Here is a 72,089-nt window from a genome sequence, read left to right as displayed (position 1 = left end):
CTCATAAAGGACCACGGGTGTATAGTTTAGTGAACGTATATAAAATAAAACAAAAAAAGTAAAGAGAAAGAAAGACCGCGAAGGTCGACATGTTATAGTTAAGAAGTATAAATCATTCGTAAAGAGCAAACGCATCTTCTGGAAACAAGGGACTGATGCTAAGAGTTTATTTTCCGGAATGAACCGAGATAAGGATGGATGAATTCATTGAACTGATAAAAGAACATAACTTGGAAACTTTGGGTCTGTCTGTGTAAATTCCCAACCGTAGTATCACAATGTCATAAAAGGGATGCTTGAGTGCCCACCTGGCTGTAGCCATGACTGATTTTGCATGTTGTTTTTGAATCATCATTGTCACGCGTGCCTTACGGAATAATATGGAAGTTCGACCCGAAATCGACGCCTTGACACCCAAATTTGTTTTGCCCCAGATATCAAGATTGGGTTTCCACGATAAAAAAAAAAAAGAAAAAAGAAAACCCCATTGAAACACCACCTTAGACCTTTTTGAACCTTGGCCTTTAAAAAAGGGAACCCTCATTCCTTCCCCCGAAGCAAAGGACAGCGGAATCTCCTCGAGGGAGAGCAAATAGAATGCTAAAACCCGATTTCCCAAAGAAAGGGATGGGGAAGGAAAAGTGAAAAGAAAGAGAAGGAAGAAATGGAAAGAAAGAAAAAAGAAAAAAATGAAAATAAAGAAAAGAACAGAAGAAAGGAAAGAAGGATTCCCGATCAAAGATCGAAAGGAAGTGAAAAGGGAAAAGAAGCAATTCTCGGTCAATGAAAGAGAGAGGATAGAAAGTCTCCAAAGCCAGATTGCCACTCAGAATCATTCTTGACTACCAATATTCCACCCCACATGAACAAAGAGGAAAAGACCGAAACACCCAGCTTCCTCTCCAAAAACACCACCCTCGAGAAAATCCTATTGGTCCGTGATCGTACGTTTGATCTTTGATTCGATAGGAAATCGTGTGCAAAATAGAGTCATGGTGCAGTTATGGTTTGGGAATAGGACAAAACACTTGCCTTGTGAGTTTTATACACTATGAGTGATTTATTTTCAGCTAAGCCCGATGTTTCCCCTGCATGTACATTTAAAAGTTAAAAGTTGACGTCCTACCCTTCATTCTCGATTACAAGGAAGATTACCCTTAGCAAAAGTATATTGTTTCTCTAAGATATGGTGCTCTCGCGAATGATTTATTTTTCCTTACAAAAAGCATGTTTGCCTTTCAGGTGGAAAAACCCGGTGGCCCGTTCGGTCCCGCCCACCCTTTTTCGGAGCCACATGAATGTTATTGCTTAGGGCTGTTCATGTGTCCTCCACTTTCGAGTTTGGAGCTGTGTTTCATGATTGCCTAAGTGAGGACCCTCAAGGCAATCCTCCATTCTCACCCTTTTTCGGAGCCACATGAATGTTATTGCTTAGGGCTGTTCATGTGTCCTCCACTTTCGAGTTTGGAGCTGTGTTTCATGATTGCCTAAGTGAGGACCCTCAAGGCAATCCTCCATTCTCACCCTTTTTCGGAGCCACGTGAATGTTATTGCTTAGGGCTGTTCATGTGTCCTCCACTTTCGAGTTTGGAGCTGTGTTTCATGATTGCCTAAGTGAGGACCCTCAAGGCAATCCTCCATTCTCACCCTTTTTCGGAGCCCCATGAATGTTATTGCCTAGCGTTGTTCATGTGTCCTCCATTGTCAAGCGCGAAGCCTCTGGTGACTGGGAAACACGTTATTCTGTTGTTTTCAGGATCGGTTCCTTCGCCAAATATGTGTATATGTGTATGTGTGTATATGTATATTATGTTCGTTGTTCTTGTTGTTGTTTGTATTTTGTTTTGTGCAGAAGAAAAAAAGAAGGAGTAGAGACGAGAGTCGTCATCACGAAAAGGGAAGGACGGACGAAATCAGTGTCCTATCTTTGCTTTCCTCTTATCTCCGATGAGAGGTAAGTAAAGAGGGGCAACTGTCATACCCTAATTTCGTCCGGGGATTATTACTTGATGACATGCAACCTTTGGTTAGCCGCTTTAAGGTACTTGGCGTCCTTTGTTGCACAATAAATGAAGTCCCGAGACGTCTCGGAAATCAAAAGGAAGCAGGCTTGCGCGATCCGTGAAATTCCGTAATGTGGCGGAAGTTGAAAAGAGATGTTTTTGTGCAATCCGTGAGTTTTCGTAACTTCTTCGAAAGCTAAAAAAGAGTAAATACATAATCCGTAAGGATTCGTAACCTTGCGGAAGGGAAATGAGTATCGTTACGGAATTCGTAAAGTTTCGTAACGTTACGGAAAAAGAATTACCAAAAAATAGAAGGGGGTGCATTTAGTAAAAAAGGGGGTGCAAATAGCAATCTGGCCCACTTGGGCCTTCTAGACCCTTCCTCCATAAGGCTGTTGCTTCTGGAGGAAGCAACCTTGCTCGCCTGGGTGATCTGGGCGGCAAGCTTCTCCCCTATTTTGCTATAAATAGGGGGAGAAGTGAAGAAGAAAAGGGTTCAGCCTCTTAGGCACTTCTCTCTCTCTCGAAATTGCTGAGGAAAATTATTTCCGTGAAGAAAATCCAAGCCGAGGCGCTTCCGTAACGTTTCCGTGAGTAATTACGCAAAGATTCTCGACCGTTCTTCAAGATTCATCGTTCATTCTTCGTTTTCTTCAGTCTTCAATGGGTAAGTACCTCAAACCAAGCTTTTCAATTCATTCTATGTACCCGTGGTGGTCCACATTTTGTTTCATGTATTTTTATTCTCGTTTTCATTTGCTTTTTATACCCCCTTTTGACGTGCTTAAGCCATTTATTTAAGTCATTTCTCGCTTAATCTAAAAATAAAATAAATTTCCACCGATCGTTTGAATTGTATCATCCGTTAATTTTGGTTAAAATGAATTCCGACCGTTCGGTCGTGCCATAACCACGTTGGAAATCAAAAAAGAGGTAAAATAATAATATAATAATCAAAAAATACCTTTTAGTAAAATAAAAGCGAAAGATCAATCGGACGTTTTCTCTTTGGGATTTCTCATTCTTAATTGAATTGACTAAATAACTAAAGTGAAACTAAGGCTAAAATCAACTCGCCTAGTCAAGCTCGTCCACAAAAATAGGGTTTTGAAACTTTATCATTTCAGTTTCTTACCAAGTAAAATGGATCATTTTTAAGGTCCAACGCCTTAAAATGATCACCTTTCAAGTAAAAAGAATCACTTGATTCATGCTTAAGAAAGAACTACGTAGGTCTGATTTCCCCTCCAAAGGAGGGTACGTAGGAGTAAAAGCCCCGCTTTTGTCGACCTCAAAAAAAATAAAAAGAAATAAAAGTTAAGATAACACAATTCCACAATTCTAAAAAATAGGCTGTTGTCCTTTGTGACAAACGTGATAGGTGCTAATACCTTCCTCAAGCGTAAATACAACTCCCGAACTTAGAATTTTCATTTTGACCGGTTTTCTTCGGTTTTTCCGACGTTTCCCACAAATAAACGTTGGTGGCGACTCCGCGCATCTTTCCTCCTTTGGAAAGCGCACCCGTGAGCCTCGCCCTCGCTCGCCCGCGAAGGGCACGTTGCGACACCATCCATGTGGGTGAGTATCAGAGCACCCCCAGAAAAAGCTCTTTTCACCACAAAAGGTCCTTCATAATTCGGGGCCCACTTGCCGCGATTATCTTTAACAGCATGGGACATTTTCTTCAGCACGAGGTCCCCCTCGTTGAACTTGCGCGGGCGTACCTTCTTGTCGAATGCGTTCTTTATCCTTTGTTGATACAAACGCCCATGGCTCATGGCGGCCAAACGCTTACCTTCAATAAGGTTAAGTTGGTCGTAGCGTGCTTGAGCCCATTCTGACTCTTCTAGGCCTGACTCTGCCATTATCCTCTGAGAAGGAACCTCTACCTCAAATGGGAGCACTGCTTCCATCCCATAAACCAAGGAATACGGCGTTGTCCCAGTAGAAGTTCGTACCGAGGTCCTATATCCGTGCAGGGCGAAAGGCAACATCTCATGCCAATCTTTGTATGACACTGTCATCTTCTAAACAATCTTCTTAATATTTTTATTCGCAGCCTCTACAGCCCCATTCATCTTTGGCCGATAAGGGGTGGAGTTATGATGTTGGATCTTAAAATCTTCCCACATTTCCTGCATCATCTTATTGTTCAGATTAGTGCCATTGTCAGTAATGATCTTCCTAGGGAGTCCGTATCGACAAATCAACTCCCTCTTTATGAATCTGACCACCACATTTCTCGTGACATTAGTATAAGAAGCTGCTTCGACCCATTTGGTGAAGTTGTCTATCGCCACAAGAATGAAGTGGTGACCATTCGAAGCCTTGGGTTCGATGGCCCCAATAACATCTATCCCCCACATTGAAAAAGGCCAAGGGGCGGACATAACATTCAGAAGATGTGGCGGAACATTGACATTGTCCGCGTATGCCTGACATTTATGACACTTCCTTACATGGGCACAACAATCACTCTCTATGGTGAGCCAGTAATAACCGGCCCTAAGGATTTTTCTGGCCATAGCATGCCCATTGGCATGTGTCCCAAAGGAACCCTCGTGGATCTCCTCAATCATGAAGTTCGCCTCTTTGGCATCTACGCATCGTAGGAGGGTCATGTCGTGGTTTCGTTTGTACAGGATGGTACCACTTACAAAGAAACCAGTAGCCAATCTCCTCAACGTCCTTTTGTCATTGTCAGAAATCCCTGGTGGGTATTCTTTGTTCTCGACATATTGTTTGATTTCGAAATACCACGGTTTCCCATCCCGCTCTTCCTCTATTGCATAACAATATGTCGGCCTGCCTTGAGATTTGAATTCGATGTACGGCAGATTCCCGTGTGGGGCAAGTTGAAACATGGATGCCAGGGTGGCTAGTGCATCAGCCATTTGATTCTCTTCCCGAGGTATGTGGTGGAAGGAAATGTTGTCAAAGTATTTGGCCAACCTCAAGATGTGAGTTTGATAGGGTATCAACTTCGGATCCCTAGTTTCCCATTCTCCTTTCAACTGGCGTATGACCAAAGCTGAGTCTCCATACACCTTGAGTAGTTTTACATCAAAATCAATGGTCGCCTGAACCCCGAGGGCGCATGCTTCGTACTCGGCCATATTGTTGGTACAATCAAAACCTAACCGAGCCATGAAGGGAATACACTGATCATCCGGGGATACCAGGACTGCCCCTACTCCGTGGCCCAAAACATTAGATGCCCCATCGAAGCAAACAATCCATTTGTCTATGTCCTCGTGCGTCCGTTTCTCTTCGAACAGGGCCATGATATCTTCATCTGGGAACTCGGGGTGCATCGGTCGATAATCCTGGAGGGGTTGCTGGGCAAAATAATCTGCCAAGGCGCTTCCCTTTACCGCCTTTTGGGTGACGTAAACGATATCGAATTTAGATAATAACACCTGCCACCTAGCGATTCGTCCAGTGAGGGCCGGTTTCTCAAAGATGTATTTCACGGGATCCATTTTGGAAATAAGCCACGTGGTATGGCGGAGCATGTACTGCCTAAGCCGATGGGATGCCCATACCAGAGCACAACACGTCCTTTCCAGCATTGAGTAATTCATCTCACATGCAGTAAACTTCTTGCTCAGATAGTAGATGGCTTGCTCTTTTTTCCCAGAATCATCATGCTGACCCAACACGCACCCCATAGACTCGTCCAACACGGTCATGTACAGGAAAAGAGGTCTTCCTGTTACAGGTGGCATGAGCACCAGGGGGTTTGCAAGACTCTGCTTGATCTTCTCGAAGGCCTCTTGGCAGTCACTGTTCCACAGGACCGCATGGTTCTTACGTAACAGCTTAAAAATGGGCTCACAGGTAGGGGTGAGTTGCGAGATAAATCTCGCGATATAATTCAACCTGCCTAAAAACCCCCGAACCTACTTCTGCGTGCGTGGTTCTGGCATTTCAAGGATGGCCTTTACTTTCTCGGGATCTATCTCTATCCCTTTCTGACTTACGATAAATCCTAGCAGCTTCCCCGACTTCACCCCAAAGGTGCATTTGGTTGGATTTAGTTTTAATTGGTATTTCCGCAACCTTCCAAACAGCTTACGCTGATTGACAAGGTGTTCGGCCTCAGTCCGAGACTTGGCAATCATGTCATCTACGTAGACCTCTATTTCCTTATGCATCATATCATGGAACAACGCCACCATGGCACGTTGATAGGTTGCCCCAGCATTTTTCAGCCCGAAGGCCATCACTTTATAGCAGAATGTCCCCCATAGGGTGATGAAAGTGGTCTTCTCTACATCTTCGGGTGCCATCTTTATTTGATTATACCCCGAGAAACCATCCATAAATGAGAAAAGGGCGAATCTGGCTGTATTATCTACCAATATATCAATGTGTGGCAGGGGAAAATTGTCTTTAGGACTGGCTCGGTTCAAGTCCCGGTAGTCTACACACATTCGAACCTTGCCGTCCTTTTTCGGGACTGGGACAATATTGGCCACCCATTCTGGGTACCGAGCCACAGCTAAAAACCCTGCGTCAAATTGCTTCCTTACTTCTTCTTTAATTTTTAAAGACATCTCGGGTCTCATTCTTCGTAACTTTTGCTTAACCGGGGAAGACCCAGGATTCAAAGGCAACTTATGTTGCATAATGTCGGAATCCAGACCGGGCATGTCTTGATATGACCACGCAAAGGCATCTTGATACTCTTCAAGAAGGGTTATCAAGCCTTGACGGATAGGCGCGGTCATACCGATTCCTACCTTTACTTCTTTCTTTTCCTCCGTGGTCCCCAAGTTTACTAATTCGGTTTCTTCTTGGTGAGGCTTCATTTCACGTTCTTCCTGAGCGACCAACCTCTCCAACTCTGGCGACAGGACGTCCTCTTCCTCTTCCTCGTTTATCGTTTGGCTTATATCTCGATCGAAATCGATTGTCAAACCCTCGTTGTTAGGATCCTCAAAGAATCGACCCTCATATCTATACCAAACAAGACAAAAGAAACAAAAACATGCAAAATGATATGAGAAAAGGTGGAACCGCAAGAACAGATGAAACAAGATCTCTTTGTTTATTTAATAAGGTAGGTTTCACAAAACAAAAGAGAAAGGAAATCTATAGGCTCTAATTACATTGAATCAGCGGTATAGACTTATGACTGGCTTATCACGCGCCAGTTCCCCACTTGGGAATCAGGGTGGCATGGTTGCACAAAACTTGGTGGGTCTTGAGGGAACTCCTCTTCTATTGCGGCCACCTCCTCCTCGAACACCATTCCAGCGCTGGTGAAACACTGGCTAATACGGCCGGGCCATACCCTATCCGCCCGAAATCTTGACGGCACGTTCCTCCTCCCCATCATCCCGGGTTCATACCCTGATCCATACTTGTATGGATTTCCCTTGATATCGACCACGTCGGCATTCCCGAGGCAGTCCTTGCCTAGACCCATTCCGGGCTCAAATCCGTTCCTGAGCATAACACGCGCCACCATTATGGCCGCTTTGGAGAGAGAAGGTAGCGACGGACTTGGTTCCACAGAGGCGCAGCTCACCACCTCAAAGGATTGGAAAGCCGTTTCCAATGATTCTTCCGCCGCTTCTACGTACGGTGCGGAGGAGGGGCAGCTCACTAACATATCCTCTTCACCCGACACTATCACTAAAAGTCCACCCACTGCGAACTTCAATTTCTGGTGAAGCGTTGAAGGGACCACTCCCAGGGCATGAATCCAAGGTCTTCCCAAGAGGCAGCTATAGGCAGGATTTATATCCATTACTTGAAACACCACATTGCAAGTGTGGGGGCCTATCTGAATGGGAATGTCAATTTCCCCCATCACTTCCCGCCGAGTACCATCAAAGGCTCGCACCACCATCGAGCTCGGTTTTAAACGTGACGCACTAAAAGGAAGCTTTTCCAAAGTGGTCTTCGGCATTACATTTAAACTCGATCCATTGTCGATAAGTACCTTTGCGACAACGTGGTCCATACATCTCACTGACACATGTAGAGCCTTGTTGTGTCCTCTCCCCTCAACGGGAATCTCTTCTTCCACAAACGCGATATAATTGTTGGTGGTTATATGATTAACGATGCATTCGAAACCCTCCACTGAGATATCATGTCCTACATGGGCATCGTTAAGGACCTTCATCAACAGCGCACGATGAGGCTCGGAGTTTATAAGTAGTTCAAGCAAAGAGATCCTTGCTGGATTTTTATTCAGTTGCTCGACTACCTTAAACTCGCTTTGTTGGATGAGGCGGAGGAACTCATGGGCCTCTTCTGAAGTCACTATTTTTCCTTGAAGTCCTTCTTTCTTTTCGGCCCCTCTTACCACTGGAGGATCTACTTCTTTCGAGGGGGTGGCTATGTCTGTGGGCTCTTGGACCATGGGCGCTTTCCCTTTGGAGGGCAATTCCGCCGGGTGAGGGGAAGCGAACACCCAACCACTGCGGGTTACGCCACTGAGGCTGGTGATGTGGTTACCTTAGCTGATAGGGAGTCAACTTCGGTTGCAACTCTTTCGCTGGACGCGGGAGGGTTATACTTCCACGGAACGGCCTTATTACTTTGATATGCAAATGGTGTTGGCTTGGGTGCCGTTCGGGGGTATATGGGTGTGGAGTCGGTCCCTTTCCTAGTAAAACATATCACTAGGGCCTTGGGGGTTAGAGGAACCTTCTTCTCTTCCGACTGCATGCAAATTTGTGGTTCTTCCCTCCCTCCTATGGACACTTCAAGCTGCCCGTAATCCATGAGCCACTGAAGCAATTCTTCCACCACGGGACAGGTTTCCATGTCATGCGACTCCCCGAGGTGAAACAAACATTCATCCCTTTCGTCTCCACCTCGAGAGACCATGCACGCCGCTTGCAGTGATTAATAGATGAAGCGTCTAGAAGTAGCCACCTCTCCTAACCTCTTTGCCCGCGATGGCCCGTCCTCTTCGACGGCGTTCACGCTAGCCCCTCCATGACTAGCTAGCGGGTTGGTTTTAACATTTGGGCCTTCCTCCTAAAACGATAGCCAGCCGGCACTAATCAGATGCTGCACTTTATACTTGAACAGGATGCAGGAGTCAATATTATGTCCGGGAGCTCCACTATGGTACGCACACTCGGCACCCGGGTCGTACCACTTGGGGTAGGGTGGCTGGAAGACCTTCCCGGGTATGCCCACTACCAAATGATTCTCCAATAATGAAGGCCATAACTCAGAGTATGCCATGGGAATAGGGGAGAAGTTATCTTTCGGGGGCGGGTGCTGTGCATATTTATAGGTCGCGCCGGGGGCTGTATTATTAACTGGCCGGGGAGCGGCTGGAGCCGTGCATTGGGCCGGCGCTCTTTCTGCTGCGGGTGGTCCTTTTACTTGAGTCGGGAGAGAATTCCCGGCTCAGATTAAAAAATTTTGGGGATTGGGCTGGTATGAGCTTTGGATATTTTGGGGTGCTTTCATCCACGTCAGGGCGGTGGTGACTGCGTGGGCGTCTCCTTCCTTTTTCCTCGCGCCCACTATTGGGGCTCTTCTGTTGTTGTTGGGGGCCACATTAGAAGCATATTCGAACTTGCCTTTTCGTAGTCCAGATTCAATCCTTTCTCCGGCGAAGACGAGATCCGCAAAGTTAGCTGGCATGTAGCCTATCAGCTTTTCATAGTAGAACGTGGGTAACGTATCTACTATAATTGTGATCATCTCCCTTTCCGTCATGGGCGGTACGACTTGGGCTGCGAGATCTCTCCATCTTTGGGCATATTCCTTAATGGACTCATGCTCTCGCTTAGTCATACTCTGAAGCTGGTTCCGATCGGGAGCCATGTCCGTATTGTACTGGTACTGCCTAATGAAGGCAGTTGCCAAGTCCTTCCATGATTGGATCTGGGAAGCTTCCAGATTGGTATACCATGCTACAGCTGCCCTGGCCAAGCTGTCTTGAAAGAAATGGACCAACAATTTTTCGTCCGCAGAATACGCCCCCATCTTTCGGCAATACATCCGAAGATGCCCTTTCGGACATGTCGTCCCTTTGTACTTATCAAAGTTCGGTACTTTGAACTTGGGAGGAATGACGATATTGGGCACGAGACATAAATCCGCTAAATCCGAGAATGGGTAATTGCCAAGGCCCTCGACTGCTCTTAACCTCTCTTCAAGCGCCTCAATCTTTCCCTTATCTTCCGCGAAGGGAACAGATTCTTTTACGGGTGTGGGTGAAGCCGAGATATGGCGAACTATGTTCGGTTGGGGTAGTTCATGGGGGGACGGATCTTTGAGGTGGAGCAGGGGGCTAAGATGGGTATCTCTTTCCTCATCGTCTTGCCCGGGATAGTCGTTATAAGGGGGGAGTTGCCCCTTGAAAGTAGGGGCTTGGCTTAAATCTTCCGGGGCGGGGCGGGGAGTGAAGTCCGGAGGCAAGCCATAGGGGTAAGCTTGCGGACTATACCTTTGACCAAACACTGCCATGTTTCTATCTCGGCCCAGATTTAAGGCAGGCTACAGCACCGGCTCCGCTTCCCTAACTGTACTGGAGGCGGTTGCCGTGGCTTTATCCTCTATAGTTTTCTGGAGTTTTAACATGACCTCCGAGATGGAAGCCATTTGATCTTTTAAGGTCGATAGATCGGCCTTGATCTGTTCCTGCACGCCCTCTCCATTATCCATTTTTCTGGATCGAGTGTTATAGGGGTGCCTTGGTGTTTTCTTAGTTATGATGAAATTCCTAAAGAAATAAACAAAGGTGAGTATGCCACCAAAACATGAATATGCAAATGAATGATCGGCGCACTTGGATCCACCCAAAGGTTTTTTAGGAAACGTGATGAGTTCAAAACTTCTCAAAAAAGAACAAAGCTTTCATCTAGCCAAGATTATACAAAGGTGTTACAAGAGAACCTAACGATTTCTAATTATATGGGCCATCAAATCTATCATGTGTTGACAGTAATTGATTAGCCCATGAATCTCCTCGGGGGCCGTACACACTTCAGCCATGGCTTTTGCTTTGGCTAATAGACGCGGGAGGTCTTGACTTCCATTCAAGGTCAAGGCGAACCTATCCATCCACATAGTCGCTTCTTGATGCAATGCATCAATCACCCTCCCTCTTGCTTCTTTTTCGGCGTACACTTGTGCAAAATCCTCCACTAGCTTTTGTTCATGGGCCACAAACTGGTTCAACTCTTCCTTGTATTGCCCTATGATAGCTAGCATGCTTTGCTCCGTGGCTTCCAAGTTTTGATCCAAACTCCTTTTGGACCTCGCGCAAGCAACTAACTCTTCTTTTAAGATCATGCCATGCACCCGTGACCGATCTCTTTCCTCTTTTGGAGCTTGAGCTCATTGTTGCTACCCCACAATTCTCCTCGGAATTTCTCTTGGCCATATTCCTCCTTGCGGGCCCTTTTGGTTTCTTGTTCAAGGGCTTTTGCAGTGGCCGCGTTTTCCTCTTGTAACTCGGTGCACTCTTTCCGGATGTGTGTAGCAGCTGATTTGAACTTCTCCTTGGCGAGTCTTGCCTTCCCTAGCTCCAATTTTAGAGCTCGTACTTCTTCATCTTCCTTCGGAGCTTCGAAGTTCTCCTCATCGATAACTTTCAACTTGGAGAGCCAATCTAACCCTCGCGTGTGAATTCTTAGCCATCCATGATAACCTCTGATGACGCCATTACGGATGCCCCTAAGCTCCTTGTCTTTCCTCAACGGACTCCTCCACGCCTTGTGGATTCTTTGTATAACCTTGAGACCTTGCGCGCCTAAATCTTTCACAAGGAAAGGTGAGAGACTCCCTTCCGTTGGCGCTCCCCTCATGGGGTACCCTAGCTGTCTTATGGCAAGTGTGGGATTATAATTAATACACCCCCTAGTCCCTATTAATGGAACATTAGGGTAGTCCCCACACGAGAAAAGAACTCCTTCCTTGCCTTCCTTCCAACGAGGAAACCAATTGATTGCACTGCCCCCTATCCCCGCCAAATGTTGGTCCCAATCGACTCTTCCTTTTTTGGCGCATGAGCGATAACTTTGAAGCAGACACGAGTGTCTTGTGTCTTGTTGGAATAGGTGTGAAATCAACCACACACAGAGAGCGGGTAAACAACAGACAATCCGTGCACTGTTTTTCTCACACCTCCGGTCAAAGGTGTCAAACAAATCTGCCAAGATAGCCACCACTGGACTTTCCTTGCTATGGTGATATGCGAGGAAAGCATCAATGGCGGCTAAGTCTACCAAATCGTCAACGTTCAGAAAGAGGACAACCCCAAAAATCAGCAAAGCTAAAATATCCGCAAACGGGCCCCACTTCTCTAGGCTCGTCATATCCCTTGCCTTGCCTTCCAAGTATTTCCAAGGCAAGCCCACTACGTCGTTCCGAGTTTGCTTCATGCGATCCAACTCTTTTGTTGAATCTCCAACCACAGCTGCAATCTTGCTCAAGGAAGGAAGAAAACCGGAGAAAAGATACGGTTTTCTCCCCCCAAGAGGGCATCCTAATATTTCCTCAAACTCTTCAATAGTTGGTACCATTTGGAAGTCCCCAAACGTGAAACACCTCAACAGCAGGTCATAGTATTGGGCGAGGGATACGACAGCTTCCGTAAATACCTCTGCTGCGGTCAAATCTAGAATCTTCCCATACACTTTGCGGAAGGCTTGCCTTTGGAGAGGTCCCATCAATCGTCCCAATTCCTTGAGGCTAGTGACATCTAGACTTTTAACCTTGACTTGATAAAACCTTTTGCCGTTTTGATTTGTCCCCATCATTTACCTAAAAAAGGGGTGGATCATGACTCCGACATGAATGATGCAATGCGTATGCATGAAACAAAAAGAAAACAACACAAAGGGGTAATTCATACATACGAGACCACAGAGATCCAATTTTAATGCTACGTTTGGGCATGATGGCGCCTCGACGTAGCATAAAAAAGGTTATGTATTACTCTAAAGAAACCAAACACCACTAGCAAAAACTATAAACTAGTGCTATTTTACCAAAAAAAATGCATGAGAACGAATGGCACGGAGCGTGTTTGCTCTTTGCCCCTATTTGGGAACCTATAGGACAATATCTAGGGGTCTCTAATAACTACTCCCCAACTATTCATAACTCACACGGCTGTTTTCTAGAGGTATCATCACTCAAGATAATAATATTGTGGCGGTATGGAATACCAGCGACAACACATTATAAAGAGAGAAAGCTCTAGACGAGGTTTCACTATTATCAAGCAAGTCGGAGACCTAGCATGATGATAGATTCACCTCCACTCCTTAAATTCCCATGAACCCGGGTATAGGGCCCCTTTTTTTACTCAAACCCGTGGGTGCTTAGAATGCAGTGTAAAGAATGCGAAATAGACAACAATTATTTACATTTTACACAGTTCAACAAATGCACACACGAAGTTTCACAAATCCACAATTCCTTAAAATAGGCCTAACTCACAAAAATCCCCAGTGGAGTCGCCAACTGTCTACAACGTGCCCTTTTGCGGGCGAGCGAAGGCGAGGCTCACGAGTGCGCTTTCCAAAGGAGGAAAGATGCGCAGAGTCGCCACCAACGTTTATTTGTGGAAAACGTCGGAAAAACCGAAGGAAACCGGTCAAAATGAAAATTCTAAGTTCGGGAGTTGTATTTACGCTTGAGGAAGGTATTAGCACCTCTCACATTTGTCTCAAAGGACAACAGCCTATTTTTTAGAATTGTGGAAATTGTATTACCTTAACTTTTATTTCTTTTTATTTTTTGAGGTCGACAAAAGTGAGGCTTTTGCTCCTACGTACCCTCCATCAAAGAGGAAATCAGACCTACGTAGTTCTTTCTTATGCGTGAATCAAGTGATTCTTTTACTTTGAAAGGTGATCATTTTAAGGCGTTGGACCTTAAAAATGATCCATTTTACTTGTAAGAAATTGAAATGATAAACTTTCAAAACCCTATTCTTGTGGACGAGCTTGACTAGGCGAATTGATTTTAGCCTTAGTTTCACTTTAGTTATTAGTCAATTCAATTAAGAATGAGAAATCCCAAAGAGAAAACGTCCGATTGATTTTTCGCTTTATTTAACTAAAAGGTATTTTTTTATTATTATATTATTATTTTACCTCTTTTTTTATTTCCAACGTGGTTACTGCACGACCGAACGGTCGGAATTCATTTTAACCGAAATTAACGGATGATACAATTCAAATGATCGGTGGAAATTTATTTTATTTTTAGATTAGGCGAGAAATGACTTAAATAAATGACTTAAGCACGTCAAAAGGGGGTATAAAAAGCGAATGAAAACGAGAATAAAAACACATGAAACAAAATGTGGACCACCACGGGTACATAGAATGAATTGAAAAGCTCGGTTTGAGGTACTTACCCGTTGAAGACTGAAGAAAACGAAGAACGAACGATGAATGTTGAAGAACGGTCGAGAATCTTCGCGTAATTACTCACAAAAACGTTACGGAAACGTTACGGAAGCGCCTCGGCTTGGATTTTCTTCACGGAAATAATTTTCCTCAGCAATTTCGAAAGAATGAGAAGTGCCAAGAAGGCTGAACCCCTTCTCCCTTCACTCCTTCCCCTATTTATAGCAAAATAGGGGAGGAGCTTGCCACCCAGCTCGCCCAGGCGAGCAAGGTTGCTTCCTCCAGAAGCAACAGACTTCTAGAGGAAGAATCTGGAAGGCCCAAGTGAGCCTGATTGCTATTTGTAACCCCCATTTTTACTAAATGCACCCCCTTCTACTTTTTTTTGGTAATTCTTTTTTCGTAACGATACTTATTTTCCTTCCGCAAGGTTACGAATCCTTACGGATTATGTATTTACTCTTTTTTAGCTTTCGAAGAAGTTACGGAAACTCACGGATTGCGCAAAAACACCTCTTTTCGATTTCCGCCACATTACGGAATTTCACGGATCGCGTAAGCCTGCTTCCCTTTGATTTCCGACACGTCTCAGAACTTCATTTATTGTGAAACAAAGGATGCCAAGTATCTCAAAGCGGCTAACCAAAGGTTGCATGTCATCAAGTAATAATCCCCGGACAAAATTAGGGTATGACAGACAGCATTTATTATATTTTACACAGTTCAACAAATGCACACACTAAGTTTCACAATTCCACAATTCTTTAAAATAGGCTTAACTCACAAAAATAGTCCCCAGTGGAGTCACCAACTGTCACAACATGCCCTCTTGCGGGCGAGCGAGGCGAGGCTCACGGGTGCGCTTTCCAAAGGAGGAAAGATGCGCGGAGTCACCACCAACGTTTATTTGTGGAAAACGTCGGAAAAACCAAAGGAATCCGGTCAAAAAGAATATTCCAAGTTCGGGAGTTGTATTTACGTTTGAGGAAGGTATTAGCACCTCTCACGTTTGTCTCAAAGGACAACAGCCTTATTTTTTAGAATTGTGAAAATTGTGTTACCCTAACTTTTGTTTCTTTTTATTTTTTGAGGTCGACAAAAGCGGGGCTCTTGCTCCTACGTACCCTTCATCGAAGAGGAAATCAGACCTACGTAGTTCTTTTTTAAGGGTGAATCAAGCGATTCTTTTTACTTGGAAGGTGATCATTTTAAGGCGTTGGACCTTAAAAATGATCCATTTACTTGGTAAGAAAAACTGAGATATTGAACTTTTCAAATCCTTTTTTAGTGATTTTTTGTGGACGAGCATGACTTTGCGAGTTGATTTTAGCCTTAGTTTCACTTTAGTTATTAGTCAATTCAATTAAGAAAGAGAAATCCCAAAGAGAAACGTCCGATTGATTTTTTCGCTTTATTTTACTAAAAGGTATTTTTTTATTATTATATTATTATTTTACCCTTTTTTGATTTCCAACATGGTTACAACACGACCGAACGGTCGGATTTCATTTTAACAGAAATTAACGGATATTACAAATCAAAAGATCGGTGGAAATTTATTTTATTTTTTGATTAGGCGAGAAATGACTTAAATAAATGACTAAAGCACGTCAAAAGGGGGTACGGAAAGTAAATGAAACAAGAATAAAAGTACACGAAACAAATGGGGACCACCACGGGTACATAGAATGAATTGAAAAAGGTCGATTTGGGGTACTTACCGGTTGAAGACCGAAGAACAATGAAGAACGAACGATGAATGTCGAAGAACGGTTGAAAATCTTCGCGTAATTACCCACAGAAATGTTACGGAAGCGCCTCGGCTTGGATTTTCTTCACGGAAACAATTTTCCTCAGCAATTTCAAGTGAATACAAAATGCCAAGAAGGCTGAACCCCCTTCCTCTTCACTTCTCCCCCTATTTATAGCAAAATAGGGGAGGAGCTTGCCACCCAGCTCGCCCAGGCGAGCCAGGTTGCTTCCTCCAGAACAATCGCCTTCTAGAGGAAGAATCTGGAAGGCCCAAGTGGGCCTGGTTACTGTTTGCACCCCCTTTTTACTAAATACACCCCCTTTGCTTTTTTTGGTGATTCTTTTCCCGTAACATTACGAAACTTTACAAATTTCGTAACGATACTTATTTTCTTTCCGTAAGGTTACGGAACCTTACGGATTATGTAATTACTCTTTTTTAGCTTTCGAAAAAAGTTACGGAAACTCACAGATTGCGTAACAATACTTCCTTTTGGTTTCCGTCACATTACGAAATTTCACGGATTGCGTAACCACGCTTCCTTTTGATTTCCGGCACGTCTCGGGACTTCACATATTGTGCAACAAAGGGTGCCAAGTACCTAGAAGCGGTCAATCAAAGGTTGTATGCCATCAAGCAATAGTCCCCGAACGAAATTAAGGTATGACAATGGTCGTTTAGAAATGAACGCTAACATCCAAAATCTCATTTATGGTTATGAGAAAATTTCATCAGCATACTCTCCTTCCCCAATAGACACATTGTTTTTCATCAAAAATCATATGTTGCTCTGATCAGTTTGAGGTTTTGTTTCTTTACTAAAGCATGTTCGCATTTTAGTGAAAAAAACACCGCGACTATTTTAGTCTCACAAAGGAAAGAACTACGTAGGTCTGAGTTCCTCGTCACAAATGGAGGATACGTAGGAGCAAAAGCCCCGCTTTTGTCGACCACCCCACCTTTTGCTATCATGACCCAAGAGTCCGGTAGCATGCGGAGACACCTTCCGGTTATCTGCACCTTGTCATTCGGAGACCCCAAGTTCGATTGACAAGCAGAGGCCAATGTGGTCATCTGCACCCTTTCCGGAGATGTCAGCATCTCCCGATAGAGACTATTTTAGTCTCGCACAAAAGAAAGAACTACGTAGGTCTGAGTTCCTCGTCACAAATGGAGGATACGTAGGAGCAAAAGCCCCGCTCTTGTCGACCACCCCACCTTTTGCTATCGTGACCCGTGAAGTCCGATGACATGCGGAGATACCCAAGTGGTTATCCGCACAAACGATTTCTGTTGATCCTAACCCGTGAAGTTAGGTGGTAGGTGGAGATACCCAAGTGGTTATCCGTATAAACACACTTTTGCTATCCGTCAGACTAAGAGTCTAGTAGCATGCAGAGACTAACGTCGTCTTCTGCACCCTTTGTCAATTAGGGCCAACGAACCTGTTGACATGCGGAGATTTACGTCGTCTTTCGCGCTTTCTGTCATCCTGACCCGTGAAGTCAGGTGACGTACGGAGATACCCAAGTAATTATCCGTACAAACGGTTTCTGCCTGACCCGTGAAGTCAGGTGACGTGCAGAGATACACAAGTGATTATCCATACAAATGGTTTTTGTCATCCTGACCCATGAAGTCAGGAGACATGCGGGGTACCGTATGGTTATCCGCACCTTTCGTCAACCAGGGGCAAACGAGCTCATTGATGCGCAGAGACTAACATCGTCTTCTGCACTTTTTGTCATCCTGACCCATGGAGTCAGGTGACATACGGGGGTACCGTACGGTTATCCGCACCTTTCGTCAACCAGGGGCAAACGAGCCCGTTGACTCGCAGAGACTAACATCGTCTTCTGCACCTTTTGTCATCCTGACCCATGGAGTCAAGTGACATGCAGGGGTTCCGTGTGGTTATCTGCACCTTTCGTCAACCAGCAGAGACTAACATCGTCTTCTGCACCTTTTAGCCATCCAGGGACAGCGAGTCGGGTGGCAGGCAGAGATACCTTATGGTCATCCGCACCTTTCGTCAACCGAGGGGAACGAATTTGACGGTATCCAGATGATGTTGGTCGTTCGATTCTGATTATTTTCAAAAATTTTGCAGGTTTTTGCTCTCATCGTCCGAAGGCATTCAAGCCCGACGACGCATGGGATTCTTCTTTGATGGGCGAGGACGATCAAGTTCGATGATGTAGGGAAGTGTCGTGGTTGTCCCGCTTTATCTCTTTCAAAGACACTGAAGTTTTGTTGACATTTCTAATGCCTTTTCTTTCTTTTTGAATGACAGGTTCTGCTGGTCGAGATATTGACTGGTCGAATAATGTTTCGCTCGAATGAAATAAGTGTCTTATCTTTACTTCGCTTTTATCTCCAATAAAAGATAAGTAAAGAGGGGCAGCTGTCATACCCTAATTTCGTCCGGGGACCATTGTCTGGTGGCATGCCACCTTCGCCTGACCGCCTCGAGGTACTTAACACCCATCGTTAGGTAATCCGTAAAGTTCCACGACATTCCGAAAGTCGAAAAGAAACATTGTTGCGCAATTCGTAAAGTTCTGTAATATTCCAGAAGTCAAAAAGGGCATTGTTGCATAATCCATAAAGTTTCACAACATTTCTGAAAAGAAAATGGGTGTCGTTATGTAATCCGTGAAGTTCCGTAACATTTCAGAAAGGAATCCGCAAAAAAACACAAAAGGGGTGTATTTAGTAAAAAGGGGGGTGCAAATAGCAACCAGGCCCACTTGGGCCTTCCAAGGGGTTCCAACAGAAGGCGGTGCCTTCTGGTGGAAGCAACCCAGCTCGCCTGGGCGAGCTGGGCGGCAACCACCTCCCTCTTTTCTCCTATAAATAGGGGAAAGAGGGCAGAGCAAAAATGTTCAGCCCTTCTAGTATTTAGGATTCTCTCAAAATTAGTGAGGAAAATTGTTTCCGTGAAAAAAATCCAAGCCGAGGCGCTTCTGTAACGCTTCTGAGACGTTTCCATGAGCGATTTCATGAAGATTCTTCACCGTTCTTCGTTCGTTCTTCATCGTTCTTCGGTCTTCAACCGGTAAGTTCTCGAAATCAAATCTTTCAATTCATTCTATGCACCCTTAGTGGTCCCCACTCATTCCGCGTGCTTTTATTTTTATTTCGTTTATTTTCCGTACCCCCTTTTTGATGTGCTTTAGCCATTTATTTAAGCCGTTTTCTCACCTAATAAATAATAAAATGAATTTCCACCGATCATTTGAGTTGTAATATCGTTTAATCTCTGTTAAAATAAAATTCAACCGATCATTCACGTCGTAACCACGTTTTAAACCAAAAAAGGGCAAAATAATAATAAAATAAATCAAAAAAATCAATCGGACGTTTTTCTTTGAAAGTTTCCTTGAATGAATTGACTAATAACCAAAGTGAAACTAAAGCTAAAATCAACTCACAAATTAAGCTTTGTCCACAAAAATCACTAAAAACCATTAAAGGTCCAACGCCTAAAAACGGCCCCCTTTGCTTTTATTGGTTAAACATGGACCATTCAAAATCATAAAATCAATATGTAACTTTGCCGTTTTACGTCAAAAACCAAAGAGATCGTTGATGGTCCAACTCCTTAACATCTCTCTCCTTTCAAAAATCAAAAGATCATAGGAGCGAGGGAAACACCCTCGTCGACCAAAAAATGACCTTTTGTTCAGTTAAAATATATCTTGCTAAAAAAGATAAAAACAACTTAACCAACGTTTAGTTCTCAAAGAACTACGTAGGTCTGATTTCCTCATCACAAATTGAGGATACGTAGGAGCGAGGGAAACATCCTCGTCGACCAAAAAAGATAAAAACTCAAAAAGACGCAAAAAGGGAAAATAAAACATATTGAAGTCATATTTGCACACTTGATTAAAGGATGTCGTCCCTTGTGACGGACGTGTGGGGTGCTAATACCTTTCCCGTGCGTAAATACAACTCCCGAACCTTTCACACTTAAAATTCGTAGACCACACCTTTTCCGTTTTTTCCGACGTTTTCCTCAAATAAACATTGGTGGCGACTCCGCGCATTTTCCTCCCATGGAAGACACACCCGTGAGCCCCGCATCGCCCTCCTGCCGAAGGGTAGGTTGCGACACAGAGACAATCAAGGTCATCTGCTCCTTTACTTTTCAAAGACTATCTGAGTCTTTCGTCTTGCGGAGACTATCAATGTCATCCACCTTTACTTTTCAAAGGCTATCATAGTCTGTTGTTTAGCAAAGACAATCAAGGTCATCTGCTCCTTTACTTTTCAAAGACTATCAGAGTCTTTCATCTTGCGAAGGCTATCAATGTCATCCGCCTTTACTTTTCAAAGAATATCATAGTCTGTTGCAGAGACAATCAAGGTCATCTACTCTTTTACTTTTCAAAGCCTATCATAGCTTTTTGTCTTGCAGAGACAATCAAGGTCATCTGCTCCTTTACTTTTCTAAAGACTTCAATGTCTTTTGTCAAGATGACAATGTCTTCATTTATATTTCAAAAGACTTCAATGTCTTTAGTCATTTATGCTTTCAAAAGACGACAATGTCTTCATTTACATTTCAAAAGACTTCAATGTCTTCAGTCATTTATGCTTTCAAAAGATGACAATGTCTTCATTTACATTTCAAAAGACTTCAATGTCTTCAGTCATTTATGCTTTCAAAAGATGACAATGTCTTCATTTCAATTTCAAAAGACTTCAATTTCTTCAATCATTTACGCTTTCAAAAGATGACAATGTCTTCATCTACCTTTCAAAGACTTCAATGTCTTTTGTCTTTCATAGAACTCAATGTCTTTGTGCTTCATAGGACACGACGTCCTCTATTTCTATGCTTTGAAAAAAAAAAGAAAAAAAAAACTTCAAGGTCCTCATGTTTCTTCGGTTTCACTTCCTTGGTTTTCGCCAGTTGCCCGGTTGAATGGCAAGATCGCTCGAACGAAATTAGTGTCCTTATCTTTACTTCCCTTTCATTTTCAATAAAAGATAAGTAAAGAGGGGCAATTGTAATACCCTAATTTCATCTGAGGACCTTCATTTGCTAACATTTTGATTCTTGCTAGCCAAATTGAGCTACTTGACACCAATTGTTGCACAATCCAAAAGGTTTTTTGACGTTTCAAAAAAGAATGTGGAAAATACTCAAAAGGGAAGGCAAAAGGGTCATTTTTACACTTTTTTCTGACCCCTGTCTCGCTCAGGCTAGCCTTCGGCTCGCCTGGGCCACCAAATAACTTCATGGTGAAGTAACCAGCTTGCCTGGGTGAGCAAGGTTGCTTCAGAATGAAGTAACATCTCGCCTGGGAGAGCTACAATGACCCCAAATGCCCTGTTTTGCTATAAATAAGCGTGAAGAGGGGTTGAGAGAGAGGTTCCAAGGTCCAGAGGTCCAGAATTGAGAGAAAAAAGAGAAAAGAAGAAGAAAGAAAAGAAAAAAGAAGCTAAATTACCGCCAAATCGCGACTGCAATTGATTCCTACATCGTTCTTCGTTCACTCTTCATTCGTTCTTCGTTCTTCGTCCGGTTAGTGTTTGCTTTTGAGAATTTGAACATGATTCATGGACCCTTAGGGGTCCTCTTTATTGTTTTTTGCATCTCCATCTCCTTCTCCTATCATTGATAATCGCTTTTCTTTTGCAAAGTAAGTTTTAACCGATCATTAGTACCGCAATTTATCTTTAAGGGATTGAAGGTTAATAAACAAAAAAAGGGCCAAAATAAAACCAACTCACAAACTTCTTCATTTCATCAAACATCAAGATATCATTTCAAGGTCCAACGCCTTAGCGATTCTCTTCGTTTTTTCAAACCTGTGAAGATCGTTTCAAGGTCCAACGTCTTAACAATTCTCTCCGCTTTTTAAACTTTAAAACATAGTTTCAAGGTCCAACGCCTTAAACGACCTTTTTGCTCGCAACTAAAAGCAATCTTTCAAAAAGATAAAAATCAATTTAACAAACAAACTTTCAAACTTAAAGAACTACGTAGGTATGAGTTCCTTATCACACTTGAGGATACGTAGGAGCAAGGGTCACGCTCTTGTCGACCCAAAAAAGAAAAAAAAACATAAAAAAAGGAAAATAAAATAAATATTGAAGTCATGATTTTGCATACTTGATTAAAGGCTGTCATTCCTTGTGACGGATGCGTGGGGTGCTAATACCTTCCCCACACGTAAACAACTCTCGAACCTTTGTTCTTAAAATCCATAGACCTTTTTTGGTTTTTCTAACGTTTTCCAAGAATAAACGTTGGTGGCGACTCCCCTGCATTTTTCTTTATTGGAAGACACATCCTTGAGTCTTGTGTCACCTTCCCGCTGAAGGGTAGGTTGCGACAGTCATCACACACTTCTCTAGGGGATATAGGTTTAAGAATAATTTTCTGGTCATGGTGTTGGAAAGAAATCTTGTTGGTGAAGCCATCATGTACTACTTTGGTGTCAACCCAGACAACCTTATGCAGCAAGTCATCAAATTCCACATACTCTTGCAATTCAACAACATCTCTAACGTTAGGATTTAGGCCATTCATAAAATGAGCCATTGTGTCCTCAGTTTCCTCTTCAATGTTGGCCCTCATTAGTGTCATCGCTATCTCTTTGTAGTACTCATCCATAGTCAAACTTCCCTGGGACAGCCTTTGTAGCTTTTGTCGAATGGTTCTATTGTAGCTAGTTGGAACATACCTCTTTCGCATAACCCTTCTCATCTTCGTCCATGTATCTATCTCCTACCCTTGCTCTCTCATTATCTCTCTTTGATTTTTATTCCACCAAACAAGGGCATAGTCTGAGAATTTAACTGTTGCATACTTCACTTTCTGCTCTTCAGTATAATCATTGCAGGAGAATACATGCTCAATTTTCATCTCCCAGTTAAGGTAGGTGTCTGGATCACTCCTGCCTTTGAAAGGAGGTACATTGAGTTTTACTCCCTCAATTTTGTTCTACCCCTCCATTCTGTTTTGCCTCGGTCCATCATTGCTCCCTCTATTTCCACCATAATGTCTTCCATCATTCTGATTCAGTTGGTTCTCCAGACCTTCTATTCATCCATAGAGTTTTTCATTGTTACGGTTCAGCAAACGTTGCATCTGCGTAGTCATCACGTCTAATAACAAACGCTGAGATTCGTCTAGATGATGATATTCACCACCACCATCACCTGCTCATGCCATAATTAAGGAACAGAAAAAATTTGTAGTAATTTATACAAAGGTTTCAGGACCTCATCACACTCTACTCACGTGTTTCTCTCTTTGATGGGAGCACACTCATGTTTGATGCTCTCAATATAGGCTTTTGTGTGATGTTTTTCACTCTTGCCTTTTACCACTCACTCCTTCCCTCTTTAGTTCCTGGATGAATCAAATTGGATACACAAGGTAATAGAATAGGAAAGACAACTTAATTATCACAGACTCAATAACAGATTCAATAACAAACTCAATAACAGATAGAAGAAATAGACTCAATAACAGATAGAAGAAACAAGAAACTACTAAATTACAAAGAAGAAGAAGAACATAAATAATGACATGCAAACTTCAAATGGTCATAACTTTTGCTATGGTTGTTTGTTTGAGGCTCACTATATATTAAAACGCTAAAAATTGAGAGGAGGGTCCCTAGACAAATCCCAAAGGGGATCTAGTCCACTATTTTTCCAAAAAAAAATTCCTCTAACTACCTCAAATTCGCATTCAAAGATCAAACATCCAATTTTTTTTTTCAAACTTTCTACAACTTTTTTTTTTTAAATTTCTGCAAATTTTTTTTATAATGCTTTCATTTCACAATTCGTCTAAGATAATAGATTGTTCATCAATCAATCAATTCCACTTATCCAAATTCAATAGGCAATTAGGCAATTTGTTCAATAGGCAATTAGGCAATTTGACCTCCTGAACCCTAAATTCATCCAGTAAGCAGAATCGTCCCCAAACAGAATTCGATTAGAACGAACAGGAATCAAAAACAACAGAATTTGAAAGCAACAAGAACGAAAAAAAAATAACAAGAACAAAGGAATGAAACAAGAACAAGACCAAAAGAACGAAACAAGAACACAAATAGGAACGCAAACAACAGGAACCCAAATTATAGAACAAAACATGAACCTGAGACAAATTACGAAGGTAAAAAATATCAAATAGGATAGAACCTATATCAAGAGCCGAAGCTTTGATACCAGATGATGTGATCCTTATTAGGAGTGGATCGCTTGGTATAGGTCACAAAATTTGGAGGACGCCACTTCCAGAGATGGAAGATAAGTCAAGGTAGATGTCACAAGGGTTACCTTGATAAATCTGATATTGGTTCAACAAGGAACCTAGAGACAAGCTCTCACACGCATTTTCTCAAATGCCCAAAAGTCCTTTTATTGAAAACGAGTTCAATACATATAGTGTAGCTGAGGTGCAGTTGAAAAGGCACCAATTTTATTTAATTAAAATTACAACAAAAAATAGAAAAAAATATTTGGCAAGGGCCTTCAAATTAGTTTGGGCCTTCAACAACAATTAAGATTCTTGGTAGTGCCTCTGGGCCTTCATCCTTCTCCACTTGGGCCTTGTCAAGTATGGCTGATACCATTTGTTGGAGGGTATTATCTGACTGTTTGGTCATACTCTTGGTCATAGGTCCTTGTACTTGGGCAGTTTTGGGATTCTCATCACAAGCTAGGACGACAATGATAATGAGACGGAGAAAGCAATGCTTTTCTTAACAATTTAAAGACTTGATTGAACTTTTTTAAGAATTGAGGAACCTAATTGGAATTTTATATAAATTTTAAATTAATAATTAAGAAATCAAATGTACAATTAATTCTTCTAATAACCAAAATTTGTGGTTGCTTCATGAATGATACCATGTAGGGGTGGGCATTGGGTGAAAAAATATCAATCTTCATAAACCGACTACATAAAAACACCACCCATAGTCATCCATTTGGCTTTTGGATTACGATAGTTTAGTTCCAATCAGATTCGGACAAAAACAAGTGGGTAACTGATGTGCCATCATTTTCTTCTATTTTCTAAACCCTTTTTGCACCATTTTAATTATTGATTGGTCTTAATTGTCAATTAATTAGGCAGTTTTATTATTTGGGCTCATTTAGCTAATTTGATGTTTTTAATCTAATTTCAGGAATTAATGAAACATTGGGCTTAATCCGGATTTTGGTTGTGGACTTGAAGAGGGCAAATAAAGCAGCGCTTACCTTAGTTAATTTCTAATTAGGAAATTTCGCAATTTTATTTTATGTTGTTCAGTGTTTATTTCGTTTTGGGCCAGAGTATTGTAATAGGGCCCAGTGACTTTGAGTGACTCTTTTTAAATAGCTGCCTTGGGATTCGTGCAGGGCATTCTATTCTACTAGGCTATTTTCATTATTCAGAGCTTTGGTTTTAGGTTTTCACGTTTTTCTGTTCCCTTGTTACAGTTTTCGTTCTTAATGCAAATTTCTGTTTTCTGCTTCTAATTACGAGTTCATTCTTGCTTCTTCTTCTACTTTCATTTACGTTTCTGTTCATTTACGTTTCTGTTCATTTACGTTCTTGTTCATTTACGTTTCTGCTTCTTGTTTCATTTGCGTTTTCTGTTTGAATCCATGGAAGGCTAGATTTTCTGGTGTTGTTTCCTTTTGAGGACGAAGCCCAACTCTCTTTGAGGTTTCGTTTGTAATGTGGTTTCCTGGCAGTTTTCCCTTCACCAATTATCCCAATTTCGTGAATATTAATCAGTGCACGCTTCGTGTTCGATTAATTGCCTCTGAGCCTAACTTGCGTTCATGCTTAATGGACGAAGGGCTAACTGGTGTATGTGGTGCCTAATCACGTATTGAAAACCCTAAGTTGATTTTCGCTTAGTAAATTGAAATAGGGTTGGATTAAGTGGTTGACTGTTAGGGACGAATTCTCCATAACCCAGGATAAGAGAGTGGCTTCTAAATCAGAGGAAACAACCCGTTTTTAATATTAGTAGTTTCGTATTCCATTTTATTTGTTCTGCTCTTTAATTACCAAACAACCAACCCCCCCCCCCCCATCGTTACTGTTACTGCAAGTATATTATGAACATTTGGCTTGTCACTGCTCGTTGGGAAACGACCTAGGATCACTTCCTAGTTATTGCATTTTCATGTTTATTTGATTCGGGTACGGCCTCGATCAAATTTGGCGCCGTTTCCGGGGAGCAGTGTCCAAAGGTTCATAATAGATAGCTAGTGTTGTGTGTTTAATCCTTTCGTGTTTTATGTTTAATTGTTAGTATTGTGTTAGTATGTGTGTTAGTGTTGATTAGTGTCCTGGTATTTTGTTTAATGTGTGTTCTGTTTCAGTTTTACCATTAAGCGTTTTCCCTGTTTCAGTCTTGGGTGTTTTGCTGTGAAGATTGTGCTTGAAAACAGAGTAGTAGTAGAAATCAGCTTGCGGAAAAACAGAGTAGTAGTAGAAATCAATTAGAGACGGATTTTAGCGACCATCCATGCTGAATTAATTGGGATTTTTTGTTTTAGTAGCTAGGGTTGTTATTTTTGGCTGAATTTTTTTGTGGTAACTTCTTTTAATCCATATTTTGTGGGAAAAATAGCTAGAGCCTTTAGTTTGGTCAGATTTGAAAGTTCCAAAAAACTAGCAAATTTTGTGTTTGTCAAAACTTCAAACGGCCATAACTTTTGCTCCGGTTATCAAAATCGCAATTATTATTGTTAGTGCTTAGCTTTACTGAGTTTTAAAAGATTGGCTAAAATTTTGTTAAAACATAAGCACTTAGACAATGAAGGAAAGCTGGAGTTGCTGCACATGATGTCCAACGTTATGTCAAGGAATCAGATTGGGCTGCACAATGCACAAGGCAAGATAAAATGTCAAATGAAGAATTGAAGCTGCAGGATCCACGATGTCGGATACGATGTCCAGGACATCCTGCCCGAAAATACTGGACACATAAATCTGTTATATCTTTAACAGATTAATGTGCAGTTAGCAACAGATTTGGCGATCTATCTTTAGGAACGAATTAAAAGATAATTAAAGTTCGAATTACAAACTTGAATAGTTCGTTCAGGGATTAAAGATTAAAGATAAAAACTAAAAGATCAAACTTTATCTTTTAGATCTTTGAGTGCAGATTTTTCAGGAGAATGATAGATCTTATCCAGCGCAAGTTGTTGCAGCCCAGATACGCACACTGCTATATAAACAATGAAGGCTGCACGAGTTTACTACCAAGTCCGAGATTGAAGAGTTATTTTGTGAGTTTTGGGACTTGAGTGTTTTGTGAGCCACCTTGATGTTACCCTAACATCAAGTGTTGGACCTGAGTGTGTAGAGTTGATCTCTATTGTTCAGAGAGCAATCTCTGGTGTGTCTTTGATTTATTTGTAAACACGGGAGAGTGATTGAGAGGGAGTGAGAGGGGTTCTCATATCTAAGAGTGGCTCTTAGGTAGAGATTGCATGGGTAGTGGTTAGGTGAGAAGGTTGTAAACAGTGGCTGTTAGATCTTCGAACTAACACTATTTTAGTGGATTTCCTCCCTGGCTTGGTAGCCCCCAGATGTAGGTGACGTTGCACCGAACTGGGTTAACAATTCTCTTGTGTTATTTACTTGTTTAATCTGTTCATACTGTCAAATATAATCTGCATGTTCTGAAGCGTGATGTCGTGACATCCGGTACGACATCTGTCATCGGTATCAGAATTTCAATTGGTATCAGAGCGGGCACTCTAAATCACTGAGTGAGATCTAAGGAGATAAATTCTGATGAACATGGAGAAAGAAGAAGGACCAGTGAACAGACCACCAATTCTGGATGGAACCAACTATGAATACTGGAAAGCAAGGATGGTGGCCTTCCTCAAATCACTGGATAGCAGAACCTGGAAAGCTGTCATCAAAGGCTGGGAACATCCCAAGATGCTGGACACAGAAGGAAAGCCCACTAATGAATTGAAGCCAGAAGAAGACTGGACAAAAGAAGAAGACGAATTGGCACTTGGAAACTCCAAAGCCTTGAATGCCCTATTCAATGGAGTTGACAAGAATATCTTCAGACTGATCAACACATGCACAGTGGCCAAGGATGCATGGGAGATCCTGAAAACCACTCATGAAGGAACCTCCAAAGTGAAGATGTCCAGATTGCAACTATTGGCTACAAAATTCGAAAATCTGAAGATGAAGGAGGAAGAGTGTATTCATGACTTCCACATGAACATTCTTGAAATTGCCAATGCTTGCACTGCCTTGGGAGAAAGGATGACAGATGAAAAGCTGGTGAGAAAGATCCTCAGATCTTTGCCTAAGAGATTTGACATGAAAGTCACTGCAATAGAGGAGGCCCAAGACATTTGCAACATGAGAGTAGATGAACTCATTGGTTCCCTTCAAACCTTTGAGCTAGGACTCTCAGATAGGACTGAAAAGAAGAGCAAGAACCTGGCGTTTGTATCCAATGATGAAGGAGAAGAAGATGAGTATGACCTGGATACTGATGAAGGTCTAACTAACGCAGTTGTGCTTCTTGGAAAACAGTTCAACAAAGTGCTGAACAGAATGGACAGGAGGCAGAAACCACATGTCCGGAACATCCCTTTCGACATCAGGAAAGGTAGTGAACACCACAAAAAGTCAGATGAAAAGCCCAGTCACAGCAAAGAAATTCAATGCCATGGGTGTGAAGGCTATGGGCACATCAAAGCTGAATGTCCCACCCATCTCAAGAAGCAGAGGAAAGGACTTTCTGTATGTCGGTCTGATGATACAGAGAGTGAACAAGAAAGTGATTCTGACAGAGATGTGAATGCACTCACTGGGAGATTTGAATCTGATGAAGATTCAAGTGATATTGAAATCACTTTTGATGAGCTTGCTATATCCTATAGAAAACTATGCATCAAAAGTGAGAAGATTCTTCAGCAAGAAGCACAACTGAAGAAGGTCATTGCAAATCTGGAGGCTGAGAAGGAGGCACATGAAGAGGAGATCTCTGAGCTTAAAGGAGAAGTTGGTTTTCTGAACTCTAAACTGGAAAACATGACAAAATCAATAAAGATGCTGAATAAAGGCTCAGATATGCTTGATGAGGTGCTACAGCTTGGGAAGAATGTTGGAAACCAGAGAGGACTTGGGTTTAATCATAAATCTGCTGGCAGAATAACCATGACAGAATTTGTTCCTGCCAAAAACAGCACTGGAGCCACGATGTCACAACATCGGTCTCGACATCATGGAACGCAGCAGAAAAAGAGTAAAAGAAAGAAGTGGAGGTGTCACTACTGTGGCAAGTATGGTCACATAGAGCCCTTTTGCTATCATCTACATGGCCATCCACATCATGGAACTCAAAGTAGCAGCAGCAGAAGGAAGATGATGTGGGTTCCTAAACACAAGATTGTCAGTCTTGTTGTTCATACTTCACTTAGAGCATCAGCTAAGGAAGATTGGTACCTAGATAGCGGCTGTTCCAGACACATGACAGGAGTTAAAGAATTCCTGGTGAACATTGAACCCTGCTCCACTAGCTATGTGACATTTGGAGATGGCTCTAAAGGAAAGATCACTGGAATGGGAAAGCTAGTCCATGATGGACTTCCTAGTCTGAACAAAGTACTGCTGGTGAAGGGACTGACTGCAAACTTGATCAGCATCAGTCAGTTGTGTGATGAAGGATTCAATGTAAACTTCACAAAGTCAGAATGCTTGGTGACAAATGAGAAGAGTGAAGTTCTAATGAAGGGCAGCAGATCAAAGGACAACTGTTACCTATGGACACCTCAAGAAACCAGTTACTCCTCCACATGTCTATCCTCCAAAGAAGATGAAGTCAAAATATGGCATCAAAGATTTGGACATCTGCACTTAAGAGGCATGAAGAAAATCATTGACAAAGGTGCTATTAGAGGCATTCCCAATCTGAAAATAGAAGAAGGCAGAATCTATGGTGAATGTCAGATTGGAAAGCAAGTCAAGATGTCCCACCAGAAGCTTCAACATCAGACCACTTCCAGGGTGCTGGAACTACTTCACATGGACTTGATGGGGCCCATGCAAGTTGAAAGCCTTGGAGGAAAGAGGTATGCCTATGTTGTTGTGGATGATTTCTCCAGATTTACCTGGGTCAACTTTATCAGAGAGAAATCAGACACCTTTGAAGTATTCAAAGAGTTGAGTCTAAGACTTCAAAGAGAAAAAGACTGTGTCATCAAGAGAATTAGGAGTGACCATGGCAGAGAGTTTGAAAACAGCAAGTTTACTGAATTCTGCACATCTGAAGGCATCACTCATGAGTTCTCTGCAGCCATTACACCACAACAAAATGGCATAGTTGAAAGGAAAAACAGGACTTTGCAGGAAGCTGCTAGGGTCATGCTTCATGCCAAAGAACTTCCCTATAATCTCTGGGCTGAAGCCATGAACACAGCATGCTATATCCACAACAGAGTCACACTTAGAAGAGGGACTCCGACCACACTGTATGAAATCTGGAAAGGGAGGAAGCCAACTGTCAAGCACTTCCACATCTTTGGAAGTCCATGTTACATTTTGGCAGATAGAGAGCAAAGGAGAAAGATGGATCCCAAGAGTGATGCAGGAATATTCTTGGGATACTCCACAAACAGCAGAGCATATAGAGTACTCAATTCCAGAACCAGAACTGTGATGGAATCCATCAATGTGGTTGTTGATGATCTAACTCCAGTAAGAAAGAAGGATGTCGAAGAAGATGTCAGAACATCGGGAGACAATGTAGCAGATACAGCTAAAAGTGCAGAAAATGCAGAAAACTCTGATTCTGCTACAGATGAACCAAACATCAATCAACCTGACAAGAGTCCCTCCATTAGAATCCAGAAGATGCACCCCAAGGAGCTGATTATAGGAGATCCAAACAGAGGAGTCACTACAAGATCAAGGGAGATTGAGATTGTCTCCAATTCATGTTTTGTCTCCAAAATTGAGCCCAAGAATGTGAAAGAGGCACTGACTGATGAGTTCTGGATCAATGCTATGCAAGAAGAATTGGAGCAATTCAAAAGGAATGAAGTTTGGGAGCTAGTTCCTAGACCCAAGGGAACTAATGTGATTGGCACCAAGTGGATCTTCAAGAACAAAACCAATGAAGAAGGTGTTATAACCAGAAACAAGGCCAGACTTGTTGCTCAAGGCTACACTCAGATTGAAGGTGTAGACTTTGATGAAACTTTCGCCCCTGTTGCTAGACTTGAGTCCATCAGATTGTTACTTGGTGTAGCTTGCATCCTCAAATTCAAGCTGTACCAGATGGATGTGAAGAGCGCGTTTCTGAATGGATACCTGAATGAAGAAGCCTATGTGGAGCAGCCAAAGGGATTTGTAGATCCAACTCATCCAGATCATGTATACAGGCTCAAGAAGGCTCTCTATGGATTGAAGCAAGCTCCAAGAGCTTGGTATGAAAGGCTAACAGAGTTCCTTACTCAGCAAGGGTATAGGAAGGGAGGAATTGACAAGACTCTCTTTGTCAAACAAGATGCTGAAAACTTGATGATAGCACAGATATATGTTGATGACATTGTGTTTGGAGGGATGTCGAATGAGATGCTTCGACATTTTGTCCAACAGATGCAATCTGAATTTGAGATGAGTCTTGTTGGAGAGCTGACTTATTTTCTGGGACTCCAAGTGAAGCAGATGGAAGACTCCATATTCCTCTCACAAAGCAAGTATGCAAAGAACATTGTCAAGAAGTTTGGGATGGAAAATGCCAGCCATAAAAGAACACCTGCACCTACTCACTTGAAGCTGTCAAAGGATGAAGCTGGCACCAGTGTTGATCAAAGTCTGTACAGAAGCATGATTGGAAGTTTACTATATTTAACAGCAAGCAGACCTGACATCACCTTTGCAGTAGGTGTTTGTGCAAGATATCAAGCCAATCCCAAGATAAGTCACTTGAATCAAGTAAAGAGAATTCTGAAATATGTTAATGGCACCAGTGACTATGGGATTATGTACTGTCATTGTTCAGATTCAATGCTGGTTGGATATTGTGATGCTGATTGGGCTGGAAGTGCAGATGACAGAAAAAGCACTTCTGGTGGATGTTTCTATTTGGGAAACAATCTTATTTCATGGTTCAGCAAGAAGCAGAACTGTGTGTCCCTATCTACTGCAGAAGCAGAGTATATTGCAGCAGGAAGCAGCTGTTCACAACTAGTTTGGATGAAGCAGATGCTTAAGGAGTACAATGTCGAACAAGATGTCATGACATTGTACTGTGACAACTTGAGTGCTATTAATATTTCTAAAAATCCTGTTCAACACAGCAGAACCAAGCACATTGACATTAGACATCACTATATTAGAGATCTTGTTGATGATAAAGTTATCACACTGGAGCATGTTGACACTGAGGAACAAATAGCAGATATTTTCACAAAGGCATTGGATGCAAATCAGTTTGAAAAACTGAGGGGCAAGCTGGGCATTTGTCTGCTAGAGGATTTATAGCAATTACTTTTATCTGAACGTGCTCAAACGTTAATAGCGCGTTCACTACTGGGCCAAAACAAATTCGACCGTTGCTTCACACGTCCCTCTACATTCCTCATTCAAACTCATATTTTCGTAGCAATCTCGTTTTCATCAGCATTCCCCAACACCTCTCAGAGATTCACGAAACCACTCCAAAGGCTCTGCTTCTCCATGGCTACCTCACCAAAAGAAACTTCATCTCCTGGTTCACCCTCTGTACCATCATCTCCATCATCCACCAAAGCACCATCAAACCAGGAACAACCTGAATTCAATATCCAACCCATACAAATGATTCCTGGTCAAGCCCCTGTTCCTGAGAAACTGATCCCCAAAAGACAACAGGGAGTGAAGATTTCTGAAAACCCTAGCCTTGCAACAAGTCCTAGGGAAGTAGACACAGAGATGGATAAGAAGATCCGCAGTATTGTGAGTAGCCTTCTGAAAAATGCTTCTGTCCCTGATGCTGATAAAGATGTTCCAACATCTTCCACCCCAAATGCTGAAGTCCTCTCTTCATCCAGTAAAGAGGAATCAACAGAGGAAGAGGATCAAGCCACAGAGGAGACCCCTGCACCAAGGGCACCAGAACCTGCTCCAGGTGACCTCATTGACCTAGAAGAAGTAGAATCTGATGAGGAACCCATTGCCAACAAGTTGGCACCTGGCATTGCAGAAAGATTACAAAGCAGAAAGGGAAAAACCCCCATTACTAGGTCTAGTCGAATCAAAACTATGGCACAGAAGAAGAGCACTCCAATCACTCCTACCACATCCAGATGGAGCAAAGTTGCAATCCCTTCCAAGAAGAGGAAAGAAATATCCTCATCTGATTCTGATGATGATGTCGAACTAGATGTTCCCGACATCAAGAGGGCCAAGAAATCAGGGAAAAAGGTGCCTGGAAATGTCCCTGATGCACCATTGGACAACATTTCATTCCACTCCATTGGCAATGTTGAAAGGTGGAAATTTGTATATCAACGCAGACTTGCCTTAGAAAGAGAACTGGGAAGAGATGCCTTGGATTGCAAGGAGATCATGGACCTCATCAAGGCTGCTGGACTGCTGAAAACTGTCACCAAGTTGGGAGATTGCTATGAAAGTCTAGTCAGGGAATTCATTGTCAACATTCCCTCTGACATAACAAACAGAAAGAGTGATGAGTATCAGAAAGTGTTTGTCAGAGGAAAATGTGTTAGATTCTCCCCTGCTGTAATCAACAAATACCTGGGCAGACCAACTGAAGGAGTGGTGGATATTGCTGTTTCTGAGCATCAAATTGCCAAGGAAATCACTGTCAAACAAGTCCAGCATTGGCCAAAGAAAGGGAAGCTTTCTGCAGGGAAGCTAAGTGTGAAGTATGCAATCCTGCATAGGATTGGCACTGCAAACTGGGTACCCACCAATCATACTTCCACTGTTGCCACAGGTTTGGGTAAATTTCTGTATGCCGTTGGAACCAAGTCCAAATTTAATTTTGGAAACTATATTTTTGATCAAACTGTTAAGCATTCAGAATCTTTTGCTGTCAAATTACCCATTGCCTTCCCAACTGTATTGTGTGGCATTATGTTGAGTCAACATCCCAATATTTTAAACAACATTGACTCTGTGAAGAAGAGAGAATCTGCTCTGTCCCTGCATTACAAACTGTTTGAGGGGACACATGTCCCAGACATTGTCTCGACATCAGGGAAAGCTGCTGCTTCAGGTGCTGTGTCCAAGGATGCTTTGATTGCTGAACTCAAGGACACATGCAAGGTGCTGGAAGCAACCATCAAAGCCACCACAGAGAAGAAAATGGAGCTGGAACGCCTGATCAAAAGACTCTCAGACAGTGGCATTGATGATGCAGAAGCAGCTGAGGAAGAAGAAGAAGCTGAGGAAGAAGAAGAAGCAGCTGAGGAAGAAGAAGATGCAGCAGAGGATACAGAATCAGATGATGATGATTCTGATGCCACCCCATGACCATCAGACCTTTATTTTTGCTTTTACTTTTACTAGTTATTGGTCTGTAATATTTGCACATTAATTTCATGCATTATACTTTTGCCAAATTCTGTCTAAAAAGGGGGAGTAGTAGGATATTATATTATGCATGATGTATGATTTTGAGGGGGAGTAGTAGTTATATGATTGTGAGGGGGAGTAGTATTTATACTACTGCTGCTGATGATGATTGATGTAAGCTACTAAAACTAGTAGCTGATAGAAGATGCCGCAGTGAACTGCTTCACAGCAGTAGGAGCATGGAGACAGGGGGAGCAGAAAGCTGATGTCACGTGAGATGTCTTGACATCCTGGAAACGACTTGCAACTTGCAGAATTTTGCTGTCGCCACTACAGATACCGCTGTGCTTGATTACTCTGATAATGAAAGTTGCTGATCCCACTTGCATAACTGCTCGTACCTGCTCAGGAAGTGTCTAAGTATGTTTTAGACAAAATTTGCCAAAGGGGGAGATTGTTAGTGCTTAGCTTTACTGAGTTTTAAAAGATTGGCTAAAATTTTGTTAAAACATAAGCACTTAGACAATGAAGGAAAGCTGGAGTTGCTGCACATGATGTCCAACGTTATGTCAAGGAATCAGATTGGGCTGCACAATGCACAAGGAAAGATAAAATGTCAAATGAAGAATTGAAGCTGCAGGATCCACGATGTCGGATACGATGTCCAGGACATCCTGCCCGAAAATACTGGACACATAAATCTGTTATATCTTTAACAGATTAATGTGCAGTTAGCAACAGATTTGGCGATCTATCTTTAGGAACGAATTAAAAGATAACTAAAGTTCGAATTACAAACTTGAATAGTTCGTTCAGGGATTAAAGATTAAAGATAAAAACTAAAAGATCAAACTTTATCTTTTAGATCTTTGAGTGCAGATTTTTCAGGAGAATGATAGATCTTATCCAGCGCAAGTTGTTGCAGCCCAGATACGCACACTGCTATATAAACAATGAAGGCTGCACGAGTTTACTACCAAGTCCGAGATTGAAGAGTTATTTTGTGAGTTTTGGGACTTGAGTGTTTTGTGAGCCACCTTGATGTTACCCTAACATCAAGTGTTGGACCTGAGTGTGTAGAGTTGATCTCTATTGTTCAGAGAGCAATCTCTGGTGTGTCTTTGATTTATTTGTAAACACGGGAGAGTGATTGAGAGGGAGTGAGAGGGGTTCTCATATCTAAGAGTGGCTCTTAGGTAGAGATTGCATGGGTAGTGGTTAGGTGAGAAGGTTGTAAACAGTGGCTGTTAGATCTTCGAACTAACACTATTTTAGTGGATTTCCTCCCTGGCTTGGTAGCCCCCAGATGTAGGTGACGTTGCACCGAACTGGGTTAACAATTCTCTTGTGTTATTTACTTGTTTAATTTGTTCATACTGTCAAATATAATCTGCATGTTCTGAAGCGTGATGTCGTGACATCCGGTACGACATCTGTCATCGGTATCAGAATTTCAATTATATATGCATTTGGGGTAGAAAAAAATTTCCTACGCTGTGGCAGCCTGCCATAGGCCGGCTGAGGTCTCCATCGTCCAAAAAAAGCGATTCTGTCAAAAGTTTTTTATTTTTCAAGTTTTATTCACTTATTTTTCTTAACCTACCATTTTTAGCTTTCATAGTTAGACTTTGAATTTTTGTCTGAAATTTTTTGTGCTATCTTCTCATCATTTTATAGGGTTGCTCACAAAATTTCAAGTCATTTGGATATCATTTGAGGGTAGCTGTAGTTCAAACCTACACCTTTATTTACATGACAAGGCAACTAGTTGTGTGCATGCTGAATGTAGTGTATGACTAGAGGCAATCCATCTGACTTACAACCCTTTGATCCTGAGATAGATAGGACATTTCATAGATTAGTTAGGCATCATTTTATACCTTTTGATCATTCTGAGCATTCCATTACTGGTGAATCTGTGCATTCTGTTATTGGTGATTTTGAACATCCTGATCTTGAGCATTATAATTTTGAGCATTCTGATTCTGAGCATTCTGATTTTGCACATTCTGAGAACATGGCACAACCTCCACCCCGTGAGAGGACTCTAAGGGAAATGGCTGCACCTGATTTCACCTACGAAAGCTTGTGCATCCAATACCCTGATGAGGATGTCCCATATGTTCTTAAAACTGGACTGATTCATTTGCTTCCAAAGTTTCATGGCCTTGCAGGTGAAGACCCGCACAAACATTTGAAAGAATTTCACATTGTCTGCCCCACCATGAAACCCCCAGATGTCCAAGAGGATCACATATTTCTGAAGGCTTTTCCTCATTCATTAGAGGGAGTGGCAAAGGACTGGCTGTATTACCTTGCTCCAAGGTCCATCACGAGTTGGGATGACCTTAAGAGAGTATTCTTAGAAAAAATGTTCCCTGCTTCCAGGACCACAGCCATCAGGAAGGATATCTCAGGTATTAGACAACTCAGTGGAGAGAGCCTGTATGAGTACTGGGAGAGATTTAAGAAACTATGTGCCAGTTGCCCCCACCATCAGATTTCAGAACAGCTTCTTCTCCAATATTTTTATGAAGGACTCAGTAATATGGAGAGAAGTATGATAGATGCTGCCAGTGGTGGAGCCCTTGGAGACATGACTCCTGCTGAAGCCAGAAATTTAATTGAGAAGATGGCTTCCAACTCCCAGCAGTTTAGCGCCAGAAATTATGCCATAGTCATTAGAGGAGTGCATGAGGTAGCTACAAACCCATCTGCATCATCTGAAACTAAGAAGCTTGAAGGCAAACTTGATGCATTGGTTAACTTGGTAACCCAGCTGGCCTTGAATCAGAAATCTGTACCTATTGCAAGGGTTTGTGGTTTGTGCTCCTCTGCTGACCACCATACATACCTTTGCCCTTCCATGCAGCAACCTGGAGCAATTGAGCAGCCTGAAGCTTATGCTGCAAATATTTACAATAGACCTCCTCAACCTCAGCAGCAAAATCAACCACAGCAGAACAATTATGACCTTTCCAGCAACAGATACAACCCTGGATGGAGGAATCACCCTAACCTCAAATGGTCCAGCCCTCAGCAACAACAACAGCAGCCTGCTCCTTCCTTCCAAAATGTTGCTGGCCCAAGCAGACCATACATTCCTCCACCAATCCAACAACAACAACAACCCCAGAAACAGCCAACAGTTGAGGCCCCTCCACAACCTTCCCTCGAAGAACTTGTGAGGCAAATGACTATGCAGAACATGCAGTTTCAGCAAGAGACCAGAGCCTCCATTCAGAGCTTAACCAATCAGATGGGACAATTGGCTACCCAATTGAATCAACAACAGTCCCAGAATTCTGACAAGCTGCCTTCTCAAGCTGTCCAAAATCCCAAAAATGTCAGTGCCATTTCATTGAGGTCGGGAAAGCAGTGTCAAGGACCTCAACCCGTAGCACCTTCCTCATCTGCAAATGAACCTGCCAAACTTCACTCTATTCTAGAAAAAGGTGATGACAAAAATCTACCTAACAATTTCTGTGCAGGTGAATCTTCTTCCACAGGTAATTCTGATTTGCAGAAGCAGCACATTCCCCCTCTTCCATTCCCTCCAAGAGCAGTTTCCAACAAAAAAATGGAAGAGGCAGAGAAAGAGATCTTGGAAACGTTTAGAAAACTAGAGGTAAACATACCTCTGTTGGATGCAATAAAGCAAATTCCAAGATATGCCAAATTCTTGAAGGAGCTGTGCACTAATAAGTGGAAGCTTAAAGGAAGTGAACGAATTAGCATGGGCAGAAATGTCTCCGCATTGATTGGTAAATCTGTTCCTCAAATTCCTGAAAAATGCAAAGATCCAGGTACATTCAGCATACCTTGTATTATAGGGAATAGTAAGTTTGACAATGCCATGCTAGATTTAGGAGCCTCTGTTAGTGTTATGCCTCTGTCGATTTTTAATTCTCTATCTCTAGGTCCCTTGCAGTCAACTGATGTGGTAATTCATTTAGCTAATAGAAGTGTTGCCTATCCTGTTGGTTTCATAGAAGATGTCTTAGTTAGAGTTGGTGAACTGATTTTCCCTGTTGATTTTTATATCTTGAATATGGAAGATGGATTTTCTCAAGGATCAGTTCCCATCATTCTAGGCAGACCCTTTATGAAAACTGCTAGAACTAAGATAGATGTTTATGCAGGCACACTGTCCTTGGAGTTTGGTGATATAAGTGTTCATTTTAATATTCTGGATGCTATGAAATACCCATCTGAAGATCTTTCTGTATTTCGTGCTGAAATAATTGACCATGTTGTTGATGAATACATGACTGATCTTTATTCTAATCTGCATGCCTCTCACTCTTCATGCATTGAGTCTGAAATTGTACTTGATCATATGTCTGAATTTGATGCTGAGAGTGAATCTGAGAGTGATATTGATTGCATGCCTGGTGGTGGTGTTTTACCTCTTGAGATTGATTTTATAGAGTCAGATAGGACTAACCATGTTTCAAGAATTACACATACCTCTGACTTTCTTTATGAGGTAAAGGCTGAGAAACCATCTCCTTCTACCACTGTCCAGCCGACCACACCAGAATTGAAGCCTCTGCCATCAAATTTAAAATACGCTTACTTGGATGATAGCAAGAGTTTTCCAGTGATTATATCTGCCTCCCTTGCTGATGAGCAAGAGGAGAAGTTGTTGTCAGTTCTCAAGAAGCATAAGAAGGCTATAGGCTGGACCCTGGCGGACATTCCTGGTATTAGCCCATCCACATGTATGCATTGAATAAATTTAGAGGATGGAGCTAAACCAGTAAGACAGCCATAGAGAAGACTCAACCCAGTGATTCTTGATGTAGTGAAGAAGGAGATAACTAAGCTTTTGCAAGCTGGAATCATTTATCCTATCTCCGACAGCCAATGGGTGAGTCCCGTCCAGGTAGTCGCGAAAAAGACTGGCCTCACAGTGATCAGAAATGAGAAGGAGGAGATGATTCCTACTCGGGTGCAGAACAGTTGGAGAGTCTGCATTGACTATAGGAGGCTGAACCAGGTTACCAAAAAGGACCATTTTCCCCTGCCATTCATTGATCAGATGCTTGAACGCCTGGCAGGTAAATCCCACTACTGTTTCCTTGATGGTTTTTCTGGTTATATGCAAATTACTATTGCTCCTGAGGATCAGGAAAAGACCACATTCACCTGCCCCTTCGGCACTTTTGCTTATAGGAGGATGCCTTTCGGCCTGTGCAATGCCCCTGGTACCTTCCAGTGGTGCATGATTAGTATTTTCAGTGATTTTTTAGAAAATTGCATAGAGGTGTTTATGGATGATTTCACTGTATATGGATCCTCTTTTGATGGTTGTTTAAATAGTTTGGAAAAAGTTTTGAATAGATGCATTGAAACTAACCTTGTTCTAAATTTTGAAAAATGTCATTTTATGGTTGAGCAAGGTATAGTTTTAGGCCACATTATTTCCAATAAGGGTATTGAAGTAGATCCTGCAAAAATTTCTGTTATTTCACAATTGCCTTACCCCTCTTGTGTGCGAGAGGTGCGATCTTTTCTTGGTCATGCAGGATTCTACAGGCGCTTTATAAGGGATTTTAGCAAAGTAGCCCTTCCACTGTCCAACTTGTTGCAAAAGGAGGTGGAGTTTGACTTTAATGACAGATGCAAAGAGGCTTTTGATTGCCTCAAAAGAGCGTTGACTACCACCCCCATCATCCAGGCACCCGATTGGACAGCCCCTTTTGAGCTTATGTGTGATGCATCAAATTATGCATTGGGGGCTATCCTTGCTCAGAAAATTGATAAATTGCCCAGGGTGATATATTATGCTTCTAGGACTTTAGATGCTGCCCAAGCAAATTATACTACTACTGAGAAAGAGCTTCTAGCCATAGTTTTTGCTCTTGAAAAATTTCGATCTTATTTGCTTGGTACTCGCATTATTGTTTATACTGACCATGCAGCTCTAAAGTACTTGTTGAAGAAGGCTGATTCTAAGCCTAGGTTGATCCGATGGATGCTCTGGCTCCAAGAGTTTGACTTGGAGATCCATGATAGGAGCGGAGCACAAAATCTAGTTGTTGATCATTTGAGTCGGATCGAACGTGTCTCTGATGCAGATTCACCTATTCGGGATGATTTCCCGGATGATCATTTGTATATATTGTATAGTATTTCTGACTCTCTTTCTACTCCCTGGTTTGCTAACATTGTCAACTATTTAGTTGCCTCTGTTTTTCCTCCCTTAGCATCTAAGGCCCAAAAAGATAAGATTAAAAGTGATGCTAAGCATTTTATTTGGGATGACCCCTACTTGTGGAAATTGTGCAGTGATCAGGTCATTAGACGGTGCATTCCAGATCATGAGACTGACTCAGTCCTGCAGTTCTGTCATTCTTCCGCACCGGGAGGTCATCTGGGTGTTCAAAGGACAGCTCGCAAAGTGTTTGATTGTGGTTTTTATTGGCCCACCATCTTTAAAGATGCGTGGAAGATCTGCAGCACTTGTGAGCAGTGTCAGAGAGCAGGAAATACACTTACATGGCGACAACAAATGCCTTACCAACCTATGCTATTCTGTGAGGTGTTTGATGTCTGGGGTATAGATTTCATGGGTCCTTTTCCTGTCTCTTTTGGTTATGTTTATATTCTCCTTGCAGTTGATTATGTTTCAAAATGGGTGGAAGCCAAGCCCACTAGAACTAATGATGCTAAAGTTGTCGCAGACTTTGTCAGGTCTAATTTGTTTTGCAGGTTTGGAGTACCTAAAGCAATTGTTAGTGATCAAGGAACCCATTTTTGCAACAGGACAATGCATGCCCTGCTTAAAAAGTACGGGGTGGTACACAGGGTATCCACACCATACCACCCCCAGACTAATGGACAGGCAGAAATTTCTAACAGGGAAATCAAGAGAATTCTAGAGAAGATTGTGCAGCCAAGCAGGAAAGATTGGAGTACCAGGCTTGATGATGCTCTCTGGGCACATCGAACTGCCTACAAAGCACCCATAGGAATGTCTCCTTATCGGGTTGTCTTTGGAAAGGCATGTCATCTTCCAGTGGAAATTGAGCACAAAGCATACTGGGCAGTGAAGACTTGCAACTTCTCTATGGATCAAGCTGGCAAGGAAAGGAAGTTGCAACTGAGTGAGTTAGATGAAATCCGCCTAGAAGTCTACGAGAATGCCAAGTTCTACAAAGAAAAGACCAAGAAGTTCCATGATAGCATGATAGTTAAAAAAGACTTCGTGGTTGGGCAAAAAGTGTTATTGTATAATTCTAGGCTTGGACTCATGAGTGGTAAGTTGAGGTCTAAGTGGATTGGTCCTTTTGTTGTTACTAATGTTTTTCCTTATGGTACAGTTGAGATCAAAAGCGACTCCACAAACAAGAGCTTCAAGGTCAACGGACATCGACTTAAGCCATTCCTCACGAACCCTTCTTTAGTGGACGTAGTGGTGGAAGAGACTTCCTTACTCCACCCTACTCTTCCTCCACCATGACTTAGGGAGTTTTTCTTTTCCTATCTCCTTCTTTGCTTTTATTACACTTGTCCGATTCTCATTGATGATTTAATTGTTTTTAATCTTTTAATTGTGCTACATTGAGGACAATGTGTTGTTTAAGTATGGGGGGGGGGGGGAGTGTTCTTTGGTTTTGCTAGTTTTGTTGGTTTTGTTAATTTGTTAGTTGTGTTAATTTGTTAATGTTGTTAGTTTCGTCGGATTTTCAGTTTAATATTTTGGGTCAATTTCATGTGCACGTATGACTTTGCATGTTTTTCTTTGAATTATAGGATATGTTCAAGAAATGGGTAATTGTTTTGAAAATAAAAGTTCTTGACATTTTGTGACTTGAAATCCTTGATTCTTCTCTACATGTCATGATAGTTTTGAAAGCTCAATTTGAAAGTGATGATTTTACCTTTGTGAGAATTTGAGCCATCCATCATTATAATCATTTGGTGTGTTTTGCCCCATTGATTGCTTGCACAATAGCCTTGGCTTGATTCTTGTTGATGCGTCCTAATTCACATGCATATTTGGAAATGATTAAGGCAATTTTGTTCTTATAAGCTTCTAGCCAAATGGACTTACCTTGAATTAATTCCTTTGATAGCCCTTTTGAGCCTTGTTTCCCTTTCCTTGTTTTGAAGCTCACTACAAGCCTTAAGTGAAAAACCATGATATTACCATATCCTTAAGGAATTTTGGAGCTTTGAAATTGTTTTGGGAATAAGTGTGGGGGGTTTTTGTTTAATTGGACAACTTGTTTTGTTGGCTATGCTTCATGATGTATTTTGGGCCATACTTGATGTACATTGTATATTGGTTAAATGTTGGACATGCTGAATGAAATGTTGTTTCTCAAAGGCTAAAGAGTAAAAAAAAAAATTCGAAAAAAGAAAAAGAAAAGCAATAAAGTTGAGTGAATAAGATCTTAAATGGCACAAGAATGATGAAACTCTTGGTTCTACTCTTCATGTTTAATTTTTATCTTTACTTTTTTTTTATTTTCTTATTTTTTTTCTTAATATGCACTTATTCCCCTTTGCTCCTCTATTCCTTTGGGGTTTAGCCACTTATTCCATATTTCTCCATACCTTGTCCTTGGCCCCATTACAACCTTAAAAGACCTTTTGATCCTCATGTGCTTGTGTTTATGGGTTGATTGTCAATTTTAGAATCTTGCCAAGTTTATGTGGTGTTTGCTTTCATGGGTGCTTTGAGGGTAAATAGTAGCCTAGACACTTGAGAGATAGAGTGTATATCTTGTGAGGCTTTATCACTTTTCATTCTTGAGCTGATTAACTATTTTGCCATGATTGGGTTGCTTGGATGATTTTCATGAATGTCTTGACTTTTTGGATCTCCTTATGTTAGATGTTACCCATTCCTTTCATTCCTTGATGTTCATTGAGAAATATGTGAATGTTTTTTGTCTCCCTTTCATATCTTTGGATTTTGTTCTTTGTTTCATTTTGCCCAGGAGTGCAAAAGGCTAAGTATGGGGGGTTTTGATGTGCCATCATTTTCTTCTATTTTCTAAACCCTTTTTGCACCATTTTAATTATTGATTGGTCTTAATTGTCAATTAATTAGGCAGTTTTATTATTTGGGCTCATTTAGCTAATTTGATGTTTTTAATTTAATTTCAGGAATTAATGAAACATTGGGCTTAATCCGGATTTTGGTTGTGGACTTGAAGAGGGCAAATAAAGCAGCGCTTACCTTAGTTAATTTCTAATTAGGAAATTTCGCAATTTTATTTTATGTTGTTCAGTGTTTATTTCGTTTTGGGCCAGAGTATTGTAATAGGGCCCAGTGACTTTGAGTGACTCTTTTTAAATAGATGCCTTGGGATTCGTGCAGGGCATTCTATTCTGCTAGGCTATTTTCATTATTCAGAGCTTTGGTTTTAGGTTTTCACGTTTTTCTATTCCCTTGTTACAGTTTTCGTTCTTAATGCAAATTTCCATTTTCTGCTTCTAATTACGAGTTCATTCTTGCTTCTTCTTCTACTTTCATTTACGTTTCTGTTCATTTATGTTTCTGTTCATTTACGTTCTTGTTCATTTACGTTTCTGCTTCATGTTTCATTTGCGTTTTCTGTTTGAATCCATGGAAGGCTAGATTTTCTGGTGTTGTTTCCTTTTGAGGACGAAGCCCAACTCTCTTTGAGGTTTCGTTTGTAATGTGGTTTCCTGGCAATTTTCCCTTCACCAGTTATCCCAATTTCGTGAATATTAATCAGTGCACGCTTCGTGTTCGATTAATTGCCTCTGAGCCTAACTTGCGTTCATGCTTAATGGACGAAGGGTTAACTGGTGTATGTGGTGCCTAATCACGTATTGAAAACCCTAAGTTGATTTTCGCTTAGTAAATTGAAATAGGGTTGGATTAAGTGGTTGACTGTTAGGGACGAATTCTCCATAACCCAGGATAAGAGAGTGGCTTCTGAATCAGAGGAAACAACCCGTTTTTAATATTAGTAGTTTCGTATTCCATTTTATTTGTTCTGCTCTTTAATTACCAAACAACCAAACCCCCCCCCCCCCCCATCGTTACTGTTACTGCAAGTATATTATGAACATTTGGCTTGTCACTGCTCGTTGGGAAACGACCTAGGATCACTTCCTAGTTACTGCATTTTTATGTTTATTTGATTCGGGTACGGCCTCGATCAGTAACTTTGGGTTTGCCTTTTCATCTTCAAACATGTCAACCAAAACAGCTTCCGCCTTGAGTGAAAGGATGCTTTGTTTATCATTGGGGTTGAAGCAGAGATAGAGAGCATCGTGATGAATTGAGATCTCAGAAGTGGCGATGTCAAAAAAAGGTGTTGCTAGTGGTGGGTTTTAACATAGACAAGAAAAAGTATGTCTGGTAGCGGAAATTTGCAAGTATGCAACACATAACTTCAATTCAACCTCCATTTGGGAAGAAAAATGGAGTATCGTGAAGTTGGCTAGGGGCAATGCAATACTAATAGCGGGGCCAATGGAGTTTGTTGTTGACTTGTAAAGACTTGTGGAGATGTAGCTGGTGAGGAGATGGAGACTTTGGGAAGGTAAGAGAAATTCAAGTTTGGTGAGGAGATGGAAACATTAGAGCATCTCCAATACAAGATCAAACTTTGTGATCTTAGCTAACTTTTTGGTAAACCCAACACTGTCACATCACTCTGAAGATCACTCCAATTTTTTCCTCCAATAGAAGATCAAGCCTCACGATCTTAAACCACTTTTTGTAGGTCTCACAATGGACTCACTTTTAGTAATCTCCAATGGTCCATTTTTTTCATCTGTCAACTCCCCCTCCCCTCTTCTCTGCCACACTCCCCACCCTCCCTCTGTTGTACGTCCCTACCCCCACCCTCTCCTCCTCCATCGGGCCCCCTCTTCTCCCTCCCCCCTTCTCTATTGCACCCCCACCCTACCCTCACCCTTAGATTTGTAATTTTTTGTTTTAATTTTTAGTTATTTTTTCATTTTTGAATCTATTGTTCTTTGTGCTCTTCTTTTCCTTCCCTCTTTGTTTGCTTTCTTTTGTTGATTCCCTCTTTGGTTGTGGAGAAAAACATTAAAATATTAGTTTTTTAGGTCTACGTGCAGATCTTGCTTGTTCTTGTAGAAGAATAGATGTCCACGGTGGAGATCAATCTTCTTGCTCCAACAACAAATCTTAACAAGATCAAATCTTGCATGAAAAAACAAAGTGTAAGAATACGTATTGGAAATGCTCTTGGGAAGGTAAGAGAGATTCAAGTGCAAAATGCATGTGACTACTTTTTCAAATTTCAAAATGCTCATCATGGTCACTTCAAGCTACAAAGACTACATATACATCTCACTCCATCTTGTAAGACACCCATAATAATCATCAGTATTTTATGTTTGTGTTGATCGGATGCATGTTTAATTTTATTTTTTTTGGCTTTAGTGCTTGTTATTAAATAGCAACGTTAACTAATGAGTAACACTAACGTTAGAATTAAATGTCTCATCAAGTAGTTTACCAATATCAACTATTTTGAATAAATAAAAATTTAAAAATATAGTTTATTAAAAAAATTACATTTGATTGTCTTGTCATGATTATGCTACTAATGGATAATAAAAAAATTGATATGAGGATGGTAACAAAAAAATATTAAATTTTTAAAAGACTAAAATCAAACAAATTTTTAAAGGGTTAAAATAAAAAATAATAGCAAATTTAAACCGTTGAATCTTGTAATTTTTTTTTTACTTATGTCTATTATAATATTAATGATATAGGTTTCAAAATAAAAAAAATGAATTAATGATAATAATGCTAGTTTTGTAAAATAACTATTTTGTCTCATTTATTTATTAATTTTTTTATTTATGTAAACAATTTAAGATGATAATTATAATAGGACAAAGTAGAAATTTTTAACAATTAATAAAAAAACTTTATTGAACTTTTTAAGAATTGGCGGAGTTAATCGAACTTTTATATAGATTTTAAATGATAAATGTTAATAAGTATTCTTAGGATATTGTTTAAAGAACTAAAATGAGAATTTTTTTTGTTAAAATATATAAAATTGCATTACTCAACTTTTTTATACTCTCCTATAATTTTTATGATAAATACTTATTTTTTTTTTGTTTGTTACTTAATCAATACCAATACTCTAAGAAAATTAATTAGTTGGTCATATTTCAAATTTTAAATAAATAGTTAAGAAATGAACTATACAATCGAATCTTTTAATAACTGAAATTCGTGGTTTTGCTTCGATTATGATACCATACTGGCGCGTGACAAGAACTACATTCCTCTCTGTCTATATAACACGTATTATCAATATTCATTCCCTACCCTTCAAACCGAAAGTATGATACACTCTCTCCATTGACGCGTGGGTCCAACATTCTCCTCTCTCTCCAACACTTTATTTTGAAAACAAACATCGCTTTACATTATTAAACCGCGAATCAGCAAAAGCAGTCACTGTGTTCACACTTTTTCAACTGCACTTCCTCTCCGTCTCTAAGCTACTCAAGCAAACAAACCCATTCCGCATAGACAGTGAAGAAGGCTTTCTCTAGCAGCTAGAGATGGCAGACGGAAGAGGGTCCACTCTCGTGCATCTCTTGGTCGTGGTTCTGTGCTTGGTCGCATTTGGGTTTGCCGTTGCCGCCGAGAGAAGAAGAAGCGTCGTAAGTCACTTTTCTCTCTCTCTCTCTCTCTGTTAAACCCTTTAGTTTAAGTTACTTTACTAAGGTTTGTTTGCTTTAGTTCACTTTTATTTGTGTTCCTCGGCACACGTTGTTGTTTTTGTGCTAAGAAAATTGCATCGTGGCCTGACAATTTGACATAGATCTATGTTCAATTTTGTGTCTGAGTTTTGTGTTTTGCTTTTGGTGTGAATGTGTATTTGCTGAACCAAAGGCGTGTTGCGAAGAAATAAAATACTAGGCTTACAAACAAGTCGTTGGTTCCAATGATAATGGGCTCAGTCGTTTTAAGCAAGGTCTTGGGTTCAGATATTGTGGTTGGAAAAAACGTGGTTGGATGGGGAGAACGAACTGGCCAACCAGGTTTCCGAAGGAGACTAGTCATTGTCTAAGTCCGATAATAATAATACCAATAACATAATAATAATAATAAAGAATACTAGGCTTAATCTTTGTATAAACCCCTTCATGAAGACTTAAAAATAAAATAAGAAACTAAAACAAATTAAGTTTCTCGCAAAAACAAAATTAATTTACTCCTTATTTTTTTATAAGATTTTATAAAAAAAGTTTATTCAAATTGGGGCTCTATTGAGGTTTTTTTTTTGTTCCTGCCTGTTGTTTATTGAAGTGTTTCTTATGAGACGGAAGAGTCTAAAACACCCTGAAGATTGTGAACCTTAAGATTTCATACGAACAGTTGCCTTTCAGTTATTGAATCTTCTGGAACTTGTATTCCAACATTGATTAATTCACATTACTTTGCAATTGCATTTTAAATTTCAGTCACTCTTCTTAATTCCCGGCTTAAAATTCTGTTACTGGTTAACAATGAACATTTGATTGTGAAATTTCTTTTACACGTTGGTTCTCTTTATTTGTATGACATTAAAATTAAAATTCAAATAAAGAGAAGAAAGTTGTTTTCTACATCCTATACTCCTTTGCTCCCATGTTTTTTAAATTCTATTCCTCTTTTTGTTTTCACGAGAGGGTGGAAATAATGGTTTTTTTTTTTTTTTTGTGGTACTGAAATAAAACATCGATAAATGCTACACAGAAAACAGAACGAGATTTATGTGTATCTCTAATGGAGGATTAGATGTATTATGATGTGAGAATCTGGATATTTTTTCCTCGGCAACTAATCATACTCAAACTCTTTAGAGGAATTAGCTTCTTGTACCAACAGCCACTAGACATACTTTATTGTCAGTATTATATTATATTTATTTAAATATATTGCTGATAAGCTTTTTCTTTTCCCAACTACACCCACAACACCATGTAAAGGGTTCATGTGCATATGCCCTGCCTCTTGGGAGGTGCGGCAATGTCTGCACAAATGTGCCGGGAGTGATATAATTTATCGTTTAAACAGTTTTTCTCTTGTCATTTTTGTTTGTTCCCAAGAGTTTCTTATATGGGCAAGCTTCATTTGTGTGATTGTGAGCTTGTGCCTGAGTTTGAGAGTTGAATTATGTAATTGATTCAATAATTTCTCATCGTGCATCCTTTCAAGCTTGGTAGCCTCTTCTCTATGACTTGCACTTGAACATGTTATTTTCACTGGTAGTCTTATCTTTTTAGTCATCCAAGAGTTTGGTTTGCCAATGTTGGTAATTCTTCCTGGTATTTGCTGCAAGTGATCTGTTTGTTTAATTTCGGTAAGGACCTCTTGACAATCACCATAATCAGTGCATCTGATCCTGGGAAAAACTCAGTTTTATACTTGCCCCTGCCCTTCAAGCTTTGTTAGCATTTTTTTTCCCACTCCTCCTTCCATGTGTACAGGAAGGCCAATCTATGTCTGTTAAAAGCACTTGCAGATCTGTTGTTAATAACTGGTTATAAAAGAACACCTTCAAGCACTGGAGCCACATAGAAAGATCATATTGATGTAGCACAGGACCAACTGCATGTCCCTTATAACACAATAACCTGACTTATGATACTTCTACATTTTTGGTTGACTTCCCAAGAGCTTGTATGTATCTTCATCACTTTTGGTAAATGGTACAACATATATATCTTATGTTGTATCTCCGTTTTTCTCTCTATGTATGTTTTGTAACCATATGTTACATTTTTATTTTGGTTGTCATAACTAACATTGATGGGGGATGGGGTGATTGAATGTGACTTTAGCTTGTTGTGTTAAATGCCGAAAAAGTGAAGTGTTCACAGAAGACATTCTGTAAGGGAGTTTCTTTCATCTTTTTGGTGGCTCCATTCTCCGTAGATCACCACTTTCTACCCTTTACCCGGTTTGTTATAAATTGGTGTGGGTTCTGAATAACTGTAAATGTCAAAGGGAAATAATATGTTTTTAATATTCTTGTTAATTTGCATTGACTTGGCCCCTTTTTCTTTGCTCTTGCCTGACAGGGAACCATGCAAAAAATAGAAGGAACAAATGAAACATTTTGTAGCTACAGTTCTGATGTTGCGACTGGTTATGGAGTGGGTGCTTTCCTGTTTCTTCTTTCAGGTGAATCACTGCTAATGGGAGTGACAAAGTGCATGTGCTTTGGGAGGCCCTTAACACCTGGGGGAAATCGAGCATGGTCCATTATATACTTTCTTTCTTCCTGGTAAGAATTCTAAATTCTTACACCGGAATTTCTATTGAATCTTAGCAACTGATATTGAAGAAGGTAAATATTGAGGTAGGAGTGGGAATGATATATGCTTCAAATGTCTGCTTTTGTTACTCTAGTGAAAATAATCATTGGAGATTTCATTATTTTTCTCATCTCTATGGTTTCATTGTTAGATTTATAAGCTACATAACCCCTCACCCAAAGCCTATATACATTTGGTCAGAGGTAACAAAAATATTATGTTACTCTACAGTATGTGGTTTTTGTCTTTTTCATGTTAAGCTACATGGTCCCTAGTCCTAACAACGTACAAAATATTACTCATTAAATAAACACCACATGATTGTTGTGGATCTGTAAAGATCATTCATGCCACACCGTTCACACCCGTGAATCATTGAATTTCATTTGTACATTTTTCTATGCATTCCCAGGGTCACTTTTCTGGTAGCAGAATCATGCTTGATAGCAGGTGCAACCAAGAATGCCTATCACACCAAATACCGTGGAATGATTTATGCTCAGAACTTCTCATGTGAAGCCTTGCGGAAAGGTGTCTTCGTTGCTGGAGCAGTTTTCGTTGTTGTAACCATGATTCTTAACGTATACTATTACATGTACTTCACAAAGGCAACGACCACACCAGTTTCTCATAAGGCTAATCGGGTGAGCTCCACAGTTGGAATGGCTGGATATGCATGATGGACCATGGCTGAAAGGGTAACACATTGAGTCTTAATTTCAGTGGATGTCTCTATGATTATCACTAGCAAAACGGTGATTTTCAGTTTGGTTTTTCTTAGGTGTTTATAATGTTTTTGTGGATGTTACTGGTTAGAAGCAATTTATAGCTATATCTATAAATATCATAGTTTAGGAAAAGAGGGTCTCATCATGTTATTGGGTTTCAGATAAACTTGATGTTGAAAGTGTGTAAAATGTTTGAGCCTATGTTTCCCTCTAATTAGAATTGGGATTTTTTATGATGTTGCTATACATAAGATCAATTGAGTTGGAGGCTACATTTACATTAGTTCCTTTTTTTCTATTTATAAGATCTAGTTCCTTAATTCATCAACATTAAGAAAGAAAATAAAAAAAATGGTTAACGTAGTTGATAACAATAAAATTGTCTCGAATTTATGATTTTTTGTCAAAATTATTGTTGTTATTAATACTCTTCTCTCTTTTGTAATTGTTTGTTATTACATTTTCTTTTAATGAAGAGGAAATGTATTGGATTAAAGATTATAAATTTTTTTAAAAGACTTATATATATATATATATATATATATATATTATATATATATATATATATATATATATATAATAGTATTGTGTTATTCAATCAACACTTTTAAATGATAAAAATAAGTCTTATAGTATTCATTTATGATATCATATTTTTAAGCAATTCAATAAAATTCAATGATAGTTATTTAAGATTTTTTATAACTTAAAAAAAGTCTTTTGGTATTAAAATATATAAAAAAAATTGATGGTTTTTTTAGGATGAATTTCGTGAGACTTTTTAATAGGATGTATAAATATTGCAATATCAAATAATTTCATCCAAAATTTTGGGATTTTCATACTCTTTTTTTGTTGGTTGTCAGTTTTTTTTTGCTATTGGTTGAAGACAATATAGATATTCATGTGTAATATTTCATAACTTTGCAAAAAATTATATTACGAAGAATTTCTAATACTAGACAACGAATAGTGTTCAATCCTATGCCTCCAGGCTAGCAATAGTGTTCAATCCTATGCATCTAGGCTAGCACAATATAACACGAAACTAGGGTAAATTAGCTATTTAAAGAACAAAAAAATTTTGGAATAACACATGTTGAAGATATGATTTGATCACTTTAATTAGGGAATTATCATTAGCTGATAATTAGGGATTATTGTCATTAATAGTCTTGATTATGTTTTCCTAAATTGTATTGTTATACAATTATAAATAAGAGTATACATGTGTGATGCAATACACAATTATAGTATAACTTTTCTATATGGTATCACTAGATTTCTAGGTTTTGATCCCTTCCTCTTTCTTTTTCTTTTTTTCCCCTTTCGCATGTAACCCCCTTTTGTCATGTGAACAGTAACCATGAACATTGTTGCACTGCCATTGCCTTGTCATTTCGCTGGAGTGAACCATCAATCAAAAGCATCCCCCTTCAGAGAAACCAATGTCGCCAATTGCACCACCATCCGACGTCACATGTGTTGTAATTCGCCACCATACTCCGGTGTGTGAAGCTCATGTGCCACCACTTGATTTGGCATGTGGCGTGTTTTTCCAACACGCCCTCCTCCAAAAACCCTCTCGTCGTTCTTCTCCACCTGTAGTGACATGGTTTGGGTATTGTTTGGCTACTGTTTGGTTGTTTCAACAACTGTTTGGCATTGTTCTCATGACTATCAAATTTGCATCGAGTTTTGTTGTGACATTTACCAATGTTCAACTGATTCGGTGTGAAAAACTCGCTAGGACAACCAACTACAACACTTGGGCCGTTGTCGTTCAATTGTGGTTCCAAGGCTAAGGTCGTATCTACCACTTGACAACAAAAAGCGATGAATGTTCCAGCTGACAACGAAGCTCATTGGTTCCTCATTATGCAGCGTCCTCTAGTTTTCTCTTGTCCCTAACCTCCAAGCACAATACCAGACCTTTACACACTTGTTATGATGTGTGGATCAAGGGTAAAAAAGTTTATTCCAATGATGCAGACATACCTTGGTAAGTTGGATCATTTAATTGTAGAATATCACACTCTTATTCCTTTTACTACTAATGCAGAGACCTTTTACAAACAACACGAACAATTTTTCATGGTGGTTGTTCTTGTTGGACTCACATCGAACCTTGAGGCAGTCCACTAGATTTTATCGAGTCCTACAGTTCCTACCTATGACTTAGTTCAGAAGCAGTTGTTGCGTGTCTCCATTCCACATACCTTTGGACCCTCTTCCAATTCTATTAGGGATTCCTTACCCTTGTCTTTCACTCTTCTCATTGTGGAGGATGTGGTGGTAGTGTACATGTGTTAGTCGATGAAAACGACTAACTTTTGTGTATAAAACTTGTATAAATTGTATCAAACTCTCCCAATTTATGGTTATTTTGTAGTGTTATAAGTATTTTCTGTTAAGTATAGGTAATAAATACTTAGTATTTTCATTTTGTGTGTTTAATAATCATTTTGTCTCAATTTCAGGTTAATTAGGCAAGCTTTGGAAAGTGCTGTTTTTCACCTTCTCGCTAAGTCAATCTGCTGGCTTAGCGAGCGTCTGCTGAGTGCAACACTCCTAGGCTAAGCGCGAGGAAGACTCTGGAAGAAGATGAGTTGTACAGGTTCGCTAAGCGCACCGCTTCATCTCACTATACGCACCGCTTCAGTTCATCCGCTAAGCGAGAAAGACACGAGCTAAGCCGAAATTCACTAATGTGCGCTAAGCGGTCCATAAGTACGCTAAGCGCACGAGCACAAACAAGGCCACCTATTTAAGCCTAAAATCAGATTTTGTGAAGGGAGTTTGGACTGGGATTCAAAGCTTTGCATGTCTAGGGTTTCTAGAGATAGAAAGGTCCAAGTTCCAGAGAGTTTTGAGAGATTTTGCTGTGTGAAGATCTGCAGAGACCAGAGCTTGAAGCAGGAGCCGGTTTGAGAGCTTGAGATGAGTTTGTGAGTGATTGTGAGATCCTAGAGGTGAAGGAGACATCCTCACCACTTGTATTTTTGCAATTTTCATCTTGTTCTTCTCTTTTTTGTTAAGAAGGCTTCCTGGTATGGACAGCTAAATCCTCTGTTGGATCTTCCCTGTAGGTACCTGATGTAATTATATTTGTATCTATTTAATGATGTTTTGTGTGTTCTCTGTGCTATCTGCTTTTCATTCCAGTATGCCTTTACCTTGATCATGTAGATGCATGCTTTGTTAGGGTCATTCAATAGTGGAAACTGGTCTGACTCTAAAGTCCTTGATAGTATAGGGCTAAGTTGTCGTACTATCACGAGGAATCGGGGTGCGATAACTTAGTTGTGTATGTGTGTCTTAATGCGGTCCAGGTTGAGTTTAGTCTTACAAGAGGAATCTGCGGACGATGCTTGATCAGGATTAGGCTAAACTATCATGAGGAATTGAGGTTTAGTATCTTAGGAGACACCATAAGAACACACGAGCATTGTTAGATAGAGAATATCTTTTTAGCATCAAGAACCTATTAGGAAGGCCAACATGTTTTCTACTTGTTTTTACACATCATTTCTCTCACATGATTTTCTTTTGTTTTGCACAGATAGTTTATACACCTGTTCATATTCACACTTACCTTTACACATCAGACACCTATGTGCTAAAATAGCTTACCAAATAACACAAGTTCCCCGAGTGTTCGATACTCGGTTCTTATCGTTTTATACTACTTGTGCGATTCGGTGCACTTGCCGGAAGCCGAACAAGTTCTTGGCGCTGTTGCCGGGGAACTTCTTTTTATTTGTCTATTCTTTATTTGTTATTCTTTGATTGTTTTTGTGAATATTTGTTCATAATTTCTGTTTGCCTTTTCTTGTTTAACTGGATAACTGTTGTTTTGTTAGTATTGTATATGCATAGATCTCCCACAGGCAATTTAGTTCCTCTGGACTTAGAAATTGAAGCTACATTGCGAAGGAACAGGGTCGAGAGGAGAAGGAAACTTCTGCAAGACAGAACAGTTGCATCCATTCTTGAGGAGGAGACTCATTTCTCTGACTTATTATCACTTGATTCACCATCATCAAGGGAATCCGCCACTCAATTACTTGAAGCCATTACCATGGCAGAAGAGCATGACTAGAGGATTACCCTTGAGGATTACTCAAGTAGTTTAGTACCACAATTTTTCACCAGCATTACACGTCTTGAAGTGTAAGCTAACAACATCAACTATCCACATTCTTTAATTCATTTAATACAAGGGAACTTATTTCAAGGATTACCTAATGAAGATCCCTATGCACACTTGGCAACGTTCATTGAAATATGTAACACTGTTAAGATTGTCGGTGTACCAGACGAAGCTATTAGGCTCAGCCTTTTCTCATTCTCATTGGTAGGAGAAGCCCAGGGGTGGCTCCACTCATTCAAGGGCAATAGTCTAAAAACCTGGGAAGAAGTTGTTGAAAAGTTCCTAAAGAAATACTTTCCAGAGTCCAAGACTGCAGAAGGGAAAGCTGCAATCTCTTCATTTCATCAGTTTCCTGATGAATCTCTGAGTGAAGCATTGGAGAGATTCAGAGGCTTGTTGAGAAGAACTCCTACTCATGGGTTTTCCGAGCCAATCCAATTGAATATGTTTATAGATGGGCTGAGACCACAAACCAAGCAACTGTTAGATGCTTCTGCAGGGGGAAAGATAAAATTGAAGACCCCGAAAGAAGCAACTGAGCTAATTGAGAACATGTCAGCCAGTGATCATGCCATTCTACGAGACAGAACCCATCAACCCACAAAGAAAAGCTTGATAAAGCTATCATCACATGGCACTTTATTGGCATAGAACAAGTTGCTTTCTAAGCAACTTGAGATTTTAACAGAAACACTAGGTAAGTTTCCAACTAAGTTGTCTATGGGTCAACCAACACACTCTTCTGTTTTGCAGGTTACAGGTTGTACCATCTGTGGTGAGGCTCATGAAATAGGCCAATGTATTCCCTCTGAAGAAAGCACTCAAGAAATTCATTATATGGGAACCCTAACAAAGACCAGAGTGGGCCTTCAAACAGGCCAATCCAACAAGGACAATGGAGGACACACCCTGGCAACCAATTCAACAAAGACTAGAGTGGGCCTTCAAACTGGCCAATCCAACAAGGACCTAACATATTCCAGAGGACTACTAAGCTAGAAGAGACCTTGACTCAGTTTATGCAGGTAACAATGTCAAATCATAAAAGCACTGAGTCAGCACTGAAGAACCTTGAGGTCCAAGTGGGACAACTGGCCAAGCAGATAGCTGACAAGTCATCCAACAGTTTTGTGGCAAATACAGAATAAAATCCCAAGGAGGAATGCAAAACTGTGATGACATGGAGTAAAAGGTTTGTGGAGGCTGAGGATGAGGATAGTGTTGTGCATAAGAAGAAAATTGCTGACAAAAGAGGTACTGATGGCAAGAAAAATGAGGTGAGAGGTGAAAGTAATCAAGAAAAAGAGGAACAAATAATGGTCAAGAATAAAGAATTGAAGGACCAAGAAAAATAAAAAGAAGTAGAAAAAGAAACAGAAAATGAAAAAAATGAAAAAGAAGAAAAAATAATAAGAATGCAAAGAAGAGTAGGAGTGAAAAGCTGTGGATGAAGATGTGGAAGTACCATATCCTGTGGTACCTTCCAAGAAAGAAAAAGATCGTCATCTGGTGAGATTTTTAGATATTTTGAGGAAACTGGAAATAACCATGCCCTTCGGAGAAGCTTTACAGCAGATGCCACTCTACTCTAAATTTTTGAAAGATATGTTAATAAGGAAGCATAAATATATTCATCAGGAAAACATTATAGTGGAAGGAAAATGCAGTGTTGTGATCCAGAAGATCCTTCCACCCAAGCACAAAGATCCTGGGAGTGTAACTATTCCTTGTTCAATTGGAGAAGTCAATGTGGGAAAAGCTCTTATTGACCTGGGAGCTAGTATCAATTTGATGCCACTCTCCATGTGCAGAAGATTGGGAAAGTTGGAAATAATGCCCACTCGAATGACTTTACAATTAGCTGACTGCTCCATTACCAGGCCATATGGAGTAATTGAAAATGTGTTGGTCAGAGTAAAACATTTTATCTTCTCGGGAGACTTTGTGGTAATGGATATCTCTGAAGATATTGACATCCCTGTAATATTGGGAAGGCCATTCATGTTGACCGCAAGCTGCATAGTTGATATGGGAAAGAGGAAGCTGGAGCTAGGTTTTGAAGATCAGAAAATTGATTTTGATTTATTTGTTGAAGACAAGCCTGCTCCAGAACACAATGTTTGCTTATAGGTAATGGAGGGAGGTCAAGAGGTTCTGAAAGTAAGAACCCAAACATAAGATCACCTAGTGAGGTAAAAGCGTCAAGCTAATGACGTTAAAGTAGCGCTTCTGGGAGGCAACCCAGTTTTAATTTCTATTATCTTAGTTTGTTTTTCATGCATTTAATCATTTGGAACTTGCTGTATGATCTGTACATAGGAGTATATCAGCCTATCTTTGAATGTTTAACATAAGGGTTTCAATTTATTGGAAAAAGGACTGAAAACTAACTAAGAAAACTTTTTTTTATGAAAAACAGTCCTTTCACTAAGCGCAAGCCTCGCGCTAAGTGCATCTCTGTTCAAGTGCTAAGCTGCAAGTCTCAAGCGCTTAGCGCCCAACCCTTGCATTTGAGGCTAATTTGGTCCGCTAAGCTGGCCAAGGTTGAGCTAAGCTAACTTCAATTCAATCTGAATTCGGCTAAGCTTTAGCCTGATCACTAAGCGACAGCTTATCCTTGGCTAAGCGTGACCTATTGTCGCCAAGCGCAATTCCTTACGACTATAACTAAGGTCCATGAAGCTAAGCACCAGTCATGGAAGCTAAGCGAGATTCATTGCGGCAATGTGAGCGCTAAGCACATGCTCCTTTGTACTTAAGATGCATCATTTTAGCTAAGCCAACCAAAATCTGGCTTAGCGAGAGTTGCAGCTTTTTGGATCTGCAAACCTCGCTAAGCGGTTTGATCCTCGCGCTAAGCCAAGCCTGTGAAAAAAAATGTATAATAATATTTTAAATGTGAAGTTTGGCTAAGCGGCGGGTCTTGGAAAACCAAACGTCTCTCTCGCTTAGCGAGGTATTTGCTAAGCGACGACGTCGAAAATAGCTTGGTTAAGAGTAACATCAGTACATTGAAAAATGCCCAAGGAAGAGGACAACACATAGGTAATCTGCATGATAGAGGCGCCAATTTTGGAAGAAAACCGAACTGCGTTTTCTATGTTTTTTCTGGACAACGTGATTGTTGGATCAAGTGGCCTCGGAATAATTAAGAAGGGGGGTTGAATTAATTATTAATGTGTCTTGACTAATTACAAAATTTATCCTTCTTAATATTACTAGATTCAATTAGGCTTTACAACTAAGTTATGAGAAAGTAAAGAACAGAAACAATAACTTAGACAAAAAGTAAAGTGAAAATGAAAAGTACATAGTGGAAATTAAAGAGTGTAGGGAAGAAGAAGACAAACACAAAATTTATACTGGTTCGACCACAACCTGTGCCTACATCCAGTCCCCAAGAAACCACCGGTTCTTAAGATTTCCAATAACCTTGTAAAATCCTTTACATGCAAAGATCCACAAGGGATGTACCCTCCCTTGTTCTCTTTGAACAAACAAGTGGATGTACGCTCCACTTGAACTGATCCACAAGAGATGTACCCTCTCTTTTTCTCAGTATTACAACCCAAGTAGATGTACGCTCTACTTGTACCACAAAGGATGCATGCTCCAATGTGTTAAGACAAAGAATTCTTAGGCAGTTAGTCCCTTGAGTCTTTGTAAGGGGAAACAAAAGATATCTCAGGCGGTTAGTCATTTGAATCTTTTGGCAAGAGGAAGAAAGGATGAAAAGATAGCACACTTTTGTTTTCTGCAGAATTTCCACTTGCAGAAAAAACAAAGTTTTGAAACAAAGTTTAGAAAGCTTTTTGGCAAAGAAAAAATAATGGGCAATGGTTAGAGAAAGATTGTGAAAAGGAATTGTTTGGAAGAATATCATATATGTATTGAATGTGTGCCAAAGTCATGCTTTTATAGACTTTTCATGTCTGGTCAAAGAAACCATTGGAAAAGTAATGACTTTTGAGAAAACCAAGTTAAGAGTTATAACTCTTAACTTTTTCTTCAAAACTGTTCACTGGTAATCGATTACCACAAAGGTGTAATCGATTACACAATTCATTTTATGAAAAGTTGTGACTCTTCACAATTGGATTTGAATTCCAACGTTCAGATTCACTTGTAATCAATTACTAATATAGTGTAATCGATTACACTATTTGAAAATCATTTTGGAACGTTGTAAACCATTTGAAAACATTTTGAAAACCAAACTGGTCACTGGTAATCGATTACTAGAGAGTAATCACTCTGGTAACTTAGAAAATTTGAGAAAATTCTTTTGTAAAACAAGACTGTGCTATTTACTTTTTGAAAAAAACTTTTAATACTTATCCTATATGAAGTCTTGACTTGTTGCTTCTTGATTTCTTCTCTTGAATCTTGAATCTTGGATTGGATTCTTGATGCTTGATCTTGAAGTCTTGAATCAATCACTTGGGCTTTTGGCATCATCAAAATTTCTAGGTTCATCATCATGAAGCTTGCTTCTACAACGATGAACTTGCTAAGCGAGCGTGCTGCACTAAGCGAGTTCATCAAAATTCATTGCAGATATGCGTTTCCAGAGGAACTTGCTAAGCTCACCTACCACACTAAGCGAGTTCATCTTGTGAGGATGAATACTCATCCTCCTATTGAAATCCTTGTGGCTAAGCGAGGCTGAATCGCTAAGCCAAAATAACTCAGAAAATTTTGAGTTGAAAACCTAGCGCTAAGCCGTGTGTACCAGAGCTAAGTGCATATATGTGCGATTGCTTTTAGGCTTAACGAGCTATATAGGTCGCTAAGCAGGTATATCTTTCTCCTTTAAGATCCGCTAAGCGAACTATGTTTCGCTAAGCGGTATGTGTTGTTTTGTGAAGGTCCACTAAGCGAATTCGATCTAGCTAAGCAACCTTTATGTTACTTTCAACTTAACTCTTGTAATTGTCTACATTCTTTCCTTGCATATGGCATCAAGGAAGAGAGCAAGAACTGAGGACATCCCTTCATCATCCAACCCATCTCCTTCGACAGCAGCCATGGAACCAGATGCCCAACAAGCACATTCTTTAATTCATATGTTGCAAAGCTTATTCAGGGGACAATTGATGATCGTATACAACCAGCATGAGTTGGATCACAACAGGCCAATCATATCTATGGAGCAGTTTCTGGAAAAAGTGGCATGGCCTGAAGCTCAGCTCCCTCTGGAAAGAGCCCATAAGGTTGTTCCTCCCGGACCTGTACTAGCTAGGACTGAGCCAACATCAGTTGAACCACAACCTCCTGTAGTAGATCCACATGCTTCTCCGGAACTTGAGACATTGTCTCCTCCAGCACTACCTCTGATAATCATCCCTGATGACTTAGCTGATGAAGCTGCTGCTCCTTTTGATTCACCATCTTGCAACATAGACGATGGTTCTGACTTTTTTGACTAGATAGACTGCTAAGGAAGCTGTGACTCATATTGACAAGAATGTTGATATGCCTGATGTTTTTGTGTTCTTTTGTTGTTGCCTTTTAGATTATTGTTATTATGGTCATGGTTTTAGTACAATAATTCCTTTTTGCTAGTTTTATTTATGAATAGTTAGTATGCTTATTCTGAAGCATTTTGAACAGTTCAACTTGTTTTTGATGACATGGCAATGAAACACTTTTGTCTTTCTGTGAAAAATAGGTGTATGTCTTTATTTTAAATTAAGTGCATGATTTTGATGGAGTTTATGTTTCTTTTCATGAGTTTGAGCAAATGTGTAGGTTAGACAAAGAAAGAACAAGAATGTGAACTTGCAATTAGAATTGTTAGTCAATAGATAGATTGATTGAGAAAGAAAAGCTTGAACCAAAACCGGTGAGAGTGTGAACTTAAATTGTGAGTGAACGACTAGCTGTGAATAATAATCGTTGCATCAATCTCTGAATTTTAGAATGAAATGTATTAACGAGAACATGATGAAGGCCATGATTGTACATACACAAGCCTTTTGACCAAAAAGCTTACCTTAAATGATAATTATATCCTTTGCACCCTTTTTGAGCTGAATGATATTGGCAAAATTTTGAAGCCTGAACTTAAATAAGTATCTCCTGATACCTTGCTTAGATTCCAGGAGAGCATATGGTTCAAGGAAAATTTACCCCAAATTTGGGGGAGTGGAACTAAGAGGGATGCAAAGAAAAAGGTAAAGCATTAGCACACACAACAAATAAGTTGTATGTTAAAAAAAAGAAAAGAAAAGAATAAAGTGTGCTGATGTAACAAGGTCAAAAGAAAATGAAAGTGAAAAGCTAGCGAGCAAGCTAAGCATGAAAAAGACCATTGGGATAAGTCTAGGAACTGTGCTCTCTTAGAATCTAAACCTTCGAATCCTGGAAAAACCAATGAATTTTTGTAGCCAAGCATCACTACAAGCCTGAGAAAGTCCTTCTGATTTTGTTTATACATTTCTGACTTTATGGCATGAGATGAAATTCAAAGATTGGACCTCTTGCTAGTTGTTATTAATGAATAGCTTAAACACTTGTGCTTGAGTGAAAAAATAGCTGTGAGACTATGGTTTACGCTACTTTCCTTGATATCTGTCTTATGCCTAACTCCATCTATTTGTTCAGGTTAAATTTTATTCTTCTCTTTGGATAACTGCATACCTTGTGAAAGACAAGTGATGAGGGCATTTTACTCTATTCTCTTATTATGCAATCAGTAAATTTTGTTGCATACACCTTTGTATACAATCACTGCATGTCATTGTCACTTGAGGACAAGTGAGTTGTTCTCTTTTTGCTTGAGGACAAGCAAAACTGTAAATTTGGGGGAGTTGTTAGTCGGTGAAAACGACTAACTTTTGTGTATAAAACTTGTATAAATTGTATCAAACTTTCCCAATTTATGGTTATTTTGTAGTGTTATAAGTATTTTCTGTTAAGTATAGGTAATAAATACTTAGTATTTTCATTTTGTGTGTTTAATAATCATTTTCTCTCAATTTCAGGTTAATTAGACAAGCTTTGGAAAATGCTGTTTTGCACCTTCTCGCTAAGCCAATCTGGTGGCTTAGCGAGCGTTTGCTAAGCGCAACACTCCTAGGCTAAGCGCGAGGAAGACTCTGGAAGAAGATGAGTTGTATAGGTTCGCTAAGCGCACCGCTTCAGTTCATCCGCTAAGCGAGAAAGGCACGCGCTAAGCCGAAATTCACTAATGTGCGCTAAGCGGTCCATAAGTGCGCTAAGCGCACGAGCATGAACAAGGCCACCTATTTAAGCCTGAAATCAGATTTTGTGAAGGGAGTTTGGACTAGGATTTAGAGCTTTGCATGTCTAGGGTTTCTAGAGATAGAAAGGTCCAAGTTCTAGAGAGTTTTGAGAGATTTTGTTGTGTGAAGACCTATAGAGACCAGAGCTTGAAGCAGGAGCCGGTTTGAGAGCTTGAGATGAGTTTGTGAGTGATTGTGAGATCCTAGAGATGAAGGAGACATCCTCACCACTTGTATTTTTGCAATCTTTCATCTTGTTCTTCTCTTTGTTGTTAAGAAGGCTTCCTGGTGTGGACAACGTGGTATTCACTATCACTACAACAAGAATTGGGGTCATGTTGAAGCAGACTATCACATCAAAGCTAGAGAGTTGTCCCAGTCAGTTAATGTGGCCCAAGTCATCACCTCTACTTCAGATATTACTATCTTCGCTATTGAATATAATGAGCTTTTCCAGCTTCTAGCAGCCAACGAACCTGCATCACCTGTTACCTCTGTGGCTCAGTCTGGTAATCCTATAACCTCGTTTTCTCAATCCTCCTCTATTGGACTTGGGGTTCTTGATTCTGATGCCTTTGATTATATGACTGGTAACCAATATCTTTTTTTCCCTTAACTTTTTCAGACACCTTGCCTTTTGTTACTCTCCCAGATGGCTCTCATATTAAAGTTCGGGGCATCGAACAAACACACTTTGCTAGGATTTTAAACTCAAAGTATTGCTTGAAAACAGTTTAACTTAATTTATTTTAGAAATACACTTCACTTTTTTTCTTCAAAATATCGTTACTTATAAATAATAAAAGCATCTTCTTGTACTATCTTTTTTAAAGAAAAATGTGTTATTCAGAAAACGCTAAATAGTTGCATCAAATTAAAAGAGATACTTATATAAAGTAATTTAGTTTGCATATATAAATAAAATAAAACTTGTAGTGTCACAAAGAAATAGACAGATACAACCCATAATAGTGTGATAGTAAAAAAAATACATTTTACATCCCTGCTACAACAAAATATGTCTGTGGAGAAAATATCTCTCAAAATACATCAAGGTCGATAAAGAAAACTAGAACTAGAGCAGACTACTCATCACACTAGAAGTACTGAACTAACTAAGATGTGCCCTCAGAAGAATCGTGACTCTTCTGCTTAGACGTCGGTTCCAACTTCCTCGGTAGTTCCCGATACTCCTCAATCTTCTCGAAAGACTGTTGGATCGAGTGGCCTCAGAATAATTAAGAAGGGGGGGTTGAATTAATTATTCCTAAACCTTTACTAATTAAAAAATTACTCTTCTAAGGCTTTTACTAAATTATTAAGAGAATGAGGAGTAGAAGAGAAACTTAACAGAAAGTAAAAGCGGAAATTAAATGCACAGTGGAAAGTAAAAGAGTAGGGAAGAAGAAAACAAACACACAAGAGTTTTTATACTGGTTCGGCAACAACCCGTGCCTACATCCAGTCCCCAAGCGACCTGCGGTCCTTGAGATTTCTTTCAACCTTGTAAAAATCCATTTACAAGCAAAGATCCACAAGGGATGTACCCTCCCTTATTCTCTTTGAACCTAGTGGATGTACCCTCCACTAGAACTGATCCACAAGAGATGTACCCTCTCTTGTTCTCAGTCAACAACACAAGTAGATGTACCCTCTACTTGTACCACAAAGGATGTACCCTCCAATGTGTTAAGACAAAGATCTCAGGCTGTTAAACCTTTGATACTTTGTGAATGGGGATACAAAAGAATTCTCAGGCGGTTAGTCCTTTGAACACTTTTGTATAAGGGAATGGGAAGAATCAAAAGAATTCTCAGACTGTGTCGTTTTGAATTCTTTGACAAGGGAGAAGGGAGACACAAAAGAATTCAGGCGGTTAGTCCTTCGTTCTTTAGGAAAAGGGAGAAGAGAGACACAAAAAGAATTCAGGCGGTTAGTCCTTGGCGAATTCTTTTTGGCAAAGGGAGAAGGGAATGAAAAAGATGAATAGCACAAGTTTTTGAACAAAGAACTTTTCTTGGAAGAGAAAGTTTTGAACAAAAAATTTTAGAAAGATGAAGAGAAGATGAAACAGAACAACTATTGAAAGAGATGAAAGAAAATATTGAAAGATGATTGAAAAAAATGATTGAGATGAATTGATAGAAAGATTGCTTAGAAAGATTGATTGAAAATACAAAACAAAGCCTTGCTTTTATAGACTCTTCATGTCTGGTCAAGAGAACCATTTTGAAGAGTTATAACTTTTAGAAAAACTTAAAACCAATTTGAAAAAGTCAAAAACCATTTGAAGAGTTACATCTTTTGATTTATTCAGAAACAACCACTGGTAATCGATTACCAAATCAGTGTAATCGATTACACAAAGCTTTTAGTGAAAGGATGTGACTCTTCACATTTGAATTTGAATTTCAACGTTCAAAGGCACTGGTAATCGATTAACAAAACATTGTAATCGATTACAACTTTTTTGAAATCAATTGGAACATTGTAAATTCATTTGAAAACTTTTTCAAATCCATTTTGCTACTCGTAATCGATTACAACAATCTGGTAATCGATTACCAGAGAGTAAAAACTCTTTGGTAAACATGTTTTGAGAAAAATCCATGTGCTACTCAGTTTTTGAAAAAACCTTTTCATACTTATCTTCATTAAGTCTTCTCTTGATTCTTGGATCTTGAGTCTTGAATCTTGTTCTTGATTATTCTTGATTCTTGATTCTTGAAAACTTGAAACTTGAAACTTCTCTTGAATCTTTCTCTTGATTCTTGAATTCTTTGGCATCATCAAAATAACCATTGAAGGCATTGCTTCCACAAAGACATGTCTAAATGGTCACCTCGATTCTCTATAACCTCCACTGGGTGTACTCGTTGCATGTTGTATCGACAAACGTTGTCTTGTTCATTGTACTCCTCTGGATTCAATAAGAATTCCAAAGCAGAACGTGGCTCTTTCAATCTGAGATACAAATGAGTATCATCATAGTATTAGAGCTTTGCATGAGGTGAGAGTTCCCATGGGATATAACATGTCAATAAATAGTCTATGGTAAAGGGCACTACATTTGGTCAATAAAGTGTAATTTGCATTACCGTGTAGGGCCATACTCACTCTCTCTATGAGCTATATTAAGCCCACAAACTCCTCGGTGTACTCAACATTGCTAGTACCTAAAAGTTGTTGATTGTAGTTGATGGAAGCTTGCTTGTGGAGCTTCTATGGAGGATAGATCTTTGAGCTTCAATGAGGTCCTTTAATGGTGATTTTCCACCATGGAGATGCAGCGGAAGACAAAGGAGAAGAGGTAAGAGGCATCGCCATCCACTAGGGAATAAGCCATGGAAGAAGGAGCTTCACCACCAAGATGAGCCTTGGATAAGAAGCTTGGAGAGGATGCTTCAATGGAGGAAAAGAAAGTGGGAGAGAAAGAGAAAGGGGGGAGCACGAAATTGAAGGAAGAAAAAGGGAGAGAAGTTGAACTTTGAGTTGTGTCTCACAAGACTCTCATTCATCAAAGTTACAACAAGTGTTACACATGTTTCTATTTATAGACTAGGTAGCTTCCTTGAGAAGCTTTCTTGAGAAAACTTCCTTGAGAAGCTTCTTTGAGAAAACTTCCTTGAGAAGCTAAAGCTTAGCTACACACACCTCTCTCATAACTAAGCTCACCTCCTTGAGAAGCTTCCTTAAGAAGATTCCTAAAGAAGCTAGAGCTTAGCTACACATACCTCTCTAATAGCTAAGCTCACCTCCTTGAGATGAGAAGCTAGAACTTAGCTACACACCCCCTATAATAGCTAAGCTCACCCCCATGACAAAAAACATGAAAATACAAAAAAAAGTCCTTACTACAAAGACTACTCAAAATGCCCCGAAATACAAGGCTAAAACCCTATACTACTAGAATGGCCAAAATACAAGGCTCAAACGAAGGAAAAACCTATTCTAATATTTACAAAGATAAGCGGGCTCATACTTAGCCCATGGGCTCGAAATCTACCCTAAGGCTCATGAGAACCCTAGGGCCTTCCCTTGGATCTCTAGCCCAATCTACTTGGAGTCTTCTACCCAATGCCCTTGCGGGATAGGATTGCATCATTCCCTCCACCTTGGAAAGGATTTGACCTCAAATCCCGAGGTTCTTCATACTCTGGGCTCCTTCCCTCAACACCTATAAAAAGAACAAAAACATATGTATTAGTGGTGTTTGGTATGTTGAAGTAAGGTAAGGTCTGAAAACCCATTTCCTGGGCATCTTTCCATGAAGGAACATGGTTTTTCACCAACTCAATGAGTGGTGCTACAAGTATAGAAAAATATGGGATAAACCTTTTGTAAAAGTTTGTTAAGTCATGGAAGCCCCAAATTTTTCTTATACTTGGTGGAGTGGGCCACTCAGGAATGACCTTTATTCTCTTAGGGTTCATGGGAACCCCTTGATCACTATTTGAAAAATTAAGAAAAGTAACGCAATAAAACATACCTTTTTCTGTATTTTCATATTGATTATTCCTACCAAAAAGTAAGACAAACCTAAGGTGTCCCATATGTGTACCTAAGTTTGTATTGAAACTAAAAATAAGAACAAACCTACCTAATGGGTCCCTATGTACACACACCATGAAGATGTTAGGTGTACAAGTGATTTTACAAAAGAGGGTTACACCACTCAAAACATTCATCATACCACCTATTTTAGGGACTTGGTGCCTAATAATACCTATTTTGGGCACCAACAAAGCACAAGGATTTAAGCTCTTGCGAACCAAACCCTTATCCAACAACTTCTTTACTTGAGGAATAAACTCAAGCCCAAGAGGTGTGGCAATGCTAGCAAGTGCCTTTTTACAAAAGAGAAAATGTGGAGGTTGTCTAAGAGGGAAAGTTTCTTTAATGTTTGTCTTTCTTGTAAAATGAGTTTCCTTCTTAGCTAAACTCTTGGAGGAGACACTTACCTCTTTACACTTCTCTTTAACCACTAATGGTTGTCCTTCTTCTTAGGGGTAGATTTCTTCACTAGATTCTTCCACTTTTGCTTTTTCACTTTCACTAGAGGAAGGTGAAGTAGTAGCCTCATCTTGGCTACTATAAATGTCTTGGCCCCTCATAATCATGGTTTTTGGGATGGGGCATTAAAAAGTAATGTGTCCTTTTCCAAGATATTTAAAGCACTTTATAGAGCTAGTTTTCTCTTGCATACTAGCCTTAGGGGCTTGCTTTTCTATTGTCTTCCCCTTATCATCTTTGGGCTTAGAAGGTGTCACCCCTAAGATGCTTTGACCTTGGTCTTTCTTTGGATAAGAGTGAGAGCCATAAGATTTTGAAGTAGACTTCTTTTTAAGTTGTTGCTCTACCCTTATTTCCCAATCTAAGTTAGCCTCTACATTGTCCTTCCCATGGAAGTATGAGAGTTTAATGTTAGTCTCTTGAGGCTTTCTTTCCTTCTCTCTTCTATGGGAGTGAGGTCTAAGATGTGACCTATGCCTTCGTTCGTAATAGTCACGAAGTTCTTCACTTAGGCTTTTGCAAGAGTTATGACTACTATAGGAGGCATGTTTTTCTCTTTTCATTTCTTTCATTATTTTTCGTCTTTCTTCCTCTCTTATTTTCTTTCTTTCATCTTGACTTATTTCTTCCACTCTTTTTTTTCCTTTTTCTTTTCTCTCTTGTTTTTCTTTCCATAACTTGAGGGAACTCAACTCATCTAAGATTCTAGATAAAAGGGTCTTTATGACTAGTACCCTTGCCATTAACACTAGATGAATGATGACTCATGTTGGTTCCTAAGTTGTGGTTCTTTCTGGTTGGAGGTTTGAAAACAAAAGGTAAAAGAAACTATGGTTGAAACTAGCCAAATAAACACTAAAAGAGGTGTGAAAGATAAGGTAAAAAACTAATTGGTAAAAGGAAAGCTATCTAGGCGGTTTGACAATGGAAGGTAAAGGAAATAAGCTTTGAAAGTAGGCAAGAAATATAAACTAGGTGAATCCTAAGAGTGTTTGGATGACCACATTCAAGGTTCCCAACAAAACACTCACTATCCTAAGGAAAAATTGCCTAAAATTATTACACACAAATGGAAGTTTGGTAACCTATTGGAGGCTCCTAACACACTTCCAATGAAAGGCCTTTTTGTTACAAAACTTGAAAGCAATGAAGGTAAGTAAATTGCAAATTACAAAATTACAAAACAGTCCTCAATTTTGGTGGTTGTTCTCTCTTTGGTGATTCACTCAATTTGGAGTGCTTCTTAGTCCAATAGCTCTTAAGGTGGTTGGCCCCTTGCTTCAGGACTCAAATTCTTCAAGGGATGGCCCCAATCCTCCTTCCAATTCCCTATATGGCAACCCACAAACAAGGAAACAAAGAGACAAGCAATAACCAAAGACCAAAAAAAATGAAATGAAAGCTAAACCAATGGAGTTTTAACAAGACAATTTTTCAATGATTATTCAACAATTAAAGCAATGAAAAGGACATAGAAGCAAACTAGGACTCAAAGAGAAACTTAGAATGGCTCTAGAGTAGAGTAAAAAAAATGAAAAAAAGACTCAACAAACCTCTATCTTTGGCACTTGTCTTCACACTAATTTTCAATTGAAATTTACAATTATAGAATAAATTTTGAGCCAAAACAACAAGCACACTTCCCTTTCACCTTTTTTTTTCTGGATACTGATTTCCCTGCCAACTTGTGTGATTTTTAGTATTTTTTCCTTTTATCCAAATCACTTTTTTCTTTTTTTATAAATTTTTTCCAGATGTCTAGAAAATTCAGTAAAAATTGCAGCTCAAAATTAGAAGTAACCAATTCTCAGTAATTTTTACAAGTTTGTATGTCCAAGCTGCCAGCACCAGCGATTTGTTTCTTTAAGCATGGTATATTGATTGCCTTGGGCTTACTTTCAACCTTCCTATGTATGTTGAACTCACTAGGATTGTTTACCACTGTTTTAGGAGTTCAATATTCACTTAGGATCAACATTTCAGCCAGCAATTCAATCACCAAAACTCAAATTCACAATAGACACAATCATAAGGAAACCTAAAAGTTCAAGAAAAGGTTCACAATCAAAAACTCTAAGAATTTTGCATGAACATGTTAAGGACTAATTAACATCAAAGATTTGACTCAAATAAAATAATAGGCTAAAATAATTTCATACTCTCATGAACAAATGAGTTAGACAAAGAAACAAGAAAATAAAATTCAGCACAACATAAGAAATCTTATGTGACAAGTTTCATGACTAGACATGACTTCTATGACAAAACTACAATAGGTGAAGAAGTCACTCTAGATTTTTGAGGTTTTCTTCTACTTTAATATTTTTGTAAGAATTTTATGGTTTAGGTTTCAGCCACAAAAAATAACAAGACAAAACTCAAAGGAACCTAAACTCAACACAATTCATGGTTCAAGAACAAGAACAAGAAATTTGAACCATAGAAAATCAAATCTAGTTTCTATAGCAAGTTTAATCGGCGGAAACTCTAAAGAATCATGTTAACAACATTTAGAACAAGACATGTGAGGAGATACATGGAGAAAAATGAAGAAACAACAATGGAAGGGAAGGTAAAGAAAAAAAATTAATGGAGGTTTAAGGAGCACCTACTTGAAGCTCTGGTGCTCTGATTACCACTTGATGGAAGCTTGCTTGTGGAGCTTCTATGGAGGCTAGATCTTTGAGCTTCAATGAGGTCCTTTAATGGTGATTTTCCACCATGGAGATGCAGCGGAAGACAAAGGAGAAGAGGTAAGAGGCATCGCCATCCACTAGAGAATAAGCCATGGAAGAAGGAGCTTCACCACCAAGATGAGCCTTGGATAAGAAGCTTGGAGAGGATGCTTCAATGAAGGAAAAGAAAGAGGGAGAGAAAGAGAAAGGGGGGAGCACGAAATTGAAGGAAGAAAAAGGAAGAGAAGTTGAACTTTGAGTTGTGTCTCACAAGACTCTCATTCATCAAAGTTACAACAAGTGTTACACATGCTTCTATTTATAGACTAGGTAGCTTCCTTGAGAAACTTTCTTGAGAAAACTTCCTAGAGAAGCTTCTTTGAGAAAACTTCCATGAGAAGCTAGAGCTTAGCTACACACACCTCTCTCATAACTAAGCTCACCTCCTTGAGAAGCTTCCTTAAGAAGATTCCTAAAGAAGCTAGAGCTTAGCTACACATACCTCTCTAATAGCTAAGCTCACCTCCTTGAGATGAGAAGCTAGAACTTAGCTACACACCCCCTATAATAGCTAAGCTCACCCCCATGACAAAAAACATGAAAATACAAAAAAAAGTCCTTACTACAAAGACTACTCAAAATGCCCCAAAATACAAGGCTAAAACCCTATACTACTAGAATGGCCAAAATACAAGGCTCAAACGAAGGAAAAACCTATTCTAATATTTACAAAGATAAGCGGGCTCATACTTAGCCCATGGGCTCGAAATCTACCCTAAGGCTCATGAGAACCCTAGGGCCTTCCCTTGGATCTCTAGCCCAATCTACTTGGAGTCTTCTACCCAATGCCCTTGCGGGATAGGATTGCATCAGTAGTGGTGAGTCTTGCACTCCTCAAATGCCACTAACAAACAATAATCCAACAAAGACAACATGCAACCTACTTAACCACTACATGTGGTTTCTCTAAGCAAAAACACTCTTGAGATCCTAAGTGCATTACTAACACAATTATCACCTATTAGGGACCAACCTCTACCACCAATCCTCCTAGGTTTTGATCGTCTTACAGAATCATGTGGATGACAATTGGGAGTGATCACCGCATACGGAAACAACGTACATTGATCCCTAAGCTCCCAACTCAAAAAGCATAGTCTTAGAGCCCGTCGAAAGTAGCAAAGTGAGGCCTTTGAGTTACCCATGCCTAATGAGTGCACCAGATGTCGGGTAGTCACTACTTGCTAATTCCCCTAGGTTCTTCAAACCTCTCTGTCCACTATACCAAAGTGTAACTCTTTCCATCATCCACTTTCTCAACGTAACCTCACCTTCTTACAGAGGAATTAGAATAATCATTTCCTTAATCTCTATACAATCCTCTTGACTGTTGCCACTGCATCACATGCGTAGCCTTAATGCCACACGCATCAACAAACGTGTATAAACAAACAAACAAGAAAGAGAGACGAGGCTCAAGCCTATGTACTACACCCAGGGAACTAGTCGTGGTCCTTAAAGCAATAGAAAACACTTGTCACACAAACAAACAACCAACATAATAGATGTAATTATAGCCATCTAAAAAACATAGAAAACAATTTTCCAAGGGTCGGACACCGTTGGACCTAAACCACAACATGTACAAATAAAAATAACAATATGCAAACATATGCGTAATAGAAAATAAATTTGCATGCCACATATATAATTACTAGAGTTCACACTCTGCCGATCTTATCATTGGACAACCATAATAATAAATATACATGCATCTTAGTAATTTTATCAGTAGAGAATCATCACAATTACAAAAGATGCATCAGTTATAAGATCTTACAGTTTATCTCATCAATAATATAGCAGTGAAATCAACAGTTCCAAAAAATAAATAATTCTAAGGTAACTTATCTAGAGGTATGGATTCCTATGTAAAGCTGTCTACGGTCTAAAATTACTCTATCGCTTAGTTTTATAAAGTTTCGCTCCTAACTCATTTTCAGTGTTCTAGGTGTTCTAGAAAACAATTTTTCATTAATCTTATATGCTACCCTAGATTTTCAAACCTAACAATCTCATTTTTTATGTTAAAAATTTGAGAAAAATAGTCTATACAACTCCTATTGCCAATTTATTTTTGTGATAGATTTTACCTTGTACAATGTCATAAAACTTGTTTTAACACCCAAAGAACTAATCCTATGTTTTAACACCCAAGCAACTCATTTTTAACACCCAAAGAACCTTCAATTTAAGTGAAATTTAAGTCTATCCCTATGTTTTAACACCCAAAGAACTCATTTTTAAC

General features: G+C 39.9%; 1 protein-coding gene and 1 non-coding gene across 2 annotated transcripts; one reads left to right on the top strand and one right to left on the bottom strand.

The window, feature by feature from the left end:
* Positions 1 to 37,060: 37,060 nt before the first annotated feature.
* Positions 37,061 to 37,167, bottom strand: LOC114368414. Its single transcript, XR_003657337.1, has one exon. It is a non-coding gene; the product is annotated as a small nucleolar RNA R71 (small nucleolar RNA).
* A 9,919-nt stretch (positions 37,168 to 47,086) lies between these two features.
* Positions 47,087 to 50,976, top strand: LOC114413287. The gene is made up of 3 exons (XM_028377600.1): positions 47,087 to 47,322; positions 49,729 to 49,934; positions 50,378 to 50,976. The coding sequence occupies exons 1-3, from the start codon at positions 47,221 to 47,223 to the stop codon at positions 50,643 to 50,645; spliced, it is 576 nt and encodes a 191-aa protein (XP_028233401.1). The 5' UTR covers positions 47,087 to 47,220; the 3' UTR covers positions 50,646 to 50,976.
* Positions 50,977 to 72,089: the final 21,113 nt, after the last annotated feature.

The sequence above is a fragment of the Glycine soja genome, chromosome 1 (genome assembly GCF_004193775.1).
Source record: "Glycine soja cultivar W05 chromosome 1, ASM419377v2, whole genome shotgun sequence".
Classification (NCBI taxonomy): Eukaryota; Viridiplantae; Streptophyta; class Magnoliopsida; order Fabales; family Fabaceae; genus Glycine; species Glycine soja.
The sequence above is the reverse complement of the archived record's forward strand: the minus strand, read 5'-3'. Positions and strand labels throughout refer to the sequence as shown.

What these genes read in the sequence shown, in the direction of transcription:
- LOC114413287 (XM_028377600.1), top strand. Translation starts at nt 47,221, where the DNA reads ATGGCAGACGGAAGAGGGTCCACTCTCGTGCATCTCTTGGTCGTGGTT. An exon ending in CCGAGAGAAGAAGAAGCGTC is followed by an intron (nt 47,323 to 49,728) that starts GTAAGTCACTTT and finishes CTTGCCTGACAG; the next exon opens with GGAACCATGCAAAAAATAGA. An exon ending in ATATACTTTCTTTCTTCCTG is followed by an intron (nt 49,935 to 50,377) that starts GTAAGAATTCTA and finishes ATGCATTCCCAG; the next exon opens with GGTCACTTTTCTGGTAGCAG.